This window comes from Lycium barbarum, chromosome 9, assembly GCF_019175385.1.
Source record: "Lycium barbarum isolate Lr01 chromosome 9, ASM1917538v2, whole genome shotgun sequence".
NCBI classification, from domain to species: Eukaryota; Viridiplantae; Streptophyta; class Magnoliopsida; order Solanales; family Solanaceae; genus Lycium; species Lycium barbarum.
The window spans coordinates 16,571,051-16,643,139 of NC_083345.1; the positions used below are offsets into that span (position 1 = coordinate 16,571,051).

General features: G+C 34.4%; 4 protein-coding genes and 2 long non-coding RNA genes across 6 annotated transcripts; 3 read left to right on the plus strand and 3 right to left on the minus strand.

Annotated features, from left to right (window-relative positions):
* The first annotated feature begins 14,434 nt into the window (after positions 1-14,434).
* LOC132608856 (probable pectinesterase/pectinesterase inhibitor 41) lies at positions 14,435-17,396 on the plus strand. Its single transcript, XM_060322624.1, has 2 exons — positions 14,435-16,022; positions 16,639-17,396. Exons 1-2 carry the CDS (start codon positions 14,912-14,914, stop codon positions 17,328-17,330), a joined length of 1,803 nt encoding a protein of 600 aa, XP_060178607.1. The 5' UTR covers positions 14,435-14,911; the 3' UTR covers positions 17,331-17,396.
* Positions 17,397-20,844: 3,448 nt separating this feature from the next.
* On the minus strand, positions 20,845-21,878 carry LOC132608859 (RING-H2 finger protein ATL2). Its single transcript, XM_060322627.1, has one exon. It carries the CDS (start codon positions 21,437-21,439, stop codon positions 20,921-20,923), a length of 519 nt encoding a protein of 172 aa, XP_060178610.1. The 5' UTR covers positions 21,440-21,878; the 3' UTR covers positions 20,845-20,920.
* Positions 21,879-27,921: 6,043 nt separating this feature from the next.
* LOC132608860 (uncharacterized) lies at positions 27,922-32,300 on the minus strand. Its single transcript, XM_060322629.1, has 4 exons — positions 31,777-32,300; positions 31,262-31,369; positions 28,608-28,849; positions 27,922-28,430 (listed from the first exon to the last, which is right to left on the minus strand). The coding sequence occupies exons 1-4, from the start codon at positions 32,143-32,145 to the stop codon at positions 28,184-28,186; spliced, it is 966 nt and encodes a 321-aa protein (XP_060178612.1). The 5' UTR covers positions 32,146-32,300; the 3' UTR covers positions 27,922-28,183.
* Positions 32,301-46,088: 13,788 nt separating this feature from the next.
* LOC132608861 (uncharacterized) lies at positions 46,089-54,123 on the plus strand. The gene is made up of 6 exons (XR_009570559.1): positions 46,089-46,865; positions 47,582-47,632; positions 48,835-50,378; positions 50,803-51,819; positions 52,536-52,586; positions 53,789-54,123. It is a non-coding gene; the product is annotated as an uncharacterized LOC132608861 (long non-coding RNA).
* A 4,824-nt stretch (positions 54,124-58,947) lies between these two features.
* LOC132608858 (uncharacterized) lies at positions 58,948-63,561 on the minus strand. The gene is made up of 3 exons (XM_060322626.1): positions 63,005-63,561; positions 59,634-59,875; positions 58,948-59,456 (listed from the first exon to the last, which is right to left on the minus strand). The coding sequence occupies exons 1-3, from the start codon at positions 63,467-63,469 to the stop codon at positions 59,210-59,212; spliced, it is 954 nt and encodes a 317-aa protein (XP_060178609.1). The 5' UTR covers positions 63,470-63,561; the 3' UTR covers positions 58,948-59,209.
* Positions 63,562-67,445: 3,884 nt separating this feature from the next.
* On the plus strand, positions 67,446-70,996 carry LOC132610687 (uncharacterized). Its single transcript, XR_009571263.1, has 4 exons — positions 67,446-67,580; positions 68,330-68,404; positions 69,834-69,908; positions 70,727-70,996. It is a non-coding gene; the product is annotated as an uncharacterized LOC132610687 (long non-coding RNA).
* The last annotated feature ends 1,093 nt before the right edge of the window (positions 70,997-72,089 follow it).

Below are 72,089 nucleotides of genomic sequence, written 5' to 3' on the forward strand. Positions count from 1 at the left end.
GCAATTTATTTTATATTGTGGAGAATGTAGAAAGCATTCACATATTTTATAGAGTTTATCAATAAAATATTTTCCTTCAAATTGGTATCAGAGCTTCTACGATCCTGGTAGAAAATCAAAGAGCTTCCGCTGCCGGCGGGGGGCTATGACTCATATATGCCGCCCGTCTGGCCAATGATGATGATGTTGGTAAACATCGGGCTAATGATATGCATGAAAAAAAATCATGGTGAGAAGGACTAACAAACTATTGCAAGTTTAAAGAGGTGCAAGAAAATATACACAAGAGGAATGAACTGTCTTCTCTAGAAGTCGGAGAAGTGGGTTAAAAAAAAATTGGATATTAATGAGAAATGCATCAACAAGTTGGAATGTTGGAGAGAAAGTGCTCCAATGATTGTGAATGTTGAAGAGAAAGCGCTTCAACAATTGAAGGTTGATGAGAAAGCGCTTCAACAATTGAAGGTTGATGAGAAAGTGCATCAACAAAATTTGGTGTGTTGGAGAGAAAGTGTCACTACTAAAAAAAGGGGAAAAACCGACGATGAAAACTGACGGACCGCGTCGGTTTTTTTAATGAAACCGACGGGAAACCGACCCTTTACGGTCCGTCGGTTTACAAAGCCTCGTTTTTTGGAAACCGACGGACCACGTCGGTTTTTTCCGACGGACTGCGTCGGTTACGTGGTCCGTCGGGTTTTATCCAATAATTTAAAAAAAAAAAAAACAAAAAAAAAAAACGACGGACTGAGTCTGTTTTTTTAATTTCTGATTTTTGATCTTATATAAAAACAATATATATTTTATGAAAAAACCGACACACTGCGTCGGTTTTTTATTTAATTTTTTTTTTATTTTAAATAAAAAATCGACACAGTGCGTCGGTTTTTTCATAAAATTTAAGAATTAATTTCCAGAAAACCGACGGACTGAGTCGGTTTTCCGGAAAATTTCCAAAATTAATTTCTAGAAAACCGACGGACTGCGTCGGTTTTCCGGAAAATTTCCTGCATGCAATTCATGCATTTTCTGCAGCCACACCTGCACAGAAATCAGTACCAAAAGCTGCTCAAAACTAGCATTAAAATGCTCCAAATCAATTGTAAAAGAGCTACAACACATAAAATCACCCTAAGTAATAATAAAACACATCAAACACTATGTAAACACATCAAATACGATCTAAATAAATCTTTAAAGTTCAGAAATATTTAAATGTCCAACCAGGAGGACGAAGATGGGTCTGAGACTAGTTGGATGGCAGTGACTCAGGCTCAGAGATGCTATCTCTAAGGCGCAAATTAGATACACTTGGAGGTGTACCTTTGGAGAAGGAGAAGGAGACAAAGTGGCCGATGTGCTAGGAGATCTGCCACGTGGTGGGCAATACATAGGTATAGGTATAGAAGTAGGATAGGTAAATGATGCTGACTGAGGTGGTGCCGGCTGAAAGACCCATTGACCAGACTGGGCCTGTATAGAAGAGCCAGGCATAAAACAATTGGTGATCCATAGGCAAGAATTGACGATGACAATCAAACCATGAATTTTTGCGGCCATGTTTTAAAGTGAAAGCTTTACTAGTTTCCATGCAATGAGGACAAGCAAGCTTTCCAGCAGTCATCCAACCAGACAACATCCCACACGCAGGAAAATCGTTAATAGTCCACATCAAAGAAGCACGCATATTGAAATTGCTCTTAGTTGATATATCATATGTCACTACACCTTCATACCACAATTGTTTTACCTCATCAATCAAAGGTTGTAGATAGACATCAATCAAAACTTTTGGATTACTAGGACCAGGGATAACACAATTTAGGAATATATAGGGACTTGTCATACACATCTCAAGCAGTAGATTATATGGAGTAAGAAATACAAGCCAACAAGAATAGGGTGCAGCCGAAACAGAGTATGGTGTGAAACCATCCGCACACAAACCCAAACGAATGTTTCTTGGTTCACTAGCAAAATCAAGATAAGTTCTATCAAAATGTTTTCACGTTTCTCCATCCGATGGATGACACATAACACCAGGTGGCCTTCTATTTTCGCTGTGCCATCTCATGTGAGGAGCAGAATTCGGCGATGCAAACAACCTCTTTAACCTAGGTATAATAGGTAAATAATGCATCGCCTTAATTGGAACTGTCTTCCCACTAGGTGTCCGCTTATAATGCGCATGTCCACATATTTTACATTCATTTAAATCAGCATCTTGCTTATAGAACAACATACAACCGTTTGGACAACAATGAATTCTATCATACGACAACCTAATTTGGAAACCAATCTCTTTGCTTCATAGTAACTCTTAGGTATGTCAAATTCCGGACTAACTAGTTCCCCTACAAGCTCAATCATTGAGTCCATAGCAGCTTTAGCAACAGTCCAATCTGATTTGATGTTAATCATTCTAACTGCAACAGACAACTTAGAATGCTGACTCCCTACCCAAAGTGGACGACTAGCCTCTTCTAATTCTTGATAGAAGTGCATTGCTTCTTCATTAGGAGGTTCCTCAAAATTTTGCTCAGGTTCAAACCCAGATTGTACGCCAAAAGCATCATTAACCATATCATTAATTCTATCATATTAGATATGATTATATTCCTGCGACACACTACTTTCACCGACAACCATATTGTAAAATATACCGTTGACCCCATCAGTCTCTCCATGATCAGTCCAAACATAATATTTCTGCTTAAACCCACGACTATATAAATGAACCGTAACCGCTTCCGGTTTCAAATACTTCATACATCGGCAATGAGAACAAGGACACCTAATTACCCCTTCATTTTGAAAAGGGCGAAGTGTCATTGCATGTGTGATAAACCCATCAACACCTTCAACAAATTCATCATGTACACCTATACGATTACTATTATTCATAGTATACATCCACATACGATCCATCTACAAAATATACCCACAAATTATTGAGGTTATAGAAATATATTATAACTTAAGAATTCTAACTTAAAATATAACTTAAGAAAACACAATCCTAACCACTTCTAACTTTGAATTCTCAATAATAATTCTAACTTTAATAATTTATAAATTCTAACTTTAATATAATTTTGAAAAGCACAATCCCAACCAATTCTAACTTTGAATTCTCAATAACAATTCTAACTTTAATAACTTATGGATTCTAAAAATTGAAAAGTAAATCTAGTCAAATAAAGTCTACATTTTAGTTTTGAGGTTATAGAAATATTATAACTTAATAATTCTAACTTTGAAAAGCACAATTCCAACCAATTCTAAAAATTGAAAAGTAAATCTAGAGAAATAAAATCTACATTTTAGTATTGAGGTTATAGAAATACTATAACTTAACAATTCTAAGTTTGAAAAGCACAATCTCAATCAATTCTAATTTGGAATGATCAATAACAATTCTAATAACTTATGGAATTCTAACAAAAAGCACAATCCAACAAAAAAAAAACTAGTTAAATAATTAAAGTATACATTTTTGCACATATTCAACATCAATAATATTACAAAGAATGATAACTAAGCTAACACAAATACATTGACAAAGAACATGAAATATAGCACAATCTCAAGCCAAAAAAAAAAAAAAATGACAACTAAACTTGTCAAATAAAGTTTACTTTTTTTTTCCCCACAAATTCAACATTAATAACATTGCAAATGATGTTTAACAAAGCTAAATAGATTAGCATTAGGCCTAAAATCTACAAATAAAACTAAAATTGAAAGAATTTTAAAAGCCCTAATTTAAGAGAAACTAATCTCCTAACCTCAATTAATTAACTTCAAAACGGGTCTGGGGTTGGTGGGGACGGGCTGCGCAGGCGGCGGCGCTGTGCGGCGGGGAAATGGGCGGCGGGCTGGGCGTAGGGGAGGGGGGCAGCGGGTAGCTAGGGTTTGAGGGGAATGGGAGTTTAATTGGGAAGAGGAGAAAAAATGGGTATGAAAACCCGTCTGGAAAGTTTTTAAAGAAAAATCGACGGACAAAACCGACCCTGTCCGTCGGTTTCCTAAAAAAAATTGTTTATTATTTTTTTAAAAAACAAATTGAATTGCATATTATTTAAAATATTTTAAAAAATAAAACCGACATCGTCCGTCGGTTTTATATTATTATTTTTTTTGGCGAATATATATTTTCAAAATTCTGCCAAAAAAATCGACGTCGTCCGTCGGTTTTCTAATTAAAATAATTAAAAAAAATAGAAATGTAAAAAACCGACGCAGGGAGTCGGTTGTCCATCGGTTTTTTGCGTCGGTTTTTTGTCCGTCGATTTTTGGCAGTTTTTTAGTAGTGTGCTCCAACGATTGTGAAGGTTGAAGAGAAAGTCCTTCAACAATTGAAGGTTGATGAGAAAGTGCATCAACAAAATTTGATGTGTTGGAGAGAAAGTGCTCCAACGATTGTCAAGGTTAAAGAGAAAGTGCTTCAACAATTGAAGGTTGGCGAGAAAGTGTATCAACAAATTGGAATGTTGGAGAGAAAGTGCTCCAACGATTGTGAAGGTTGAAGAGAAAGTGCTTCAACAATTGAAGGTTGGTAATAAAGTGCATCAACAAACTGGAATGTTGGAGAGAAAGTGATCCAACGATTGTGAAGGTTGAAGAGAAAATGCTTCAACATATTAGAAGATGGGTGAGTGACGGTTGAAGAGAAAGTGCTTCAACAATTGATGGTCTGGAAACAAGTGCTTCAACAATTGGAAGATAGTGACAAGTGCAAGAATCAGATATACAATTTTAAATTACGGGAGAATGTTGAAAATAATAATTTAAAATTGTAGGAAACCAAAATTGGTTAGGATTTGATATTTTAATTCATGTCCAATTAGGATTTATAGTCAAATTAATATAGAAATAAGTTTTCCTATTTTGAGTTAAAGTAGATTTTATACTATTATAAATAAAGCTGCTGCAATTTATTTTATGTTGTGAAAAATGTAGAGAGCATTTACAGATTTTATAAAATTTATCAATAAAATATTTACTTTAGTTATTTCTCCTGTAGTGTATGTTTTCTATCTTCCATGTCATGGGGGTGTAGCAGTGGCTCAGTGCTCTTGGGGTACGGCATGTGGTAGATGCAACTTGCCATTAATTAATTTGACTGAACAATACGAATGTTAAGTAAAAGTAAAGACAAACAAGACTAATTTAAAGGAACTTTTTTATGCATGGTCTTCGGAAACAGTAAGCTCCAATAGAATTCGAGAGCAGCAAAAAAGAAAAACAAGGAAAAAAATAAATCCTATCACCGTTAATCACAAGTATCCGCGTAAAATCAAGTCTTGAGAATTTGTTTGCTTTCTTTCGTCATTTTTATTTTAGAGTGTTGCTAAATTACCACACCAATTTAACTCAAATTTAATCATACTTATGTAAAATTCACTATAACCTCTATTGTATAATTTTAAATTAATATAAAGTTTGAGAAGAAAAGATAAAAATATGACATTAAGTAAGTATAAATTATTAAATTTGGCCTAAATAGTCATATGAATTTACCCCATTTGAGTTAAAATAGTGTGACAAAAAGACCTTATTATTTATTTTAAATATTTTTAATGAATATTCATAGAATTTTTTTCCCACCATGAGATTCATACATCACAAACAATATTTTCTCTCAATGCCACAACATCCAAGTTGTGGGCTACGCCCTGTGTGATAGCTCTTTATTTTGACTATTAACGTGATAAAAGAGCAATTAATTCCTTTTATCTCTTTCATATATCTAAATTTAAACCTCTTAAAAAAAATATGAATAAAGTTCTTTGGGGGACAAACTTTAAAGAAATCATTACCCTGATAAGTTAATAATGTTTGAGTCCACTCAGTTATATGAAAATATTATACTAATATTATACACACCGTCATTTTTCTGCGAAACATAGCCCAGCTTTTTCTCCACTCACCCTATTTTGGTTGTCGTTTTTGGGCCTATTTGGATATTTCAATATGGTAATTACACAGTCAAATAATTATACAAGATACTTTCTTCGTTTTAATTTATGTGAACATATTTAATTAGACATGATATTTAAAAAAGAGTAAAATTTTTTAAAATTTATAGTTTAAAATAAGTTTTGAATATTTGTGTGGCCCATAAATTATTTCATAAAGTGAATTTATTTTTGAATTAGAAAAGAGGTCATTCATTTTGACACAGACTAAAATGGAAATAAATTCACATAAATTGAAACAGAAGGAGTAGTAATTTATTAATATTTATATTAAAAATAGATTACATTATAGTCAAAATATTTCTTAGTTTCAAGGAACAAATGCTTTATCAAGGGGTGTGGTAAAGACAAAAACATCTAATGGTATTGACCGAAAGGAGCATCGATCATAGCATAAATAATAATTGCACATAAATTTTCATAAAAAATTAAACCAACAACTTAGAAAATAAGACACGGCACATGCTATTATAATGTACACCGTATCAAATACATTGATAGGATGAACTTTTCACATAGTAAATACATATCTATTAAATTCTAAAATATTGATGCATGTAAATAGTATAATGGTTGACTGAGGTAATGCAAACAAGTGAGTCAAAACAAATACTTCCAGAAGCGTCGGTGATTATGTTGAATCAGTCAATCCTACAAAGACTACAAAGCAAAAGGGCCAAAATAAATAAATATATATTATCTCAAAGTCTTGTGTAACGCAAATTGGAAGCTACTGATGGTATTACCAGCTGTAACGTAAACGTGTTTGTTTCCGACATTCATTCATTTAATAAATTGACTGCATGTTGACTTTAAAAGTAAATCCAAATATTAATTAGACCTTTAATAGCTACATGACCACAAAATTTACGATGTGATAGTTAATAATCCAGTAAATCTACAGACAGAAATCTAATAGCTACCAGTGTCAACAGTAAGTAGGTGTAATAGTTTGCCTTGAGTTAGAATAGACAAAAAGAATGGGGGATTGATTGTCAAAGGTTTGGTTTAATTATATATTCTTCTTTCTTTATTAATAAAAATGGTTTTATCATATCATGTGAACCTAATTAAGTAGTTTATAATGGAATAAATACGTCTCTATCACCTGCTACTTTGCATATCTACTATATGTTATTTCTGTCGACAATAGTTGGTGCTTCACTTATCCTAGTTAAGCCTATACGTTCTTAGTTGTTTGTTTAGGCTACGAAATCTAGTGTTTTTTTTTTTATGTCACTTTAGCTAAAAAAGAGTTTGGTATTTGTCACTTTTGAAAACCAAGAAGGTGCGAATTATATCTTTTAATATTGCTCTTACTTTTTTAGTCATGAATGACTCATTTAAGGAGGTGATGGGAGTAATTTAGTCAAACAACTTATGATTAATGCGTAACAAAATAATCTTAATGTATACCCTGTGCCAAGCCTTAGATAAGAAGAACCGAAAAAGAATATATATATATATATATATATATATATATATATATATATATATATATATATTTCCTTTTTAATAAAATTATAACAAAATAAACTATTATGTTCTTGATTGTGATAAGTATCTATAGTGACATATGGATACTTTGGGTTGACTTTTGACATATCAATATAGACTAAATTAATAAATGAATCATTATTTAATTTTTTAAAATTCAACGAATCATATTTTTATGTGCTAATTCTATCATCCTTATAAATATCAAATCCAGCTACTTGGAAATTTATCAACTATTCGGTTCTTGCTTCCGAACCTAAAACCTTTAAACACAATACATGAATCTAACTTTTACACAATTACAGCAGGTTGCCTACATAGTTCTTCATGTTCTAATTATAGGGGTCGTTTGGTAACGGGTTAAAGTTATGCGGATATTAATAATACATGGATTAGTTATGAGGAAATCTATATATTATTTTATGCTGGATTATTTATGCAGGGTTTAATTATTTATGTATTTGTTGTTCCACCTTTTTTCAATCCTGCATAAGATAGTACGTAGATTCCCCCATAACTTATACATGTATTAGTTATGCAGATTTCTTAAATTGCAAACAAAACATCATATTAATTTTAATTATGAATACTTACCTCCTAACCAGTTGCCAAACATTATATTACTAATGTAGAATTTAATTCCTGCATAACTCATCTTGAAACCAGCTACCAAATTTAATCTGATCGTGTTAACTCAATAGAAAAATAGCAATTTGTTCGATTTGACTCTTTCAACTTCTAATCCATGAAATTAAAAGGGATGCTCCAATGTCTTAGCTGTACATGTTGACCAAATACTATATAACGAGTCCAAACTCCAAACATGTGACCCTCCTCTGGTAATCCTCCCTTCTATTTACTTGTTCCGTACGCTATAAAAAAATTGATAATTTATGAAGGTTGAAAGTTGTAATTCGCGGAGGTTTTAGTTCCGCTAATTGCTAGAAGAGGCTAAAACCTCTGCGAATTGTAACTTTTAACCTCCACAAATTACTCATTTTTTGTAGTGGTATAATCAAAATACTTTTTTTAACTTATCCTTTTAAACAAATTAACAAAGATTTATTTTTATTTTATCATTATCGTTAAGTAATTATAGTTGTACGAGTAGTCAAATTTAAAATTTTCAAAACATAATAATATGAACAACTTAATAACTTAACACTTGATAAATACTCCTTCCGGTCCAAAATAATTGAGGATTTAACCTCTAAAAGTTGATCTAAAATAATTGAAGTTTTAGTCTATAATCAAGGTGGTATTTTATTATTTTTTTTCAAATTTACCCTTGACACATTCTTAATTCAATGAAGAAAAAAACTTGTTATAGTTTCGAAGTCCCTCTTGATTAAGGATATTTTAGTTAATATACCTCTTAATTTTTAAGAATAAATGAATTTCTTAATCCATAAGTCCAAATCTAAAACCTTAATTATTTTGAACACTAGGGAGTAATGCTTTAAAGTAGCCAAAGTCAATACTGAATTAATGAAAGAGAACGAGGAGTACTTGACACTTGACAGCGCTGTCCATATCATCCAAATCTGATGTAGCGTCCTAAATTAGGTGAAGTTCTGAAGTATTTGAATTGGAATACAGAGGCTTTATCTAATTTTTTCCGAATGGAATCTTTATAGTTCACATTTCACTGCAAATTGAATTCAGGTTTGGTTGCACTAACAATCAAAATAGTTCTCAAAATTTAGCATCGCTGTTTCACATCTTTCTAACTGTTTTTACCTAAAACAAACAAATTAAAGGTGTCTATCGTAACAATATAACTTTAGATGAGACAATCTAATTACATATCACAATCTAATATCTTTAATTGAAGTATACATATTGTGAAGCCGGAAGGTGGCCGACGACGATGGAATCACAGAGAAGGACTTGCAAGCTTCTACCTAGGTGGGCAAGCTTCTGAAAAAGACGTGTACATAATAACTTAAGCGTTGGAATGGGAGAGAAAAGTGCAAGAGCTTTATAAAACAAATTATAAATTCACATAATATGCGTGCTTTTGGACTCGATGATATATAGTCCCAGGGAGAAATCTGTAAGACTTGTTAGGCTAAAGCAGACAATAAGTGTCATGACATATATGCCTGATGTTTCAAGCCATTTTATTATCACTCAACTACAAAATATTATATTCCTACGAACTGACTCACAGAAAGAAGAATCACCATTGTCTTAATTTAGACATTTCAACAATTCAAATTTAACAAGCCATATATGTGGAGTTATATATCCTCCAATTCCCACAAGTTTTTTCTATGTATGCATGGAATGGAACAAACTGAACAAGTGTGAATATAGGTGATGCTCATCATTGTCACATGGTAGTAGTTAATGATTTGTTTGAAGAGACTGATGGGAATAATCTTATACAAGGTATGGAGTGATGGAGATAAGAAAGAAAATTTCAACAACTCGGTCTCCGGCTGCAAAATTAGAATTTGAACTGGCTCTTAATGATAAACCGTCAGTAAACTAAGCCTCTCGAATTTGTACATTAGTGCTCTTATAGTCACCTATTAATTTGTCAACTAGTAAGGTGACTCGCAAAAAATGACAAATAACGTGTTGCAGCAGATTAAATTACACTAATCATTATATGTATATTAGCTCCCAATAAAAATAGCTATTTGTTTGGTTGGACTCGTTCATTCTTCTAATCCATGAATTAAAACGGAAAAGAAAATGCCCTTAACGTTTGTGATTTGTCTTATATTTGTCCTTTATTATCAATCGACTCAAAAATACCCTTAATGTTATTTTTTTTCTTAAATATAACTCTGAACAATTTAAAAGGTTCAAATATGCCTCTAGCACTAACAGAGGAAGCCACATAGGGCATATTTGATCTTTTTAATTGTTCAAAAGTATATTTGATTTTTTATTTATTATTATTCATAGGTTAATTTGGATCTTTTTAATTTCTCAAATGCATCTTTTATATTATTATATTTAATAGTAAATATGTATGATCAGTGGCGGAGCCACACGATGCCAAGGGTGTTCATCCGAACCCTCTCGGCGGAAAAAAATACTGTTTTTACAAGGTTAAAATTATTTTTTATGTATGTATAGTAGATGTTGAACCCCCTTAGGCTTCTTCGTATGTTTACTTTTTTATATTTTGTACCCCTCGGCAGAAATTCTGGGCTCCGCCACTGTGTATGGTCTATCTTTCCAACCAGAGAGCCCATAAAAAAGAGTGATCCAATCTTCTTAGCCGGTGTTGACTGCATAATGTATCCAAACATGTAACCCCTTTTGGTACTTGACAGCACTGTCCATATATATATATATATATATATCCATCTTATATTAATCCAATCAAAAGCACACTATTAGTCCTGTTTTTGCCTACATTAGGTGAAGTTTGGAAGTATTTAAATTTGAATATACAGAGGGTTCATTTAAATTTCCTTATGGAATCTAAATAATTCACATTTCATTGCAAGCTTAATTCAGATTTGGTTTCTACCAACAATAAAAAAGTTCAGATTTGGTTGCACTAATAATCAAAATAGTGTCCCAAAAATTTAGCATTATTGTTTCACAACTGTTGTGTACCTAAACTAAATAAAAAGTGTCTGGACAATTTATTCACATAAATATTTTAGTATCAACTAAAGTATATGCCTTAGGTTTCAATATATTATTGTCACGTCAGTCATCAACTAAATATTTGTATGTGATTGAGCGAAGGAAAAAACAATCACTTGAAAATATTGTTTTAATATTGAGACATTTAACATTTCAAAACTAACTATGAATTTTAACTTCCAATTTCCCTAATTAAAATTTTTGCCTGATGGAATTTAAATGGCAAATTAATACACTCTTAATATTGATGACCCAATCTTTGTCATCAGTGCAGACATGGTTGTAGTTACTTATTTGTTTATAGATTGAGGGGAATAATCATACATGGAGCTACATAGAAAAAAGTAACAAAAGTTCAACAATTACGGCTGTTAAGTTAGAATTTGAACTGACTGTTAATGATTAACCATCATTAATACAAGGCTCTTGAATATATCTAGCCTTTTACGAAACATTGTATATTAAAAAGAGAAATATAAGATTAACCGGTGTGTGTATATTAAACGCACACTGTAGTACTTGGTGTGCATTTTTTTTCTTAAAAAGAGAAATATTTATGTTCTTTGTTTCAGTGACGGACTCCTTCATTTTCCTTCCATTTTAGAATTTGAAAATGGTAAATCGAGGTACATAAACGAATCTCTAGTGTTTATGTGTTTTAAGATAAATAAATATCAATTTAAATCAAATTCAATGATATAAGTATATCTTTATACTGATGCTTACGATATATATACATATAACTTCAACTCAAGAAATCATACGTTAAAAAACTGCATTAGTTTGGAATTAACCGTTGTCTAGTATATTATATGATGGATATACTGAGACCAAAAAGAGGAGTTGTTTGTACTTTGTATAGCTTCTATCTTGTTCGGAAAACAAGAAAAGAAAAGAAGTGCTTATTAATTAGCGAAATTCTTTTATCAGCTTAGACGAGTATTAATTAGGATGATTTAAGTCGGAGTGCATATGTTCAAAACTCACTACACTATCATTTTGTGAGTTTCACACATACACTACACTACTGAGTGTTTTGGTACCTCTTGACCTATAACTCCCTTTGGATTAAAACCCCTCAATCGAATATGTGGCAAAATATTTGGGATAGCTTTTCAAGAAGCGCGTCGAATACCCAATAATGTAGTTATGAACTCGTAAAACAGTGATTTTTTGGGGGGATGGGAGAGGTTAACCTATTCACTCAAAAAAAATTTATGCGTCACTTGTGTTTACCCCGGATTCGGGTAATCAATTAAATTTATAGATGGGTATAGGATATGTGTTTTGTTCTTGATGTGTACTAGACAAGGAAAACAAAATATTTGAAGGTTAGCGATATATAGAGGTTAGTGAGCAATGTCTGATACTTGATAGATGAAATGCACTAATCACAATGACAGGCGGCCTTGGCCGAATTAAATGATGGAAGAATTAGTATACAAGAGTTCCTCTGTTACAAATGTTCTTGGAAAGTAAGAAGAGCCCCAACCCCCTTAAGGGAGGTGGATATGCCCTATTTATAGCAGTGAGCCCATGGGCCTAATACAATATGAATTAATAAAATAACAATAAAAAGGACAGCCCCTGCACGGATTTGGTGGGATTGGACTGACGGCGCCGTCTGACACAGGCATAGTTGGTGGCCGACCATGACGTGACACCACTGGTGCGCTTCAGCAACGGTCATAACGGACCAACGGATACACGGACAAACGGTGTCCGGATCAACGGTGATGAACCCTCGGAAAGAGTCCCCGAACCATCGGTGGCATAGAGACCGGACCAAAGGGCGCCTCTGCTCAGCTTCGATTAAAGCGCTTATCCGGGAAGGTGTGACGCCCCCCGTGCGAACTCCCGACCCTTTTCTTCCTCCGATTCATAGTTTCTCCGGATATGACTCATATCCGGTTTTTACCATATACAACTTGAAATTCTTTGGATAAACTTTTGGAGCGTGTTGCTCACGTAGCATACCATATTCCTCCGAAGGGATTTTAATATGAGTTCATGGTACTCAGCAGTTTAGGTATGAAACTCGCAAAACGGTGATAGTTTAGAAGGATTTTAACTTAATTATTCTCTCTTTAAGTTATATACGTACACTAACAATACAAATAAATTTTACAATATCAATATAATAAATAAATTTTACAATATCAATAGCAGATTATTATTTAGTTTCGAAGGTTATAGTAATATTAAGCTTGCTATGAATAGTTATATATAAAAGGTCAACATTATCTAATGGTAAAAAAACGAAGACGTACATACAAAGGGAAAATAGCTAAAGTGCACCCTCACGTTTGGCAGAATTATTTATAACACACTCAACTTTTATGGGTGACCTATTACCCCTGTACCTGTTTATAGTGTATTTTATTGGCATTTTTGTGGTGAGTTGGACATGAGCATGAGGCCACGCACAAGGGGCGCGTAAGGTGCATATTAAACTCGGCTGACCCCTTTTTTTTTTGCCACTTGGCCCTCCCGACAGCTATTTTTTTTAATCCCCTCAATTTATCCATTATTGACCCATTTCAATACCACATTACCCGATTGGAACTCCATTGGAACTCTGTGGATGGTAATTTATGGGGGGTTTTGGGCTGGTTTCCATGGTGGAATGGAATACAAATGCTCTGTTTTAGCGATTGGAGCTTCAGTTGGGTGTTACCGGTGGAGTTTTCCGGCAGTGAAATGATGAAGAAGAAGATCTTCCCAGAAATTGCTCTCTGATATGTGTGTGAAAGCGATAAAAACCCAAATAAAAACCACCCCAAAGCTACTTTGGAATGAACTATCTGCTGGCAATTGCTCAATGTTAATTCATTAATTGACAGTTTCACTAATATTATCTCATTCCGGAGACACTCTGAAAAATAGTGTTCCAACTTCCAACTACAGCATTTGAATTTGCAAGTGAGACAATGTCCTATTTACCGTTTCCCTTGCTTCAGTTGGGTGTTACCCATGGAGTTTTGGGCTGGTTTCCAGTTGGTGTTTGAATTCGATCCCCCCGTAAAGGTTGAATATGTTATAAATAATCCGGTCAAACGTTAGGATGCACTGTAGATATTTTTCTTACATACTAAAGAACCAAAAATTAAAAAGATTGTGATTCAGAACCCATAAATTTATAATTTTAAGTGTGCCTCAAAGTGTACAAAATTTGATCTAAGCATTTTTAGTGTCTTGTCGTCTATAGGAGGTGTATAACTAATCCAAGTTGGCATGTACCAACTCCGTTGACAAACGATGCACAAACAAACGTAGCAGCAGCTGCTGCATAGTGCATACACTGCATCATACCGACTCTAATCCCAAATAGGAGTATATATAGATTATTAAGGCACTATGCTCCTCGTTGGATTTGGGAAGCACTAATAATCCACAAGATAAGAAAATCAGGAACAAAGGTGGAAGTCTATGTACGAGTTCGATCGAACGTACTCAACGTCTTTTGTTCAAGTAGTACATTTATGTTCACAAATTAATTAAATAAGTACATATATTAAATTTAGAATTCAATTCTTAAAACTCGAAGTCTTCTATAATCCAAAACAAATAAAATTAAAATTCTGGTTTCGTCTTTTTATTTAAACCCAATCAATGCATTCATAATAACTTCTCACTCCATTTTCATATTTCAAGATCGACGCGCTTTCAAGAAAATAGCCATGCAATTAGCCGGTTGACTTCGATGTAGTATACTTTATTACTACTACGTACTAATATTAGGTCTTCTGCCACCGTTCCTCTTCATGTAGTACAAAAAAAAAAAAAAAATTACAACTATCCATTTGTTTGCTATATATATGCTCGTATCCATCAAACCATTCCACCAAAAAAAAAAATCATACACTAATCACCATATCATTTACACATCAAAAGCAATGGCAAAAAGTTCTAAGTTCTTTTTAGTTCATTTCACATTTTTTTGCACTACTCTTTTGCTACTTGTCCCAATTTTATTTTCTCAATCTTCTTTTGCTGCTGATGTACCTTCAACAACCCCTGTTCCTCCCTCTGTTATTTGCAAATCCACTCCATATCCTTCCTTTTGTAGATCTTCTGTTCTACCACCTTCAGGCACCCCCAATGAAAATGTCTATGGCTACGGTAGAAAATCCATCCGAAAATCACTCTCTTCATCTCGTAAATTCCTCTCCCTTATCCAAAAATACCTTAGAAAATCCAAAAAATTAACAATAACCGCTGTCCGTGCACTAGAAGATTGCCAATTTCTAGCAACACTTAACATGGAATATTTGTCTTCTTCTTTTAAAACCGTTAACGCGACGTCGAAAATTCTCCCTGCTTTACAGGCTGACGATGTGCAAACTATGTTAAGTGCCATTTTAACAAACACACAAACTTGTTTAGATGGACTTCAAGCAACATCATCTGCTTGGAGTGTAAGAAATGGCTTAGTTGCCCCACTTTCTAATGATACCAAACTTTATAGTGTTTCATTAGCTTTATTCACAAAAGGATGGGTTCCAAACAAGAAAAAGGGGCCAAAAAATCGTCACAACCCAAAAAAGCATTTGTTCAAAAACGGGAGATTGCCATTGAAAATGTCTGCACGAAACCAAGCAATTTTCGAGACGGTAAGTCGAAGAAATCTGCTGCAACAGGAGGAAAATGATGATCAGGTTCTTGTGAATGACATTGTGATTGTAAATCAAGATGGAAGTGGGAATTTCACTACGATTAATGATGCTGTTGCTGCTGCTCCAAATAATACAAAGGTTGGGTCAGGGTACTATCTCATATACATCACAAAAGGTGTGTATGAGGAGTATGTTGCAATTGCCAAGAACAAGAAGTATTTGATGATGATTGGTGATGGAATTAATCAGACCATCATTACGGGCAATCATAGCTTTGTTGATGGATGGACAACGTTTAATTCCTCTACATTATGTAAGTATCTATATTGTATTCTTTCAATTCAAATTCTATCCCGCTCATAAAGACGAATCCAAAATTTTAATTTTGTATAGGCTCCGCGGAACTCATAAAGTATAAACTTGGTCCGCCTTTGCCTACACGCGTTGGCTCATCTAGTTAATTATGTTGTATCAGTTTAGCTGAACTCAATAATTTTGACACATAGCTTAGATACATAAGTGAAAATTAAGTACTAAATTTATAAAAACATATTAAATTCTGAACCCATTATTTTAAAAGTGCACAGATTGAAACCATCACGATTATTCTTAGATCCATCTCTATTTACACAGTGTTCCTCGACTACTATGGGTTGGGAAAGGGTTGGCCACCAATTCCTGTGTTGCTCGGACTCTTCAAAAATACTACTGCACCCGTGTTGGATCCTTAAAAAATGCACTATTTTTGGATCCGATACGCACCTGACAACATTTTTGAAGAGTCCGTACAACATAAATGCAACCCTTTTTTGCATCTTAACGAGACTAATTTCACATTTCGAACTAGTCAACCCAAAAGTCACCAAATAGTGTTGTAACTTAATTTTGCAACATGTTGTCTAACAACATTTTTGTGTCAACTTCTGCAGCCGTGGTTGGTCTAGGATTTGTCGCGGTCGACATTACGTTTCAAAACACGGCTGGGGCAATCAAACATCAAGCAGTTGCAGTCCGAAATGGAGCTGATTTATCCACATTCTACAGTTGCAGCTTCGAGGCGTACCAAGACACATTATACGTACACTCCCTCAGGCAATTTTACAGAGAGTGCGACATATATGGCACTGTCGATTTCATATTTGGTAACGCGGCTGCAGTTTTCCAGAACTGCAACATCTACCCGCGACTTCCTTTGCCTAATCAGTTCAATGCGATAACAGCTCAGGGCAGATCGGACATAAACCAAAACACTGGAATTTCAATCCATAATTGCACAATTAGACCTGCAGATGACTTAGCATTGAGCAATGGTACCACGAAAACATATCTTGGTAGGCCATGGAAAGAGTACTCGAGGACGATTTATATGCAATCTTATATGGATGATTTTATTCATCCAACAGGATGGCACGATTGGTCTGGAGATTTCGCGCTAAACACGTCGTATTATGCAGAGTTTAATAACACTGGACCAGGAGCAAATACTACAGATAGAGTTACATGGCCTGCAATTCAAATTTTGAATGCTACTGATGCTGTTAATTTTACAGTATCTGGTTTTCTAGTAGGGGATGATTGGTTGCCACAGACTGGTGTGCCATACTTCAATAGTTTACTGTAACCATCTTAATTCTTTTTTCTTTCATCTGATTTCCTAATTTATGAATTGATAATTGATTAAAGCGAATTAATAAGCAGGATTCTAAACAGAGTCCTAGCGAAGAATTGATGTGTTGTCAAAAAGTTAAATGTGAATTCATATATGTGATCTAGTTATTTTTAAGTATTGTTTGATCATTGAGATGGTACACTTAGAAATTAAATTGTTATCCAAATTATTTATCTTCATTATGGTATCAAGTTGACAAAGTCAAGTACAGTACTCGAAATTGATGTAATACTCACGAATCTGCATTAGTTTAAACACTAGTACAACTGTCTCCTCGGAGAAAGCAGGGAAACGCTGTTTTTGGTGCAATTTGCAAATATGTTTAAGAGCCCGTTTGGATTGGCTTATAAGTTGGCTTATAAGCTGTTTTCAGCTTTTTTGAGTGTTTGGCTGGCCAGCTTAAAGTCATTTTATGCTTAAAATAAGCTCAAAAAAATAATTGGACCCATTTGACTTAGTTTATCTAAAGCAGCTTATAAGCTGAAAACAGCTTATAAGGCAAAAAAAATAAGTTGGACTACCCCAACTTATTTTTTTCAGCTTATAAGCTGCAAACAGCTTTAAGCTGCAAGCCAATCCAAACGGGCTCTAAGACTCATCTCTTTTTCTCAACCTCAAGGTTTAGATTTTTAAATTCTCAAGTAACCAATATGACTGCCATTAAAATGTGTAATATGGTAAGCAGTTATTTAAAGTTGTACGACGTACATTATTCTATAGTTTAACTGATTTTAGCAGGCTGTTTAACCACAAAAAAATATGAATCCATTTACTACACCCTCTAGTAATTTTTTAGTAGCCACGACCGCTAAAAAGAGCCCGAAACTTTTTTAATCCAAAATATAATTTTTGGCACTAAACTAACCCTTTGAAAAAAAAATAAGCTTTCCGCACAAAATCTGTGCATGAAAGGATCAAACTGTAACTTTTTGAGTTTAGTCCTTTCACGCACAGATTCTGTGCGTGAAAGGGGGTACTTTTTTTTTCCCCTTTTTTTAAGCTATCAAAATCACGTTTTTTTTTCATACTTTGGGCAAAGATTAGTCATGTTTCAAAACCTCAAAATATCAATATTTTATATAGAACTTAATATATTTTTTTGCATACAATAACATCGGGTCATTACATTAAGTATACCTAAACGTTTGGATCGTCGTTTTGGGAGTTGTAGAGTGCCCCGAAGTAAGTTTTGTTTGCTTGGAAACTTGTCATCTTTGTTCTTTAGAAATCAAACTCAAAATTAAGCTTTTTTTCGTACTTTGACCGAAAATTAGTCATGTTTCAAAACACCGGAATATAAATATTTTATATAGAACGTCATATTTTTTTAGCGTAAAATAATGTCGGCTCATTATATCAAGTATACATATATGTTTGGATTGTCGTTTTAGGGGTTGTAAAGTGCCTTGAAGTAAGTTTGGAAACTTGTTATCTTTAAGTTTTTTTTCGTACTTTGACCGAAGATTAGTCACGTTTCAAAACGTCGGAATATAATATTTTATATAAAACTTAATATTTTTTTAGCGTACAATAATATCGGCTCATTACATCAAGTATACATATGCCACTTCTCTCACGTAAATAAAAAATAAGGACATGAGCTTAGGTAGAAAACTAGTTGTAAATTGTTGAAACTTTAAATGGTCATAACTTTGCGCTCGGATATCCGATTTACGCAAATTTTTTTTGACCTGGGGTATTTTTTTGAGATCTACTCGGACAAGGCAGTTTGGCCAAGCCGATATTTCAAAAAACGCCCGTTATCCCATTCAATTTGAATTTTGCCCCAAATTTGTGCAAAAATTTCATTCTTCTTTAGTAAAAATCTAAGGATAAAAAATCTATTTCGAGATGCTAATCCCGTGGTAATGATTTTTTGAATGTCAATGTCGAGGTTCAAAATTCAATTTATGAAAACGAGTTAGATAACATTAGTGAACATTATAAAAAATAAAAAGTGTTTACTTTGTTGCTTTCACTAATTTGGCTTGGTGGTTTAGCCTCTCTTTTTATTTACTTCTTTTTTATGCCAACAGCATGGGATTAAATCTTGGTGGGAGCATTGAATGAGATATATTATACCTTGATGGAACCTCTCATATTGGATGAATTACTTTTTAATATAATATTTTTATTTCAAAACCTTATAAAATATGACACTTAGATCTAAAGATGACAAGTTTCCAAGTAAACAAAACTTACTTCAGGGCACTTTACAACCCCTAAAACGACGATCCAAATGTTTAGGTATACTTGATGTAATGAGCCGACGTTATTGAACCCAAAAAAATATATTAAGTTTTATATAAAATATTGATGTTTCTGGGTTTTGAAACATGACTAATCTTTGCCCAAAGTATGAAAAAAAACGCGATTTTGATAGCTTAAAAAAAGAAGAAAAAAAAAAGTACCCCCTTTCAGGCACAAAATTTGTGCGTGAAAGGACCAAACTCAAAAAGTTACAGTTTGGTCCTTTCACGCACAGATTTTGTGCGTGAAGCCTAGTTTGGGTTTTTTTTTTTTAAAGGGTTAGTTTGGATTCAAAAATTATTTTTTGAGTTAAAAAAGTCCGGGTCCCTAAAAAAGGTCTAGAAGAAATATAGAAAATGACATGTTGTATGTCAGCATCTTGATAGTGTACATGTGTACAAAAAATTCAAACTATGTACTCTAATTAAATGGAGTAGTTATTTTAACACAGATAACAAAAAGTAGATAAACTAAACTACTCAATCCTGTGCTTAGGGAACAGGGATAGCACAAAAGCGAGCATCATGGCTTTTGTTTACTTTACGTGCAGTAGCATCCAAATACGAAACACTTTTACAAAAGTTATTTGACATGCCACTACGGCAAAAATATTCACCAAATATACATGTAAATATTACCTTTTCTTAAAAATAATGTGTCTATGTCACGGATCCCGACGTATAGTGGTACCAGTGGCTAGCCACATGCAATGAAGGATGGTAAGTTGGGAGACCTTTAATATAGGTCAAGAATTACACTTTTTATACAAATATATTAAATCTTGAACACTATGAAATTCTTAACTTCGTCAATACTGTCTGAAAATAATGCAAAGTGAAAACATTCTGTAACATTGAAGTAAAGCATTGTAATCTCCAGAACTCCGACCCAAAATCATAAACAAGTTGAGTTCTGATAATAGACCAAAAAGACTTGCGCAAAGTTGTCTGTACGCCAATGCTACCGCGTCTAATGTTTTTTTCGCATCTATATAATACTTTTATATTTATATACCAAGCAAGTATAGATCCCACAATTTAAAGTTAGCAAGTTCGAAATGAGTAAAGTTTACTATATTTATTTAATTTATACATATGTATCATATATGGGGTTTGAACTATAACTACATCCAAGCAAGTTGGTAAAATTATATTACTGATTTTTCACTCTGTATATTAGTTAAACTCATAAAGCAAAAGGCAATTGGCAACTGTACTAAGTTCAACAGACAAATAAAAGATCAAACTCATCAATTAAGACTAATAAATCACAATTTACATAGCTAGCTATTACTAATTACTATCATGAACCATTATTACAACTTCGCCTTCTCTTCCTAATTCACTTGAATTTTCCTTCACTTCATTCCGTTTCACCAACGGTCGAACTGGAGCTCGACAAACTGGACAGCTATCATGAGACTGAAACCACATATCAATACACTCACAATGAAAACAATGACTACACTTAGGCAAAACCCGACCCTGTTCTCCATCTTCAAATCCCTCCAAACAAACCGGACACTCAACCTCAGACTGGTAACATTCCACCTTGTAAACAAATACAGGTAGTGCTTTTATCACCAAAGGATCGAGCCCTTGAGAAACCGGAACCTTCACCGGTAAATCAAGATTCCGGTGGTGGTTACGGCGGTGGAGAAAACGGTTAATGTGAAGGTGGAAGAAAGCAATAAGAAGACAAACGATGAAGAAAATGAGGACAGAGATAAACATGAGTTTACCAGAGAAAGCATAGTGTGGAGGGTCACAACAAGTTGGTAGTGTAGATGATGAGTACTCGTCATCGTCCATGATTGTTATTACTGTAGTAGTAATTGGGAGTTGAAGATGAAGAAAGTTTTGCAGAAAAAAACAATGGAAGAGGAAATTTCCTTACTGTTCTTGGGGTATAGTGTAAGGTGCTATAACAAGGTGGTCGAGTTTTAGAGGCCTCGATTTTTGAATATCAGAGAAAATAAAAAAGAGCCTAAATTAAAAAGGAAATGAAGATATTTCTAAGCTAAAAAGTATTATAAATATTTTATCACTCATAAAGATCCTAAACTAGAAGGAAAGTAAGAATTTTCTAAACTAAAAAAAAAAAAAATAATCTACCATTCATATGGATCTCAAAATAGGAACAACTGAAGAAAATATTTTAGAATAATTTTAAATATTATTTTAGAAATAATAGTCAAAAACACACATGAACTATCACGTTTTCTGCTATTTACACCTCAACTATCAATTATTCTTTTTTCTGACCGAAGTATCAACATCTTTGTATTAAAACACACCTAGTTAAGTTGAGGTAATAGTTCAGGTACTAAAACGGAACAATTGACAGTTGGCCTAATCAACTTGGGGTATGTTTTAGTAATATATAAATGGTGATAGTTTAGATAAAGAAAAATGGAACATTTGATAGTTGAGATATAAAAGTCATGGAAAAATGATTGTACATATGTGGTTTTGACTATTAACTGAATATTTTAACATGATGTCCTTAAAAATGTAAAATGTTTACGGTGGGTTAAATAAATATTTATCATTTAATTCGACTATTTAGGAGAAATAATAAGATGTTTGAAAGTATCTTTCATAACGATTAATTCTACATACTGAGTACGGATGAATTAATTACGGAGATGGATAGTCAATGAATACTTTCCAAAGTACTAATGAAATATATAAAATACGTAAAAGGCTCAAATATGTCATATAACTATTAAAAATGACTCATTTATGCTACTCATCAATAGTTTGACTCATTTATGTCATCGAACTATCGGAAATGACTCATTTATGCCACTCATCAATAGTTTGGCTCATTTATGCCATCGTCTGTTGCCCAAATGACTCATCTATGCCATTTTTCTTTAACGTCGGTTTTATAATGCCAAATATTACACATGACCTCTAATTAGAGCTCTACGTCGTCTAATTAAATCAGCCCAATTTTAAATCCCAAATTAATAAAAAATCGGACCCATACACCCTACCCACCCACAACCATAATCTAGTTGGAGGCCACGTGTCATATCTGGTATTGTAAAACCGACGTTAATGAAAAAATGACATGGATGAGTCATTTTAGTAATGGACGATGACATAAATTAGCCAAACTACTGATGAGTGGCATAAATGAGTCATTTCCGATAGTTCGATAGCATAAATGAGCCAAACTATTGACGAGTGACATAAATGAGCCAAATTATTAACGAGTGACATAGATGAGTCATTTTCGATAGCTCGATGACATATTTAAGCATTTTCCGTATAAAATATGATAATACTAATAGTTTATCTCTATTTATAAAAAGTGTCTATTCATAACAGGCCGACAATACGATTAACTCTCCTCACACATAAACAAAAAGGATAAGGCCTTATATTTTTCCTACAATTTAGTTCAAGCCACTCGAATATGAATCTTTTTTTTTTTTTTTTTTTTTTTTTTTTTTTGCTATCGAAGCAACTTTAACTATTGTTCTAATAGTCTCTTCCTAATTTTCTAATATAGTACAAGTTCAAATAATATGTTATACATGCCCAATCAAATGGTGTAAGGGGCAGAACGAATAGCATTTACAATGTCATAGTTGATGGATAATATGGGTTTCGGATGAGAATTATTTATATATAGTTATCAAGCACTTTGGCACTTGTCCTCAACGGGCTCATATTCGCCTCAATCTTCAAGATTTCTTTTAATAGGACCCGTTCGGCCATGAGTTATTCACTTTTTTTCAGAATAATTTTTTTTATTTTACGGTGTTTGGCCATAAAAATTTTAAATACAATTTGAAATTGTATTTGAGATTAAAAAAACAACTAAAAACTTGTTTTTCACTTTTTTCATTTTCTGTTTTAGACCTTTACTTTTTTTTTTTTTTCAATTTTTATCCCAAATTTTTTTATGTTGCTCAATTTTTACCATAAAAGTTCATACAATTTTTTTCACTGGTCAGAGGCAGCTTATGTTGCTCAGTTGCTCTCTACTCAAACAACGTTGAACATCATGTGCTAAAAAGCCTCTAAAAGAAAAGTAGCAGGTGGGATTTTGCAACAAAATCATATTTAGAGATGCTATATTTTTTGTGTATACCAATAAGCCTTCCAGTTCCAGCCTTTTGATGGAAAGAAATCATCAGTTTTGAGCACTCCATATGTTGATCTCAAGTATAATTGTTATATTTCTCGCACTGGTTATGTTTATTAATTGCTTTGCTGATTTTGCAAGTTTAGAAATTAGAAGTATAAATCATATTTCATGTTTTTTAAGGAAAAGTACACTTCAACAATCAAATATTATTTGCAAAAACTATGACCAAACACAACTCCACCTTCAACTTTAAAATTCCAAAAAAAAGAAGTGGAAAGTCACACATTGTCACTCCCCCAAATGCCATAAAGATGCCAGACTTAGACATTTCCAAGATCCTTCCTAAAACATTTAAAAATAAGCTAGAAGCTCATGAGGGAATACACTCCAACACAAAATAATAAATGAGTAAAGGGGGAAAAACAAAAACACTCTTAAAAATCACTATTTTCCCACTAATTTCTCATTGAAAAAATTTTAGTGGCTATTTCCCATTGAATGCCGGTGGGAAAAACATAATATAGTAGAATTTTCACTTGAAAAAATTATGAAATTTCTCAACGTTTCAATGGGCTTGTTTCCCACCATGCATTCTCCCAATGAGATTGTTCGGTAGGAATGAGGTGAAAAAAATCATATTTTATACTATAAATTTTTTACTGAATGTCAGTGGGGAAAACCTCTTTTTCTAGTAATGAACATATCCACTCTAGAAAATTATGATTTTGCTTCCCCCTCTTGTGCAAATATGTTCTGCAGTATCAGCACAAGAATATCATACACTTCATTTTTCATGTGCCCTATTGGTCTAATTCATGATTGTCCTTTATATTGTGAAGGGGCTGTAAGCGCTTTCGGATAAATTCCTTTCTTTTTCCCAGACACCGAACAAAGCTAAGCGTACATCATTAAATAGAGTGAAAAGGTCCACCCAGAACCCAAGGGTGTATTAACTAAGAAGTAAAAACTGGGCTCAGGATTTGGTTCTTTGTTTTCTACCTTTTGTGAAGTACAACGTTTGGCCTGAACTGTTGGAAGAGCATAACCAGACTGCTCTAAATTTTTCGGGCAAAATCATCGGGGGACGGAGGGCAAGAGGACACCAAGTTTTGACCATGAATTCCCTAGCTAAGCCTTGTTTGGAAATCATTCATGTTGCAAGTGGGACATACATTAAAGTGGTTGCAATAACATACACCAACAACATACCCAATGAATCCCACAATGTGGGGTCTGGGGAGGGTAGAGTGTACGCAGACCTTACCCCTACCTTAGGTAGGGAGGTTGTTTTCGGAAGACCTTCGGCTCAAGAAAAAGCATAGGAAAGGTTAGATACGGGCAAACAATTCAAAACAATTATGAAAATAAAAACAACGAAAGTGAATAAGCCATGATAAACCATTCTGTATAAACAGATACTCGCAGAAATCAAGGGACAAGAAATTAAAGATCAATGCAGCTACTCGCAAGAAAGGATAAATGAGACTACCTACTAGCCTTCTATCCTAATCTGAGTCCTCCATACCCTCCTATCTAAGGTCATGTTCTCGGTAAGCTGGAGATGCGCCATGTCCTGTCTAATCACCTCTCCCCAATACTTCTTCGGCCTACCTCTACCTCTTCTGAAACCATCCTAACCAGCCTCTCGCACCTCCGCACTGGGGCATTGCGTCTCTCCGCATCACATGCCCAAACTATCTCATATTATGGGTTAACTCTAAAAGTGATGGAAAACAAATTAAGCTAGGTACCAAGGTAACCAAGCAAGTTGAGATCGGTCATATGGATTCTCACTGTCCACATTGCTTCATTAAAGCCCATCCTGGTCCAACTCTTATTTAATAATAATAATAATAAATTTCACTAGTATTAGAGGTTCTTTACATTTTCTACTGGCATAGGCATGTTAAAATTGGCAGCATCCCTGGTATCTGAACCAAAGCCTAAAACTTTACAAGGAGGAAATGGATCACGAATTGAAAGAAACCCCTTCAAAATTATGACTGTCTACATGTTGGCTAACCTCATTTCCACTTCCCCAGACTTCTAGTGGAATAGAGTTACTGCCACATACACTGGTATGACAAAAATAATTTACCTTGACAAAGCAAGATCATATGTTACAAGGTCGATGATCCTTTTTGTCTAATTTTTGCTTTTACTCTTTTGAATTACTTGAAAATAAGCGCCATGTATAATGTGGTTAGCCACAGAGAAGACGGGAAAATCCTTGAAATGGTTTGAAGGGTTTGTAAGCTGAAAGAGGGAAATACATGGATTTGTTATAGCTAACATACACACATATGATAAATGTGAGTCAGTTATATACACCATCAAATTATATGACACCTCATCTAAAAGCTTAAGCTTTTAGAGGAAGAACACTTTTATGTACCTAGTTATACTTTCAACATGCCCCTTACGTGCACACTGATTCTTCTTTATGGGTCAAACACGTAATGAACAAGTAGAAAAAAAGTTGTGAAAATGGACTTACCAAAATTTAGCTATATATGATACCACATGAAAAAAAAAAAAAAAATCAGTGTACCCAAGCCAAAAACCTCAATGCAATGAGCGGACTGCCCCAAGAGCTCCCTTAGACACTTGTGGACCTTTAGGACCTTTATAACTGAAGACCTTCCTCCTACACGCATAATCAAGTTTGTGGTTCACAAGTGAACTTTAATGGAGACTATGCACCAACGTGAGAATTGGCATGCCAAGAGTTGGTTCCTTACCATGCTCAACTATGTGTACCATCCCATCTAAAAGCTTTAAATTTCAGAGAATGCACACCTTTATTTACTTACTTGTATCTTCAATATAAACTTCCGCTCTTCTATCATTTTTATCTCAAGGGGGAACAAATAGAGGTGCAAGTTACAATGCCTTAAAGAACTGACTGAACTGACAGAGTTTCTAACCCATGATTTATCATCAAATAGCCGGTTTTCTTTCAATGGCTAAATTAGCTAATCTGTCATTTGGTGAAATGTCCTGTTTTTGTTTTCAATTAACGAACTACTATTTCAAGGCCAAGAATGATAGAGGAAGAAGAGCAAAACAACAAAATTTGGAAAAGTGAATAAACTCCGTCAGCCAGCGTTGGGTAAAGCAATGGGAATGGACCTAGCCGTGATTTCTCGTTAATAAGTAGATTCCAGTTCATGCAGCAAGAGAAATTGAATGACCATATTGCATTTTCATGAAAAGAGAATTACAAAGAAAAAGAAACAGCCTAAAGAAAATCAATCTATCTCATAAGGAGTTTGAAAATGAGGGACAGCAACTCAGTCACGGGTTTAAAGTTATTAGGACTGAAGAAGGCAGGAAATGTACCTGATCTGCACCCATGATACTCGTCGCCAAATATCTCTAACATGATGTCCATGGGCATTTTTGTGAAGGACTTATTGGAGGGAAGAGATCATCGCCTTCACTTACATCAATATATAAATCCTGAACTGCAATGCTGTGCACCGCTATTCATTTTCTCAGCAATGTCATTTATAAGGAGAAACATGGTCGAAGGCGTAATAGTTGTTATCATTTTTAACCTTTTGCTAAAACCAAATACATTCTCTCCTTGCAAAAAAAAAAAAATCTCATTGTTAAACAAAGTACTCATCATTTTACTTGAATTTTACATGATACTTTATCGTTCCTCCTGATCTATTTATGCATATTTTATCCAACGCAGCAGGGAACTACTTCTGGGCTTTTCATTCTAATTCCAAGTTGGTCCTGGATCTCCCTTCAAAATCATTGTTTACATGCTTACATCTAGGTAAAAGTTTAGCAATTCTCATCAGTCTGCACTTTCCTATGTACAAGTCTACAGCAACATTCTAAGGAAGGTCAAAACATTTCAAGGTTTAGATAAAGGATGGCAGTGTTTGTAGACTTCGTAGATTACCATTGAGAGGAAATAGTAATCAACGTTGTATTCTGCCAGGATGCAGGTAGAGATTATGGCCACCTACGCCAAGGTTGAATACATATTAGAGGATAAACCAGCTGTCTTACATGTGAGAAGAAAGACCCCTCTTATTTCCACTTATCTTCTTTATAGTGAAAAAAATGCATGTCGTACGCAGACCTTACCCCTACCTTTGGTGGGGGTAGAGAGGCTGTTTCCGAGGACCCTCGGCTCAAGAATAGCATTTTTCAGGTTTGAAAAATACCATTTAAGTGGCAAATATCATCTTTCCATAAATCAAATTTTCAATTTCAGGCACATAAATCTGATTGGATCTTATTTTGTCACAAACTTCAACGACAACAAGTTCACCTCAAATTATGCCTAAGCCCTCCAGTAATTTATAGAAAGGTAAAATGCAGTATCAATCGTAGATACATTCAAGTGGTAGCATTACAACAGTGTATACTGTGCTTATTCCAAGTGGTGAAGTTGCAGAAACCTCGAAGACAAAGAGGGCCTCGGTTGATTAAAACCTCTGAATAAAATCATAAATGTGGGCACTTATTTCATCAGCCCTTTCTTGGTTGATGAAGTGAGCTACTCCCTCCATTACAACAACCTCCTCCAAATTAGGAACGTCTTTCTTGAAACCATCATTGTGAATATACTCCTTGGTTCCAGGAACGTGGTACGTCAGGTCCAGGTCACCCACCACAAACTTTGTTGGAACTTGAATTTTGCATCCACTAAATGGTGCTGTAAGCTCCCAGTTTCTGCATTTAGAGCATAGATGATCAAAATCTTGAATGTACTAATATTTCCAATTTCAATATACTGCTACTAAAATAAGGAAATTCAAGTAAACACAAGCAGCAGATTAAGTAATAATGAGCACCAGAAATTCCTGGATTCACTAGTTGATCCTAGAAAAGTAAAATAATATAACATACCTGTCCAGATTCCGGTAGTAGTTCAATCCTCCAGTGAAGCCTGTTTTTTTTAATTTCTCAGCATAATAATGCACATCTTCCTCTGTTATCCATGAGGGTAATGTCTCTGGTGACTGCGCAATGACCTGAAAGCCTATCTCTTTGGGAACGCAAGGAGGGCGTAAACTACGTGAAGAAAGAAATCCTTTAATGAGTTTTGCAGTATCAGCAGAAGCAAATTCCTCTTCCACTTTCCCAGGTTCCTAAACATAATAGCAGCATCAGTAAAATAAACAGTTGGCTACTGCAAACTCAAACTAAATTTCACATTGATCGAGTCACCTTGCATTATTTTCACATTAACGGATTACGGTTACTTGAATATTAGTGGGACCTTGATGTTACTGTAGGATTTCATTTCTCAAACCGCTCTATTCAAGGAAAGGCAGTTATACGATGGGTAATAGCAAGTAAGAAAAGTTCCAACAGGCATCAGAGAAATAAGTGGCACTGTATAAGATTTCACCAAAAAGAGCAAGCACCAGCATAAATGTAAGAACCGAACTGTTTTTCGCTTCACGATACTTGTAATTTCAGTAAACAAAGGAAGACCCTCCAATTCACGGAAAGACTATTCAAAGGCAAACATAGAAACCAAAATTAAACTCTGGCAACCATGTTATCATTTAATAAAAGTCACATCAAGCAGCAGATACCTTGTTGGGATCGAAATAATCAGGGCGTCATACGAAAGCTAATAATTGCAAACCTTGAACAGCGATAACTCAGACAACAAAGAAACTATATTAAAAAAACCCTATTATTCTAATATGGTTTGGCCAAATGGCCTACATATGAGAAAACTAATATAAAAGCATAAAATCCTACTGAGAGAATAATACTTTTTAATGACTATTGTGAATGCTATTGTGTTTTTTTTTTGTGAGAGACGGATCTCCAATTTATAGAAGTCCAAAACTTTTCCTCCAAAAAAAGATTATTCAAATATGGAAGAGATCTTTTCCACCAAGGAAACCTTTTCCATCGAGAATTTTTTTTTTAAATAAAACACAATTATGGTAAAATCTAAATAAGGCAAGAAATTCAGGGCAAACCCTAACATATCTAACATTATGTGGACATATTATTCCTGCTCTAGAGGCTAGAGAACACTAATAAAAACAAGAAAAAGTAACCGTGACTCTTAAGAATAAGATGCGCTTTAAGAATGTTATTCAACTGTTTTCTCCTCTTCAGTTGGAGAAGATAACATCTTACAAACTTGAAAGTGACAGCTGATACAAACTGACAAAACAAGAATCTATAGACTCCTTAAAGAGGTTAAAAGAACTGATCAAATCATGTTAAGAAGCCATAGTATCATCATCGTAAGTTTTAAACTAAAATCCAGGATGAGTTTTGGCAAAAGGATTCATTTGCCTTCCATAGTTTTAAAACATGACCACATTCTGAAAGTGACTCAGATATCAAAGCTCCTATTCCTGTTTGACTTGTATTTGGGATTCAACTTTAGTTACTTAAAGAAAAGAGCTGCACAAGTGGTCAAAGAGTTTGCGGATCTGAGGATACTAATAGCATCCATCACATTAGCTGCCCTCCAGATATGAAACTGAACGCAGTTATAAGTTCTGCTTTTTCTTTCCCCACTAGAAAGACGGTCCAGAATCAAGACTGATAAACAACATGAAGTAACTAAAAACAAACAAAATTAGAGACCTTTAATTTGAGCAATATTTTTCAAGTTGCTATACTATATTTAACTCACTACACATTCAATCAATCAACTATGGCTCAACCTCGAACTAGTCGCAATCAGACTATATGAATCCTCTAAAGATACTGCTGTCAATGTATTACAGAAACTGTTCTACTTTTTCCAAACTTAAGACCAGCTATTCTAAGCTAACATAGGCAGAGTCCACTATAGTTTCATCCAAAGACCAAAAAAGTAGAATGGAAAGAGAACTAATAAATTCCTGTTAGAGGAGTTCTCAGCATAAGTGATAAGGACATGGACATTGGGCCTAATTCAACCTCAATAGCTAACCAAGGTGACCATATAATGAGACAACTGCTTAATCCCTCAACCAATGTAGGACACTATAACACCCCCCGCAAGCCCAGGGCACAACTGGAGCCTGAATAACATAACATTTGGAAACACATTAGGGTCGTTTGGTTGCTGGTTAGAGTTATGCAGGGTTTAGTTATTCATGTATTAGTTTGTCCATCTTCTACCCTGCATAAAGTGATACATAGAATCTCTCATAACTTATACATGTATTTGTTATGCAGGATTGTAAACTGGTGACCAAATACCATATTTGGGGTGCTTAATTTTATACATAGAAACTAAAATGCTAACAAACATGGTACTACTTATGCTGGTTTTAGTACATGAATAATTCACTTCCTAACCATCAACCAAACGACCCTTACAGTTTGGCACAGATACCATGATAGTGAAAAAGAGTTTCAGCCTAACTCAGTCCCAACTCCCAAGAGCTAGCTTGTGAGGTACGGATTGGCTAAGACCACATGAGGAGACAATAGCTCAATTCCTGAACTAATCTGAGGCAGTATAATAGAGATCTTCGATTTTTCTGGTTCAGTTAGAAAAGTAACAAAGAAACAAGAAAAAGAAGGCAACAAACCTGAAATCTACACATATAATAGTCATCACCAAACAACTCTCGCAAGCTATCCACTGGTTTCCTTAAAGGATGTCTAGGACTGAACACAACACTTAGATTAACCAAAGCCTTGATACGATCAGGACGAAACAAGCAGAAATACCAAGCTATTAAGGCACCCCCAATCATGTCCAACTAAGAACACTTGCTCTATGCCCAGAACATCCACAAGACCAACTAAGTCACCAACAATATGGAAAGCAGTGTAACTAGTGATTTCTTGTGGACAATCTGTGTCACCATAGCCACAAAGGCCAGGAGCAATAGAGCTGTAACTTAAAGTATCTCAACTAGACTTATCTAACTAAATTTAAATGTAAACAAAGACCCCTCCTATAACTAAACTACTTATTATTCTGGTTTTTTGTTGTAACAGAAGCAATTTTCAACAATAACATAGGCCTTAGGGATTTTTCTGGTTCAGTTAGAGAAGCAGTGGCGTACCCACAGTCCAGCAAGGGTGTTCAATCGAATACCCTTCGCCAAAAAATTATACGATCAGGACGAAACAAGCAGAAATACCAAGCAATGATAGCACCCCAATCATGTCCAACTAAGAACACTTGCTCTAAACCAAGAACATCCAAAAGAGCAACTAAGTCACCAACAATATGGAAAGCAGTGTAACTACTGATATCTGTTGGACAATCAGTGTCACCATAGCCACGAAGATCAGGAGCAATGGCTCTGTAACCTTTGTTAGAAAGGTATAACATTTGGTGCCTCCATGAATACCATAGTTCAGGGAAACCATGTAGGAATAAAACTGCTGGACCTTCACCAATTTCTGCTACATGCATTTTTATGCCATTAACTGATACATTTTTGTGCTGTATTTTCTCCATTTCCTCTGTTTTTTTTCCTCTTCCCCTGGTGTTTGCGACTTTCCCAATCTTTTTCCAGAGTATGACTTTATATAAAGCTTTCTGGAATGATTACAACTTTATTTTAAACTTTTAGCTACTTGACAAGATAAAAATAGATTAGGAGTATCTTTGGACGTGCTTGTAACTTATGACAATTCTAACTTACATTTTTGGCAGGTGCTTAAAACACCTAAAAATTATTTTTATTTTTTATTTTATTCAAACATTATTACTCTATACTTAAGATAGAGGCTTTTTCATAAATTCTTTGACCAAAATATGCTATTATTTCAGCCAATTCACTAAAATAATACAATTTTTTTAAAATTTACAAAACTAGAATAAACGTATTTCAGAGTAACGTATTAGACATTATTTTATTCAAAAAATTCAACAGACAAAAAAGTTAAAGATTAACGGTGTTAAAGGGTAATTCGTTACTGTGAGTAACGTTTTATGGTTAATACGTTACTGTGAGTAACGACTCTAAAGAATACAAAATCTGACATTAATTGATCTTAAAGTCGTAACTCAGAGTTACAACTTCAGGCTAAAACGACAGTAACGTTTCTACATAATCCAGGCACGAGCAGTTAAATCCTGCAAAGAATTCTTCAAATTACGAACCCTTCTGATTGATGTAATTATAAAACTTTACCGACAATATTGATTACCCTTAAAAAAAAAAGTATCGATTAGCCTTACAAAAAGATACTGATTAGCCTTAAAAAAAATTGATAAGGATTAAAAAAAATTGATTAGCCTTATAAAAAAAAGTATTGATTAGCTAAGTAAAGTAGCAGTTTTTCAATTTCAAAACAACACCAGTAGTGGGAAATTATATGAGCAGAAGTTGGTTAATTCTCCCTTTCAACATTTTCTTATACATTTTAAAGTGCAAGATGGTTAAGACCCAAAAGAAATTAAAGACACAATGTCTTAAGTTTACAACAATAACTACTAGTAATTAATGCTTATATATCACAGTCTTTTCATATATGAAACCATCTTTCATATCTATTGCTTAACGAAAAATACTCCATCTTCTAGAAGCAAAACAACAGCTAAATTTGATCTCTTAATTCATTTCGCTGAAACTAAATTTGTATAAAGCAAAACGGTAGCTAAGAATGGTTTCCATCAAGTGGTAAACTAAGAGACCTTAGTGAATCATATGTACTCCATAAAATAAAGCACTCAAATCAGCTAGGATAAAATAAAGAACTCAAATCAGTAGAACATTGAAACCATTAATTAACCATAAAACGTTACTCACAGTAACAAATTATCCTTTAACACCGTTAACCTTTAATTTTTTTGCCCGTTGAATTTTTTGAATAAAATAATGCATAATACGTTACTGCTGAATACGTTTATTTTACTTCTGTAAATTTTCAAAAGAATATATTATCGGTGAATTGGCTGAAATAATGGCTTACTTTGGTAAAGAATTCTAAATATCTTGAGGATTTAAGTTCTCTATATAATCAGTATAATGAATTTTTTATATCATTTATGTATTTTAAATTACCATTTATTCCAACTTATTAATGAATATATATATTTTTTAAATAGATACCGACAATCACCTTCTAAGTGAATTATGTAAATGCTAGTTATGTAAAGATTCTCTGCATAGAGGATAGATTTTAGACTCCTAAACATAATTACACATATTGTTCATGATAACTGCGAAGAATAACCTAAAAATAAGAGACAATTTATTATAATAAGTTAAAATAAATTACAACAACAACAACAACAAGCCCAGTATAATCCCACTATGTGGGGTCTGGGGAGAGTAGAGTGTACGCAGACCTAACCCCCATCTTGAAAGGTAGGGCAGCTGTTTCCGAAAGACCCTCGGCTCAAGAGAGGAGAACAAGAGAGGAAAAACAAGACAAAAGGTTAGATAGGACCAAGCATATCGAAAATAGTATGAAAGCAAGGAATAACAAAAGCGAGAAAGTCATGATAGAACAGTCCGGAAAGAAAGGAGCATTAACTACTATAGATAACTAAGATAACCAAAGTACAACAACCCAACAAATATAAGCAGCAATCAAATGCAGAAATGAAATGGCAATAAACAAATGAGAAAAACTACAACTACTATGGTGAAAGGATTAGCCACCTAGCCTTCTATCCTAATCTGAGTCCTCCACAACCTCCTATCTAAGGTCATGTTCTCGGTGAGCTGAAACTGTGTCATATCCTGTTTAATCACCTCTCCCCAATACTTCTTCGGCCTCCCTTTGCCTCTTCTGAAACCGTCCATAGTCAATCTCTCACACCTCCGCACTGGGGCATCTGTATCTCTCCTCTTCACATGCCCAAACCATCTCAGCCTCGCTTCCCGCATCTTGTCCTCCACCGATGCCACTCCCACCTTGTCTCGGATATCTTCATTCCTAATTCTATCCCTCCTAGTGTGCCCACACATCCACCGCAGCATTCGCATTTCCGCGACTTTCATCTTCTGAACGTGAAATTTCTTAACTGGCCAACACTCCGCCCCGTACAATAAGGTCGGTCTAACGACCACTTTGTAGAACTTGCCTTTAAGATTTGGTGGCACTTTCTTATCACACAGCACTCCGGAGGCGAGCCTCCATTTCATCCACAATAAGTTAAAATAAATTGAAAAAGTAAAATTTCTTTAACGACTATCATTTTATATAAATTGGGCGAAAGTTCAAATATACCCCTCAAATTTGCGATTTAGAGTAGATATACCACTCTTTACAAAAGTGGTGTATATATACCTCTGCCGTTATAAAATGGTGCAAATATACTCCTGCCGTTACAAAATGATGCAAATATACCCTTTTCGCTAACGGGATTTAAAAAAAAATCATTTAGGTTATTTTTAATTTAAGAAAAATGCCACGTGACTTCAAAATCCATATCTTCCGAGATAGAGGTAAGGTCTACATACACTTTTCCCTTCCCAGACCCCATATTATGGGATTTTACTGGGTATGTTGTTGTTGTTGTTGCCACGTGACTTTAAAAAAAAAGTCTCTGATGGGTCGGGTCTGGTTCATTTAAAAAAATGGGTAGACTTATTTTATTTTTTTAAAGTCACAAAGATTTTTTTTTTTAACGAATCAGACCCGACACGCCAGAAAAAAATTATCATGTGTCTTTAGAAAAATATGTAGGGTCTTAAGAGGATAAAGTATACGAAGACCTTAATAAGGCACCCACGATCCTTAAATTTTAGGTCCGCCACTGCATATTTGTGAAATTGAATAATTGCCAAAGCTTTAGGTGTCGTTTGGTTTGAAGACAAGTAATGCTGGGATTAGTTATGTTGGGATTAGTGTCACACCCCTTTTTTAACCCGGGTTAAAATTAGAAGTACGACATATTGGAGATTCCTGTTTTATTTGGTTTGTTTTAAGGAGTCGCCACCTAATTATTTATGGTGAATTAGGACACCTAAAGTTTATTAAAGTTATTTTTAAAGTTGGCTCTGTTTAAGGTCTGCGAAACTTAAGATTCTAGGTAAGGGTTCAACTAACCTAGAGGGAAGGTATTAGGCATCCTCTAAGTTCCATTAATAATGATTAACCGACCGGACTAAAATTTAATTAGGCTAAGTATAAGTATAATATTGTAGAAAAAATAACTTTACAGATGTTGTTAAAGTTATAAACATAATAATGTTATTTAAAATAAGACCTGTAAAAAATATAATAGTATGTGTAAAAGGAGAACTTAACGGCTATTTTAAAATATGACTTATAAAGGTTGTTAAAGTTTTGAAGAAAAATATAGTGATGCTATTTGAAAATACTTGTAAATATTGTTAATGCTCGAATGAAAATACAATAATGTTATTCGGAATAAGATTGGTAATAAGTATAGCGATTTGCATAAAAGAGAACTTTAAATACCATTGAAAGTAATATATATATATTTTTTAATGTAATGATTTGCATATAAGTAATAAATTTTAACAAATTTAAACTTTGACTAAAATAGTAATAATATAAACGCAAACTAAATCTAATTTTGCTTTTATAAAGATGTGAATTTCTTTACCTTTATTTAACTATGTTTGGTTTACAAATATGCTTAATTTCATAAACCTTGAAGAGATGATTTATAAAAGTCCTTGAATCCGTATTTATGTATTAATAAAGTTTTAAATATTTAAGATATGATATGATTCTCTTAACTCAGAAACATATAGTTACGCTATTTGCAAATTAGTTATTCCAAATAGGTAACATAGATATTAGAGGCTATAAATAGTTTTGACATAAAAAAAAGAAGAAAAATGGAGCTTAAAGAGTTAATTGGTCTTCCTTAAATTAGCTACTAAACTAAATTCCCTACTAAATTCCTATGATTCCTCTAAGGCTAAGAGATAAAAATGTTAGTCATGTCATACAAATAAAAATATACAACAAAAACGAAATAAAAGGGAAGAAGAGCAAATGGATCAGTCCATTTTTAGGACTGCCGCTGCAGCCTATTTTATTATTGGGCTTTGGCCCAGAAAATCCTTTTAGTTGCTGCGGACTGATGTGACAGAGGCTGACTCGAGGTAAATATTTCGTTGGGCTTCGGCCCGACATCGAATGCGGGAAGAGACAAGTCCCCGGACTCATACGCGATGTTCATGCATAAGTAACAAAGAAAAAGGATTAGTATGGGATCGATAACCAAGGCTAACACATAAGATATAGACCCAAAAATCAGCAAGTTGAATATATGTAATGTATATATTTGAGTATACTCGCTCGTACAATCAACATAACGCAGCAAAATCCTTTCAACGCATAACAATCCGAGATAAGGGTTACAAGACACGTAATGCGAACTTCTTTTAGTTACATATGTAGTGTACCTTCCCATGCATAACCGAGCATATACCAACCATGTATATCTTGTATATTTCGTATATATAATCAAGAATTTAAAACCCAGAAATTCAGCAAGATGAAACCACAGAAAGGGGTAAGCTTATACATAGCCTGCCTACATTCGGCTGAACAATCACGATGCACGTCAACTAGAAATAGGCATAAACCAGCAACAAACAGTCGATCAAAGGGAAACTGACCATGTTAACATGCTGAGCAATCTTGAATCATGTGAACAACAGAGTATCAATGTATGATTAAATAAACCAGAATTTCATAATCTCGGACAAGATATAGGGCAGGAAATTAAAATAGCAGAACAGCCCAACACGAGATAATTCAGTTCTAATTCTGTGAAAACTGAAATAAAACCAGAAACTTTGGTATTGATCCATACTTAAACAGAGGAAAGAACTGATTGCTTAACTTAACACACATGGTGGAAAATATGCTCACATTGGTAACCAAATTAACTCAACTGCAAACAAAACTCTTTTTACGGTTGAAGCATAGAAGAAGTCAAAGAACCAATTAAGAGAATGAACTAAACCTAATAGAATAAGCAACCTCTTAATAAGAACTAGAGCAAGCTAAAACATGAAAGGCTAATCTAATAACGTAATGAAGGCTAAATTACTGACTAAACAACAGACCGGAATTAGATGAGAACTAAAATCAGAAATTAGCATATATAAACCCATATGAACGCATAGGTGGGCTGAGGAATGAAAATAATGTTGACACCCAATTTTGTCCCGCCTTTCTTCCAAAATACCTATTTACGCCTCTAATATTTTTAGAAAAATTAAAATATATATATAGTCATTTTTTACTAAATTATCAACTTCTCATCAATACCGGCACTTTATTATTCTGTTGCAGTTACTATTATTATTATTATTATTATTATTATTATTATTATTATTATTTATTACTATTATTATAATTCACAATTTTATCATTTTTTTTAGTATTTTTTTACCAGCTTACGCACACGCATCGCATTTATCTTTTTTGTGTAATTAAATAATAGTATTTATTTTACTGTGGATTTTCAAAATATTATTGCACGGCTATTACAACGCCATCTTTTTTTTTATATCTGAGCATTAATGATTGCATATCTCATATTGAGCAATATTTTAACACAAGTTATTTAAACAGGTCTTTATTTAAATTTAAAAACCAAACTATTTTTTGTGCACGTAGTCCGTATTTTTGACTTACCGGACCCCAAATCAAAGTCCGATTAACTCCTAATATTTTTTGGACTAGACCATGTTTTTTATCTCAATTTTTAGACCAGTACATGTTTTAATTCACTAGTCCATCCTTTTAAAACCCGGTCCACAAATGGACCGGGTCCGATATATTTTCATCAAAATAAGGGAAACCTAAAAAGGGTTCCCCTCATTTTTTTCCTCCGCCGCTCGCTTCCTCTTTCTCTCTTCTCATTCATCATCTTCATCATCTTCATCATCTCCATCCCCCACCACCGCCGCTCCTTTTCATCACCTCCCAACCCCACCATCGCCGTCTGCTCCCCCCGCTCCTCTTCCGTTTCCCCCCGCTCCTCTCTCTCTCTTCGTCACAAGAAACCCTAAAATTCGCCCTATATATAATCGTTTTCCAAGTCAAGAAAAGGGGATCTTTTGGGGGGATTCAGGAAATTCCCTCTAGAAATTAAAGTTTGAACACCCCAAAGTCTTTTTTATTTTTTCAAAAAACATCAAATTCGCAGTTCGTTGTGATAGTTCGAATATCGGATCAAAAAATACTCAAACAATTTTTATCTATTCTGTTGATTGCCGTAAATCCGAGTCTCGCAACATCAAATTTGAAGTGTTTCGAGTGTGAATCGAAGACCCGCACCCACTTCGCTGCATCCAAAGAAGTTTCAGTTTTAATAGCATTCGTATATTCATACAAGCTCATGCGTGGATGATCATGTTAATAACGTTTCAGTTTCTGACTTGTTGGCATGCTCATAATTAAGGTCTGTTTCATTCAGTTATATGATGTCTTTGGTTTAGAAAACATGTTAAGTTGGTTCTCTGTGTATCTTAAGTACGAATGATAGCCTAAATGTTATGCGTTAGGGTAAATAACATCATGCTAATTACTGCTGTTTGTTTAAAGCCCGAGAAAGTTTATTATCATGAATGTATGTTGTTTGTTTAAACCTAAGTTTGATCTGTGTTAGAGTGTGTACCTGTGAACATATGATATGATGTCACTTTTCCTTCAATGTTGGTGATATTAGTTTGGGATTATTCCCTTGCGTTCAAGAATGAAAGCATAGATCAGTCTTTGAACCCGATAATTCCTTTTTTTTGTTGAATGATATGTTTGCAATGTTGAGCTTTAAATGTATGCCAATGTGTTTATATGGCTCATGAGAACCTCTGTATTCTTTCCATGTTGTCTGAAGTTGAATGAGGAATTTGAGTTGCTTTTGTATGCTTGGCCCCTTTATTTCATGAATATCATAGCAGTTTTTTTAAGGAGTAAATATGCTGAGTGTATTTATATATATCTTCTGTAAATGTATGTATACATGTACGTTTAAGGCTACTTAAAAAATGAGTGATGTGTTCTGCTGCCTACACTGCCTCTCCCCCTCCCTTCTTCTTCTTGTTTGGCACTGTCACGATTAAGTAAACATCAGATATGCACGATATATATACTTTATATGTACTCTAGTGTATATGAGGTTGTATATTGTGTATACCCATAGTGTATGGTACTATTCTTGATAAGATGGAATTGATATGTGTCGAACCGGGCTGGTCCTTTAATGCTACATTCTTAATCACTGTTTTGGGCTTTTCTCTACCATCATTTGCATTCTACTTGTCTTTAAGTGTATTTGGACTTTTCTTTTCCTATCTGCTTGTTCTTTCTTGATTTTCTTTATGCAATACAGCAGATACTACTATGTTATACTTGATATATACGCTAATATGTGTGATCATGTCCAAGTGCTCTCCCTTTAAATTCATGACGAATTAGTTATTAAATGAAGATACCCTCTAACCTCCATTTTCCTTTTCCTTCTCATTTTTTGCATGACCATCGCATACGAGTTCGAGGGACTTGTCTCCTTTTCCGCACTCGGTGTTGGGTCAAGGCCCAACATTATCTCCTCTCGGGTCAATCTACACCTACAGCGGATAAAATATTCTGGGCTAAGCCCAACAGCAGCCACGGATCCGCAGCAGCACATAAAAGAAATCTGCTGGGCCGAAGCCCAACAGTAAACAGTTTCCAGCAGTGGCCCAAATAGGCCGGACCCATTTAACAGCAGCCCTTCTTAAAATATGGGCTGAGCCCATTTTAAATTATCTCTCCTTTATTTATTTTGTGCATTTAATTTGTATACTAACCGTTTGTTTGTTTTTATTTAGTTTATATAAACCTTAATGAGTTAATAGATTTAGTTTAGTAATGGGTAGTTAGTTTAGAGAAGACTAATAATTAATCCCATAAGTTTCATTTTCTTCTTTTCACATTAAAGTTATTTATAGAATCTATAATATTTACTTCTAGAATAATTGATAGTATAAATTAATATTTTTTTTTAAAGGAATCATATTTTATTTCTTGTTATCTTAATTTCAAAACACCACTAATACGCAAAATATAAATTCAAGCATATTTCATAAATAACCCTTTTAAGTTTGAATCAATCACGCATATTTTCAGCTAAGCGTAGTTATTCATCGTTAATAAGAAATGGTAAAGAAAACTCACTTTCTTTTAATCCTATTTATAAGCTTAGATTTTTCTACATCGCTATAATCAAATAATACGATTTATTCAAAGTTTCAAGCTGTCAAATCTCTTCTCAACAGCTATTATTTATGGGCAAATTATCATATTTTATATAAATCTTATATTAAACAGCATTTTATTTTAAAGTTTAGCCACATTTATAAGTCTTCTTTAAATGACATTTTTTATCTTAACAATGCTTATAAGTTTATTTCATGCAAATATTTTATCACAGTTCCTATAAATCTTATTAAAATATTATCTTTTATTTAAGGCTTCATCAATATTTTCAAGTCCCATTTAAATTTTTAGAATCTTCACTTACACACGTTATTATGTTTTTCTACGAGTATTATTTTAAACAACACTATTATACTTTCGTCTAAAACCTTAACCACATTCATAAATCCTATTTTCAAAAAAATGGCATTCAAAGTCTCTGTTATACAAATTATTATATTTTCTATAAATCTTATTTTAACTAACATTATTTTCTTTCAAAACTTTAGCAATATCTAAAAATCATTTTCTAAATTTTAAGCATTTTATTTACTCTCAATTAATTAACCTAAGTTTGGTCGGATAACCGTAAGTTAACGGATTCTAAAGGATGCCTAACCCCTTCCCTTTAGGATAATATAGAGCCCTTACCTAGAATCACACTGGTTAAGCAGACTATTAATTGAGGTTTAGTTTTAACTTTCCCTTAGTTAATATTTAGGTGTCCTAATTCACCGTTAAATTAATTAGGTGGCGACTCCTTAAAACAAAAATAAACAGGAATCACCAATACGTCGTGCTCCCTAATTTTGACTCCGGGTTAAAATGGGGTGCGACAAATAAGAAACCAAATAAGGTCTGACTATTATCAGATATTTGGACATAGTCTATAAAAACCTACTCCCCAAATATAATTCAAGCTGCAGAGACTCCATCACCATTTACGATATCATTTAGACTGGTTTTATAGGATTTCAAAACATATAAATCTAGGAGTTTGTATCATGCCCTTATACCATAGTTAGCTTATTAGGGTGTTCACGTGAGAACATCCCATATGATCATCAAATAGAGATCTTAAACCATATTTTCAAGTGAAACACCGAATATGCTAAATAAGCAGCAACCATTATCAAATGTAGCTTCCTATTTTACGACCTCGGACATAATTTCCTACTTTGCGACATTGGACATACAGACTCCAATCACAGCACTAAACTTGAAACTAACAGCATCTTAAACACGCAAACGGGGAATCCCAACACACATCAAAGAATTAAAGCGAATCAAATACAGAGGGAAGGGATTGCACTGACCTTTGTCGTGTGCAGTGAACGGGGGTCGATATCGTCGAATCTACTCTCTCGTTATGAATAGACCCAAACACGACGAACGATTCGAACTTCAAAATGATCTTCGGATTCTATCAATTACTACCGAAAGACCTCTGAATTTTCATGTACTCGAATTTGAAACTATAACTGGGCAAACAGAATAAAATGTTTGGAATTTCAATCGATGTCAAGAAAACAAAATGGTATTCCCCTTTAAACACTCAACCTTCCCCTTTTCCCCGAATCCAATCCCCCTTTTTTAGAACAATTCCCCCCGAATTTATAGGGCTTCGTCTTTGGTTTAAGAAAAGAGAGGAGCGTATGATAGAGTTTAGGAGTGGGGGACAAGCGTGGGTATGGCAGGTGAGGGACAGGGGGTGTGTCAGACGCGTGCAAAAGGAGTATGGGAGAGAGGAGAGTAGAGAGAACGTGGGTGGTCAGAAAGGAAACGTGGGAGAGAGGTGAGTGGAGAGAACATGATGGAGAGAGAGAGAGGGAAGAGAGAAGAGGGAAAAAGGAAGACGGCGGAAGGGGATGGCGATGAGAGGAGAGAAAGAGGCGGAGGGAGGAGAAGTTGAGCGAGAGAGAAGGGAGCAGGGGAGGCGTGAAGATGACGATGACGGAGAGATGAAAGGAGAGAGAGGAAGGGGAGAGAGGAGGAGCAGCGGTGAAAGAGATGAAGGGAGAGATGAGGTAATGAGGAAGAGGAGGGGATTAGGGTAAAGGAGAAGAGGAAGTGGACCGGGTCGGGTCAAAAGAATGGGCTGGTCGGTTTGGGCTGGCCCATTAATTTAAATGTGGGTTGAAAATGTGGATTGAGTATTAAAATGTGGGTTTATTTATTTGGGTATGAAAATAATATTGTATTTGTATTTCGGGTCATGAATTTGGCTGAAAATTGTTGTTCCTTCCTCCGCTATTTAATTATTCTTTGGGCTTCTAATTTAATAACTGGTATAATATATATATTGTGTAAAGATAATAAATATGTAACAATAAATATTTTGCAAAGTATTGTCTTGTAATTAATTTAACGAGTCCAAACCCGAAAAAATGAAATGATGACGAATCATCTAAAATTTGTAGTAAAGTAATACTTGTAATGTCGAAAACAAAAAGTAATGATATTAGTAGTAGTGGCAATAAAATATTGTAAAAAAAAATAAAGCATTTAGCTCGTTAGTAAATTTAGAAACCCGGGTAAATTAAATAAAGGAGGGACAAAATTGGGTGTCAACAATTAGTTATCCTGAGATTAGTTATATTGGGATTAGTTATCTTAGTATTATTTTATATCCATTGTTTGGTATGTTGTATTAGAAATAACATGCATTGCCTAATTTTTAAGAAGAAGTTGTTTGTTTACAAAAATATCCTCCACCCTATTTAGCCTAAAATGCCTAAAATTTCCAGCTATTTCAATCAATTTCCCTGTTTTATCCTCGAATAAGTTATATCAGGATTATTATTCCACCCTCTGATGGGTATAAGTTATTCCGGTACTATTTTTAAGGCTGGAATAACTTATCCCAGGTCAGCAACCAAACAACTGATAAAGTAGTACTAAATTTTCATTCCAAGACTATTTTTGCTTGTACTTCATACCAAACGTTCCCTTAGAGTTCACTCTAGCTGCCCCTCCCTAGTCTCTACCTCCTCCTCCTCCTCTTTTTTTTTTTTTCTTTTCTAATATGTACATTTTCATTCGTTTGCCTAAACTCCTACTTACAATTTTCTATGTTTTATGACACCATTATTCAGCTAAAAAAGCTTCGACAAAAGCAGAAACTTCTAAGCAATTTGCTAGTGATTTTATATTGATTTATCCTATGGTTGGTAGGTATTCTGTCCTATTAAATCTCCTTCCCACTTGAAATTAGAAAAGCATGTTCCGAGGAGTTGAGTTGCTCAACAGTTCTTTTTAGTATTCCCTCCGTCCAATTCATGTAATATAATTTGATTAGACACGGAGTTTAAGAAAGAAATGAAGTTTTTTGAAACGTGTGGTCTAAAATAAGTCACAAATATGTGTAGCTGTAAATCATTTCATTAAGGGTATAATGGGATGTTCGAAGTTAAATTATTTCTAAATATAAAAATGTATCATTCTTTTTGGGACAGACTAAAAGGAAAAGTATATCACATAAATTGGGGCATAGGGAGTAACTATTTTTATAATTGTTTGCTATGAAAAAATATGATTTATGTTTCTTAAATTTAGTTTTAAAATATACAATTAATATTTTTGAAAACGAAAAACAATGACATCCATAATATACATTAAAATTTTAATTAATCTTCTTATGTCAAAACATGTTGGGTCTTTTTAGCCGGCCACAGGAAGGACAGGGTTTGGATTTTTGTTAGTGTGGTGACTCTTTTGTGACCATTAGTTTCATCAATTGTTGTCTCTTGAACACTACATAACAACAAACAACAAACAAATAACGTGCTTTTTTTATTAATCCCTCTGGCTCAAATTATCTGTTTTTATTATTAAAAACAGTTATCTCAAATTATTTATAGTTTTAGAAGTTTAAGGCATAATTAATTATTATTTTTCATTCTACCCTTGATAAATTTTTGTCATTAAAATGGAGATGACAGGTAAATAGAATAAATATTTAGTGGAGAGATATTATAACTTAAACATAAATAAGGGTATAGTAGTCAAATGCTCCTCCTAATTAATATTTCGAAAGGGCTTTAAAGCAAAAAAGTGACAGATAATTTGAAACCAAGCGAGTATTAAACACGTGCACCCACATAACTAAATTAATGGTGTATATTTGAATTTTTTTGAATATTTAAAACCGTAAAAGTAAAAGTGTGTAAGGGAAATTTGGCTATAAGACTGAGTGTAAACTATATATTAAGCTATTACAAATCAATTTCTTAGTAATGTTATGTTGTTTAAGTTTAGAAGATGTTAGAATCCGGAGCCTAAAGGGTATAAAAATACACGATATAAACTAAAAGGGGATGGCTAAAAATTTATATACCAAAACGGGTATAACGTGGACTGATCCACGTTATACCCCAATTTTTTTTTCATCTGTCAGAGATTGCACCGAAAAATTTAAAAAAAAATGTATAACGTGGACTGATCCACGTTATACCCCAATTTTTTTTTTCATCTGTCAGAGATTGCACCGAAAAATTTAAAAAAAATGTATAACGTGGACTGATCCACGTTATACAATATATTTTGTATAACGTGGATCAGTCCACTTTATACATTCATATATTTGTAAAGTGTCCACGACTCACTCACAATTTAATTGCTTGTTTATTTTGCAATTGATTGTATTTACTCAGGCTCAACTCAGAGTAGATTGATGTGATCACGTATGGCTTGGGAAAAGTAACAAACGTATTTAGCAACCACAGACTTGCAAGTGCTAACGTATTTAGGTTTACTGCTTGAAAGAAGCAGTCAATATCCCCGAGTAGGGGTGTACATGAATCGGGTTGGTTCGGATTTCTTAAACACCAAATCAAACCAATTGCGTCGGGTTTTTAAATTTATATACCAAACCAAACCAATAAAATTCGGGTTTTTCAACCTCGGGTTTTCTCGGGTTATTCGGGTTGTTTTCGGAATAGTCTTGATACAAAATATATAACTTTTACTTCAAATATTTCTTTAGTCCTAGTAAGATACAACTATGTAATTAAAGTGTTTCATAAGAAAATAACACAAAATGTGAGAAGAGTGATGACATTGTATTAAAATATTCAACAAAAGATAATAAAATCGGTTAAAATAAATATTGCTAATTAATAAGCCATAAAGAAAATGACCATAATCTAAAAATACTAAATCATCCTAAAATAAGTACGGCTAATAAGTATTAATTACATGACAAGAAAAAAAAATTAAGTAATGTATTTTCACTCTCTAAACCAATTATGCAAAACTAAAGGAGATATATTGTTACACCCCGTACTTCGAAGAAACACTGTTAAATTTGAATGTAAGAATGTCGAGTTACGACTAGTTAAAACAACTTTGGAGTATGAGGAATGAGACATTATTAAGTATATTGTTTAAATAATGGATGATTATGATCTTGTAAGTCGTCATCGGGAAAGAGTATTTTAAAACACAAGAATATGGTCATTATCATGTATAATAAGTGATAAATATCATGTATGGAGGGTTTCGGAATATTTCGAGATCGAGCAAGTTGAAGAAAATAAGTTCGACGAAAATTTGAGAAATGCTGGACAAATTTTTAGTCAACTTTGGAGGGGTATATCTCTATGCATATTTGGAGTTTTAAGGCGTTTCAAAAGCCTAAAATGAAGTTCGTCAAGTCTAGTTTATGATTCAACAAACCACTCATCGATAGGACGTCGGAGTAGAGAATTATAGACGCTACAAACTGAACTGTCGCGCAGAAACAGCACTGCTACAGTACGCTACAGCACTGCTACAGTACTGTAGCTACAGTGACGCCGTTTCAGCCCTTATAAAAAGGGGCAAAACCCCATTTTTATCATCTAAAAACTTCTCAAATTTTCCAGAAAATTCAGCAACAAAAAGGGGCCTAAATCTCACATAAAAGTGAGGATTGTGAGTGAAATTTCAAGCTACGAAGTACTAATCGAAGTCCGGGCAACGCATAATCACGAATATAATTTTGTTTGGAGTTAGAGGAGCATGGGAACAATAAGATGTTGAAGGATTTGCTACTTTCATAAAAACAAGGTAAGAATCAATTCCTTTTTCTTATGTTATGAAGGTTTGTTTGTGTTGTAGTATGTAGAAATGAGTAGAATTTATGGAAATATGAAAGTTTGCAAAGTGGGTATGTATATATATTATATATGTAGCCATGGGTGTATATATGTTGTATACATATATGAGTTGAATTTTAAGTTGCATACTAGTTGTGGTTATTGTGGAATGTGTATTGGAAATGGAAGTTGAATGAAAATTGGATGAAATTGGAAAGAAGCCATGTTGGCCGTGTGGTAGATTGTTGTTGGAGATGAATTAGTAAGTAGAAAATGTGTTGGAATGGTTTTGTTGCATATATAAGAATTTTGGATTGAATATGGAAGTTGATGGAATTGTTGAATATTGAATATATAGCTTGGAATACTTTTGGTTTATGTTTGAATGGTCTTATATTAGTATGTGAATATGAAAATATTGATATCGGGTTGTAAGTGCAAAGTTGGATTTGGAATTGTCGCATTATTTGGAAAATAAGACTATTTACGCTAGAATGCGTTCCTAGTCGATTATTGATGTTGTATATATTGTTGTTGGTATGGTTGTTGTTGTTTTAGCCGAGTTTTAACCTCGGGGATGATATATATATAGGGGAGATGCTGCTCAAATTTTTATAGACAAGAATTGGTTAAGGTTGAAATTTTAAGTCTTATGAATAGTAAATTGGTAAATGTGACCATTTGTAGGTTTTGGACGAAACGGGATTTGAGTTTTGGCAAGCGTAAAGGGCAAGAAAGGTATGTAAAGCTATCCCGATTCTTCTCTTGGCATGTCCTAGATGTACTAGGCTTGGATTTACGCCTCGGGGAATATTCTGTCCATCGGAATCCGCGTTTGAAATCGTCTCTTTTTCATTCAATAGAATTGAATTCCTTAAGTATGCTTTGATGAAAAATTATGAAAATTTTTCCCAAATTGCTTAGGAAGTTATGGAATGTCCTAGAACCTTTGTAGGTGACCCCATAAGCTTAAAAATACGTAATTTGAGCCCACCGCTTCATTGGTTCCGAGGTGGGCCCACTATTTCCAATTTTACCCTTTATGTGTCTATGACTTGTCTTCGAGCGTTTTCGTTAGAGATACTCTAACTACTCCTTTATCTACTAAATAAAAACTATTTTAAATATTTCATTAAGTCTTATAAATTGTTTTGAATCTTGAAAACGATCTCGGATAGATTATGCCTCCGTAACCCGTTATGACATCTAAATTTACTTACTATGTTTCCGTCCGATTTCATTGATTTGATTTGACATTCGATATGCCTCATTGAGTCTCTGGAAATATATTTATGGTATTTTTAGTGCATTTAGTTTCTCACTACTCCGTTCGTGGATGCCTCAATGTTTCCCCCACTGAGCCCGGGCCAGGATATGTTGTCAAGCGTGATCCTTTGCATTGTTCGCCGTGCCTCGATGTGAGGGGGCAGGTATACGCGTACATGGGTTTGTGGAGTATGCTGTGCCATGTACGCTTGTTCTGATATGATCTGATATGGCCATCTGATATGATATGCTATGTTACGGGGTTATTCCCCTTTTCTGATCCTTATGTGTTGTGGCACCAGTGTCGGGGGGTGACCACGTTCTGTCTGCCGAGTCCCTTGGCAGGGGCCGGATATGATATGGCATATGTTTTTGTACATACTCTTCATGTTTTGAAAATATGCATTTGATACTCTGGACATCTCACTCACATTTCTGTACGTTCTGTTCCGGTTATGATTTTGTTCCGTAATGGGACCAGGTATGACATACGTTTCCTGTAAGTACTATTTATGCTTTATGATCAGCATTTTGCTAATCTGGATATTCCGTTCATTTTTCTGTACCTCATGTTCCGATTATGACTTTGTTTACTACGTTCCATGCTTTACATACTCAGTACATATTTCGTACTGACCCCCTTTCTTCGGGGGCTGCGTTTTCATGCCGCGCAGGTACAGACTACAGATTTGCTGACCCACCTGCCTAGGACACCTATTCTGCTATTCTGGAGTGCTCTTTTGTCCAGAGCCTATACTCTGGTACAGTCTGCTGCTGTTGGATATATGTGCGCTATTCATGGGTACGACGGGGCCCTGTCCTGTCTTATGTTTCTGTTATGTTCTGTAGAGGTCTGTAGACATACATGTGGGTTCTGTATATGTTTTGGGTTGCTATGATTTGTGATAGCCTTATCGGCTTCCATGTGTTATATATGTTCCTCTATGACACTAGTAATGTCGACTGACTTTTATATTTATATAATCTGCTAGTCTGCTGGTTTGGATTATTGGGTACGTTTGGGTGTCCAGCACGGACACTAGTCACGGCCTACGGGGTTGGGTCGTGACAAAAGTGGTATCAGAGCAGTTCGTCCTCGGAATGTCTACAGACCGTGTCTAGTAGAGTCTTGTTTATCGGTGTGTTGTGCACCACATCTATAAACAGGAGGCTACAGGACATTTAGGGTGTTACTTTTCTTTGAATCTTAGATCGTGCGATAGAGCCAGCTATAGGAAATGAACCCCTTTTTTTTTACTAACCCTTGATTGCAGCTGGAGAACGGTATCGACGTAAGACAGCGACTGATGATATTGGAAGCTACACAGTACACAGGTAAGTAATGGTATGAAAGATTTATGCTGGGTAAGGTGTTTGAAATACGATTGAAACATGAAGCTGAAGATTGAAAAGAAAAAAAAATAAGCAGGAAAGTGTAGTAGGTGCAGTTTGAGTTGGGCATGTGAGGTAAGCCTCAGCATCTTTATACTTTTATTTGAAATTATTAGCCCCGTGTGGCTATGAGGCGATATGATACGATATGTATATACGTATATGTGTTGGCCCTGTGAGGCATGGTTGGTATTTCCTGTGTACAGGTTTTGGGATAGTAAGAAATACAGAGGAACCTCTGCCCAATTTTTTCTAGAAATACGGAGAGGAAAATGAGATATAAATTCTTAACGTGTCTTGAAGATCGATACCGTAGGGTAAATCTATTATGTTGGATTAAAGTTTAAGAGATACCCTCCATGTCATTTGTAAGAAGCATTATCCCTATTTGGAAAAATTTTATCTCGAGAAATCATATATGAGTAGCAAATTCTCAATTTATTTAAACGGACCGGAAATATGTTCCAACCCCATTTTGCTTTAGAACAGCCTAGGTTGAGGGGCAAAAATATGTGGAAGGGCAAAGATGCCCAACGGTTAAGTTTCCTCTAATTGGAAGAATACAAAGTGTATGACAGGCAGTTGAGGATTGAGTGGTCCGCTTACGACTCAAATATATATATATACAAATATGGAGGTAATTATGTGAATTAAGTACTAACAGATTCCGCGAAGTTCGTCGGATTCTAGTTTTCTTTTGCTGGTAGTCGGAAGATGCCTCACAGTAACATTATATCAGTTTTCATCGACTGATTGGAGATGGGATCTGTGGAATAAAAACTTAAACTCGTGAGCTGTCTAAAATTACATATATACACACATGGAGGTGAATATTGAGGATTTACAGGGGCGATACGATAACTATATAGTTAGAAAAGTAAAAGAATCCCCTCTAAGTCTGGGTGGGACCCCCTACGAGGGCGTTTTGAAAGTTGTTAAGACCCCAATTTTCCTTAAATTACGTGACCAAGGTCGCGCGGGGCAGTTGACGTGATTATACCGGCCTTAACGCACCTAAATGTATTGAAGTTTTCGAGGTTAAGCGTGCTAAGGTGGGAGGATGGGTGACCCCCCTGGGAAATATGTATGAAATCCCAAAGATTCAGCCACAAGAGACGAATGAAAGAATGAGATCAAAATTGGATAAGGGTGTGTGGTAAGCACGAAATGAAAGGGGCATACAAGGATATAACGACGAAGACTGAAGAGACGACAGACTAAAGAGACGACTGAAGTGATAAAGCATGGAGAGTTAGTGGACAGACAAATAACAAGAAAAAGGGATGACCTTGAGTACAGGCGTAAATCTTGGCTACAAAAGAAGAAGAATGGATTGCATAGTTTGGATAAGTTCAGTTTTACCGGGCAAGCAATACTGAAAGTAAGTAAAGTAAATACTGATAAATACGGGAAAAAAACATTGATATCTACCTCGGGGAGAACTCTACCTCAACATTCGAGGACGAATGTTTTTAAAGGGGGGGAGAATGTTACACCCCGTACTTCGAAGAAACACTGTTAAATTTGAATGTAAGAATGTCGAGTTACGACTAGTTAAAACAACTTTGGAGTATGAGGAATGAGACATTATTAAGTATATTGTTTAAATAATGGATGATTATGATCTTGTAAGTCGTCATCGGGAAAGAGTATTTTAAAACACAAGAATATGGTCATTATCATGTATAATAAGTGATAAATATCATGTATGGAGGGTTTCGGAATATTTCGAGATCGAGCAAGTTGAAGAAAATAAGTTCGACGAAAATTTGAGAAATGCTGGACAAATTTTTAGTCAACTTTGGAGGGGTATATCTCTATGCATATTTGGAGTTTTAAGGCGTTTCAAAAGCCTAAAATGAAGTTCGTCAAGTCTAGTTTATGATTCAACAAACCACTCATCGATAGGACGTCGGAGTAGAGAATTATAGACGCTACAAACTGAACTGTCGCGCAGAAACAGCACTGCTACAGTACGCTACAGCACTGCTACAGTACTGTAGCTACAGTGACGCCGTTTCAGCCCTTATAAAAAGGGGCAAAACCCCATTTTTATCATCTAAAAACTTCTCAAATTTTCCAGAAAATTCAGCAACAAAAAGGGGCCTAAATCTCACATAAAAGTGAGGATTGTGAGTGAAATTTCAAGCTACGAAGTACTAATCGAAGTCCGGGCAACGCATAATCACGAATATAATTTTGTTTGGAGTTAGAGGAGCATGGGAACAATAAGATGTTGAAGGATTTGCTACTTTCATAAAAACAAGGTAAGAATCAATTCCTTTTTCTTATGTTATGAAGGTTTGTTTGTGTTGTAGTATGTAGAAATGAGTAGAATTTATGGAAATATGAAAGTTTGCAAAGTGGGTATGTATATATATTATATATGTAGCCATGGGTGTATATATGTTGTATACATATATGAGTTGAATTTTAAGTTGCATACTAGTTGTGGTTATTGTGGAATGTGTATTGGAAATGGAAGTTGAATGAAAATTGGATGAAATTGGAAAGAAGCCATGTTGGCCGTGTGGTAGATTGTTGTTGGAGATGAATTAGTAAGTAGAAAATGTGTTGGAATGGTTTTGTTGCATATATAAGAATTTTGGATTGAATATGGAAGTTGATGGAATTGTTGAATATTGAATATATAGCTTGGAATACTTTTGGTTTATGTTTGAATGGTCTTATATTAGTATGTGAATATGAAAATATTGATATCGGGTTGTAAGTGCAAAGTTGGATTTGGAATTGTCGCATTATTTGGAAAATAAGACTATTTACGCTAGAATGCGTTCCTAGTCGATTATTGATGTTGTATATATTGTTGTTGGTATGGTTGTTGTTGTTTTAGCCGAGTTTTAACCTCGGGGATGATATATATATAGGGGAGATGCTGCTCAAATTTTTATAGACAAGAATTGGTTAAGGTTGAAATTTTAAGTCTTATGAATAGTAAATTGGTAAATGTGACCATTTGTAGGTTTTGGACGAAACGGGATTTGAGTTTTGGCAAGCGTAAAGGGCAAGAAAGGTATGTAAAGCTATCCCGATTCTTCTCTTGGCATGTCCTAGATGTACTAGGCTTGGATTTACGCCTCGGGGAATATTCTGTCCATCGGAATCCGCGTTTGAAATCGTCTCTTTTTCATTCAATAGAATTGAATTCCTTAAGTATGCTTTGATGAAAAATTATGAAAATTTTTCCCAAATTGCTTAGGAAGTTATGGAATGTCCTAGAACCTTTGTAGGTGACCCCATAAGCTTAAAAATACGTAATTTGAGCCCACCGCTTCATTGGTTCCGAGGTGGGCCCACTATTTCCAATTTTACCCTTTATGTGTCTATGACTTGTCTTCGAGCGTTTTCGTTAGAGATACTCTAACTACTCCTTTATCTACTAAATAAAAACTATTTTAAATATTTCATTAAGTCTTATAAATTGTTTTGAATCTTGAAAACGATCTCGGATAGATTATGCCTCCGTAACCCGTTATGACATCTAAATTTACTTACTATGTTTCCGTCCGATTTCATTGATTTGATTTGACATTCGATATGCCTCATTGAGTCTCTGGAAATATATTTATGGTATTTTTAGTGCATTTAGTTTCTCACTACTCCGTTCGTGGATGCCTCAATGTTTCCCCCACTGAGCCCGGGCCAGGATATGTTGTCAAGCGTGATCCTTTGCATTGTTCGCCGTGCCTCGATGTGAGGGGGCAGGTATACGCGTACATGGGTTTGTGGAGTATGCTGTGCCATGTACGCTTGTTCTGATATGATCTGATATGGCCATCTGATATGATATGCTATGTTACGGGGTTATTCCCCTTTTCTGATCCTTATGTGTTGTGGCACCAGTGTCGGGGGGTGACCACGTTCTGTCTGCCGAGTCCCTTGGCAGGGGCCGGATATGATATGGCATATGTTTTTGTACATACTCTTCATGTTTTGAAAATATGCATTTGATACTCTGGACATCTCACTCACATTTCTGTACGTTCTGTTCCGGTTATGATTTTGTTCCGTAATGGGACCAGGTATGACATACGTTTCCTGTAAGTACTATTTATGCTTTATGATCAGCATTTTGCTAATCTGGATATTCCGTTCATTTTTCTGTACCTCATGTTCCGATTATGACTTTGTTTACTACGTTCCATGCTTTACATACTCAGTACATATTTCGTACTGACCCCCTTTCTTCGGGGGCTGCGTTTTCATGCCGCGCAGGTACAGACTACAGATTTGCTGACCCACCTGCCTAGGACACCTATTCTGCTATTCTGGAGTGCTCTTTTGTCCAGAGCCTATACTCTGGTACAGTCTGCTGCTGTTGGATATATGTGCGCTATTCATGGGTACGACGGGGCCCTGTCCTGTCTTATGTTTCTGTTATGTTCTGTAGAGGTCTGTAGACATACATGTGGGTTCTGTATATGTTTTGGGTTGCTATGATTTGTGATAGCCTTATCGGCTTCCATGTGTTATATATGTTCCTCTATGACACTAGTAATGTCGACTGACTTTTATATTTATATAATCTGCTAGTCTGCTGGTTTGGATTATTGGGTACGTTTGGGTGTCCAGCACGGACACTAGTCACGGCCTACGGGGTTGGGTCGTGACATATATCCTACATTATTGTCATTCCTAGTGGTAAATTGAATTTCTTTTGTTATTATTAGTGTTGAGTTGGTTTTGGTTTGGACTTTATATGAGTTAATAACATCCATAGGATATAAAACATATTCACATTCAAAATTCTAATTTCAAGCTTGAATAATATGATAATAAATAAAAAACTACAAAAAAAATTTAAGAAATATTTATAAATTACATTACAAATAAATATACCGTGTAATGTAATTTATAAATATTTCTTAATTTTTTTTTGTAGTTTTTTTTATCTATTATCATATTATTCAAGCTTGAAATTAGAATTTTGAATGTGAATAGATTTTATATCCTATGGATGTTATTAACTCATATAAAGTCCAAATCAAAACCAACTCAACACTAATACTAACAAAATAAATTCAATTTACCATTAGGAATGACAATAATGTAGGATATATCTCCTTTAGTTTTGCATAATTGGTTTAGAGAGTGAAAATACATTACTTAAGTTTTTTTTTGTCATGTAATTAATACTTATTAGCCATACTTATTTTAGGATGACTTAGTATTTTTAGATTATGGTCATTTTCTTTATGGCTTATTAATTAGCAATATTTATTTTAACCGATTTTATTATCTTTTGTTGAATAATTTAATACAATGTCGTCACTCTTCTCACATTTTGTGTTATTTTCTTATGAAACACTTTAATTACATAGTTGTATCTTACTAGGACTAAAGAAATATTTGAAGTAAAAGTTATATATTTTGTATCAAGACTATTCCGAAAACAACCCGAATAACCCGAGAAAACCCGAGGTTGAAAAACTTGAATTTTATTGGTTTGGTTTGGTATATAAATTTAAAAATCAGACGCAATTAATTTGGTTTGGTGTTTAAGAAATCCAAACCAATCCGGTCCATGTACACCCCTACTTGGGGATATTGACTGCTTCTTTCAAGCAGTAAACCTAAATACGTTAGCACTTGCAAGTCTGGTTGCTAAGTACGTTTGTTACTTTTCCCAAGCCATACGTGATCACATCTATCTACTATGAGTTGAGCCTGAGTAAATACAATCCGCTGCAAAATAAACAAGCAATTAAATTGTGAGTGAGTCGTGGACACTTTACAAATATATGAATGTATAATGTGGACCGATCCACGTTATACAAAATATATTGTATAATGTGGATCAGTCCACGTTATACATTTTTTTTTTTTTTTTTTTTTTTAATTTTTCGGTGCAATCTTTGAAAGATGAAAAAAAAAATTGGGGTATAACGTGAATCAGTCCACGTTATACCCGTTTTGATATATAAATTTTTGGCCATCCCCTTTTAATTTATACCGTGTATTTTTATACCCTTTAGGCTCCGGCCACCATTTTATTTCCTCGGTTTGGAACTAAGTGCTGAGCTAGATGTTGGCAAAGATGTTTAATTGAATCCCTTTTATTGAAAAGTTATGTTTCGAATTAAATAGGACAAAATGAATATAGTTATGATATGTTTTCGAATCACTTCGAACTAACGTTGTGTTGTTGAGTTTTGGAAGAGAGTTACGATATACAAACCAATTAATTTGCTCATGGTGATGTTCCAAAAGAATCGGAAGGCGGGGCGTTTTACATACGCCTCGACGAGGCGTAAGCCTCGAGGCACGGGGCGTAAGCCCCATGGGTATTTAATTTTTAGTATTTCTTAAAATAATATAATTACAATAAATATTTTTAAATAGATAAAATTACATAAAAAAATAAAAGAAAACTGTAAATAAATGAAATATATATATATATATATATGTATGTGTGTGTGTGAGCGCCGCGCGCGCGCGCTTGATCCTCACAAAAAAATTATCAAAGCAATCCATTATACACCGCTTATTACTTGTAATTATATATAACATAATTTTACAAGTATAAACAATACAATGAAATAAAAGCTATTATGAAATGCAAAACAATTCTAACATTTTAACTTTCAAACACCGAAAAAAACACAGTTTCTTAAAACACTATTACTATCATACTATTCATTTTATCTTCTATAAGCAAATAATCAATAAAATTTATCAATATTACAATTAAAACATAACTTCTTCATGAACAAAAAATAAAATTATATGATAATTCTGATACATAGGACTTATGACCAATGACAAGTGAAAATGTACAATTCCGCTATGTGTTTTTTTTTTTAAAAATTAAGTTATATTCACCCTCACGACGTTCTCAAATAGTAAATATCCAATACTACGACTTGTTGTATGAGTTACACCCAATCTTCTATTTCTATAGATGAAAAACTATTAAGTATCATTATTTTGTTAAACAATTATAAGGGTGAATGATTTTAATTAAGGAATTTAAAAAATAATTTGTGTAAGAACTGTTAGGCGAGCCCTGGGCGTTGGGCGTGTTTAGGGCGTACGGTTGGGCGCTTAGGGCGTAAGCCTCATAGGAACTAAGCCCCGCACGTTATCCCCAGGGCGTTTTGCCACTGCCCTGCCCCGAGGCTAGTCCTGACATTGCCTTTTAAAACAATGCATGAGATAAGACTGAATAGTATTCTTTTGGGAAAGTTATACATTTTTACACTATATACTCTGGATTTGCCATGAAAAAAGACTGATTATTCTTTTTTATATATATGACCAGCAGTGTTAATTGTTTTTTGGGAGGGCCCAAATGTATAACTTTCCCAAAAGAATACTAATCAGTCGGATCTGAAACTTTTTTAACCAAAAAAACAACTTTTGAAACCAAACTAACCCTTTAAAAAAAAAAAACCAAATTAGGCATCACGCACAGAATCTGTGCGTGAAAGGATCAAACTGTAACTTTTTGAGTTTGGTCCTTTCACGCAGAGATTCTGTGTGTGAAAGAGGGTACTTTTTTTTTTTAAGCTATCAAAATCACGTTTTTTCTATACTTTGGGCAAAAATTAGTCATGTTACAAAATCCTGCAATATCAATATTTATATAGAACTTAATATATCTTTTTGCGTACAATAACATCGGCTCATTACATCAAGTATACCTAAACGTTTGGATCGTCGTTTTAGGGGTTGTAAAGTGCCCTGAAGTAAGTTTTATTTGCTTGAAAATTTATCATCTTTAGATCTAAGTGTCATATTTTATAGGATTTTGATTTAAATGTTTTGAAATAAAAATGTTATATTAAAAAATAATTCATCCAATACGAGAGGTTCAACCAAGGTATAATATATCGCATTCAATGCTCCCACCAAGGTTTGATCCCGTGTTGTTGGCATAAAAAAAAAAGTAAGTTAAAAAGAGAGGCTAAACCACCAAGCCAAATTGGTGAATGCAACAAAGTAGACACTTTTTATTTTTTATAATGTTCACTAATGCTATCTAACTAATTTTCATAAATTGAATTTCGAACCTCGAAATTGACATTCAAAACATCATTACCACGAGATTAGCATCTCGAAATAGATTTTTTTATCATTAGAGAACTGACTGAACTGACAGAGTTTCTAACACATGATTTATCATCAAATAGCCGGTTTTCTTTCAATGGCTAAATTAGCTAATCTGTCATTTGGTGAAATGTCCTGTTTTCGTTTTCAATTAACGAACTACCATTTCAAGGCCAAGAATGATAGAGGAAGAAGAGCAAAACAACAAAATTTGAAAAAGTGAATAAAGTCCGTCAGTCCAGCGTTGGGTAAAGCAATGGGAATGGACCTAGCTGTGATTTCTCGTTAATAAGTAGATTCCAGTTCATGCAGCAAGAGAAATTGAATTACCATATTGCATTTTCATGAAAAGAGAATTACAAAGAAAAAGAAACAGCCTAAAGAAAATCAATCTATCTCATAAGGATTTTGAAAATGAGGGACAGCAACTCAGTCATGGGTAAAGTTATTAGGACTGAAGAAGGCAGGAAATGTACCTGATCTGCACCCATGATACTCGTCACCAAATATCTCTAACATGATGTCCATGGGCATTTTTGTGAAGGACTTATTGGAGGGAAGAGATCATCGCCTTCACTTACATCAATATATAAATCCTGAACTGCAATGCTGTGCACCGCTATTCATTTTCTCAGCAATGTCATTTATAAGGAGTAACATGGTCGAAGGCGTAATAGTTGTTATCATTTTTAACCTTTTGCTAAAACCAAATACATTCTCTCAAAAAAAAAAAAAAAAAAAAATTCATTGTCAAACAAAGTACTCATCATTTTACTTGAATTTTACATGATACTTTATCGTTCCTCCTGATCTATTTATGCAAATTTTATCCAACACAGCAGGGAACTACTTCTGGGCTTTTCATTCTAATTCCAAGTTGGTCCTGGATCTCCCTTCAAAATCATTGTTTACATGCTTACATCTAGGTAAAAGTTTAGCAATTCTCATCAGTCTGCACTTTCCTATGTACAAGTCTACAGCAACATTCTAAGGAAGGTCAAAACATTTCAAGGTTTAGATAAAGGATGGCAGTGTTTGTAGACTTCGTAGATTACCATTGAGAGGAAATAGTAATCAACGTTGTATTCTGCCAGGATGCAGGTAGAGATTATGGCCACCTACGCCAAGGTTGAATACATATTAGAGGATAAACCAGCTGTCTTACATGTGAGAAGAAAGACCCCTCTTATTTCCACTTATCTTCTTTATAGTGAAAAAAATGCATGTCGTACGCAGACCTTACCCCTACCTTTGGTGGGGGTAGAGAGGCTGTTTCCGAGGACCCTCGGCTCAAGAATAGCATTTTTCAGGTTTGAAAAATACCATTTAAGTGGCAAATATCATCTTTCCATAAATCAAATTTTCAATTTCAGGCACATAAATCTGATTGGATCTTATTTTGTCACAAACTTCAACGACAACAAGTTCACCTCAAATTATGCCTAAGCCCTCCAGTAATTTATAGAAAGGTAAAATGCAGTATCAATCGTAGATACATTCAAGTGGTAGCATTACAACAGTGTATACTGTGCTTATTCCAAGTGGTGAAGTTGCAGAAACCTCGAAGACAAAGAGGGCCTCGGTTGATTAAAACCTCTGAATAAAATCATAAATGTGGGCACTTATTTCATCAGCCCTTTCTTGGTTGATGAAGTGAGCTACTCCCTCCATTACAACAACCTCCTCCAAATTAGGAACGTCTTTCTTGAAACCACCATTGTGAATATACTCCTTGGTTCCAGGAACGTGGTACGTCAGGTCCAGGTCACCCACCACAAACTTTGTTGGAACTTGAATTTTGCATCCACTAAATGGTGCTGTAAGCTCCCAGTTTCTGCATTTAGAGCATAGATGATCAAAATCTTGAATGTACTAATATTTCCAATTTCAATATACTGCTACTAAAATAAGGAAATTCAAGTAAACACAAGCAGCAGATTAAGTAATAATGAGCACCAGAAATTCCTGGATTCACTAGTTGATCCTAGAAAAGTAAAATAATATAACATACCTGTCCAGATTCCGGTAGTAGTTCAATCCTCCAGTGAAGCCTGTTTTTTTTAATTTCTCAGCATAATAATGCACATCTTCCTCTGTTATCCATGAGGGTAATGTCTCTGGTGACTGCGCAATGACCTGAAAGCCTATCTCTTTGGGAACGCAAGGTGGGCGTAAACTACGTGAAGAAAGAAATCCTTTAATGAGTTTTGCAGTATCAGCAGAAGCAAATTCCTCTTCCACTTTCCCAGGTTCCTAAACATAATAGCAGCATCAGTAAAATAAACAGTTGGCTACTGCAAACTCAAACTAAATTTCACATTGATCGAGTCACCTTGCATTATTTTCACATTAACGGATTACGGTTACTTGAATATTAGTGGGACCTTGATGTTACTGTAGGATTTCATTCTCAAACCGCTCTATTCAAGGAAAGGCAGTTATACGATGGGTAATAGCAAGTAAGAAAAGTTCCAACAGGCATCAGAGAAATAAGTGGCACTGTATAAGATTTCACCAAAAAGAGCAAGCACCAGCATAAATGTAAGAACCGAACTGTTTTTCGCTTCACGATACTTGTAATTTCAGTAAACAAAGGAAGACCCTCCAATTCACGGAAAGACTATTCAAAGGCAAACATAGAAACCAAAATTAAACTCTGGCAACCATGTTATCATTTAATAAAAGTCACATCAAGCAACAGATACCTTGTTGGGATCGAAATAATCAGGGCGTCATACGAAAGCTAATAATTGCAAACCTTGAACAGCGATAACTCAGACAACAAAGAAACTATATTAAAAAAAGCCTATTATTCTAATATGGTTTGGCCAAATGGCCTACATATGAGAAAACTAATATAAAAGCATAAAATCCTACTGAGAGAATAATACTTTTTAATGACTATTGTGAATGCTATTGTGTTTTTTTTTTGTGAGAGACGGATCTCCAATTTATAGAAGTCCAAAACTTTTCCTCCAAAAAAAGATTATTCAAATATGGAAGAGATCTTTTCCACCAAGGAAACCTTTTCCATCGAGAATTTTTTTTTGAAATAAAACACAATTATGGTAAAATCTAAATACGGTAAGAAATTCAGGGCAAACCCTAACATATCTAACATTATGTGGACATATTATTCCTGCTCTAGAGGCTAGAGAACACTAATAAAAACAAGAAAAAGTAACTGTGACTCTTAAGAATAAGATGCGCTTTAAGAATGTTATTCAACTGTTTTCTCCTCTTCAGTTGGAGAAGATAACATCTTACAAACTTGAAAGTGACAGCTGATACAAAATGACAAAACAAGAATCTATAGACTCCTTAAAGAGGTTAAAAGAACTGATCAAATCATGTTAAGGAGCCATAGTATCATCATCGTAAGTTTTAAACTAAAATCCAGGATGAGTTTTGGCAACAGGATTCATTTGCCTTCCATAGTTTTAAAACATGACCACATTCTGAAAGTGACTCAGATATCAAAGCTCCTATTCCTGTTTGACTTGTATTTGGGATTCAACTTTAGTTACTTAAAGAAAAGAGCTGCACAAGTGGTCAAAGAATTTGCGGATCTGAGGATACTAATAGCATCCATCACATTAGCTGCCCTCCAGATATGAAACTGAACGCAGTTATAAGTTCTGCTTTTTCTTTCCCCACTAGAAAGACGGTCCAGAATCAAGACTGATAAACAACATGAAGTAACTAAAAACAAACAAAATTAGAGACCTTTAACTTGAGCAATATTTTTCAAGTTGCTATACTATATTTAACTCACTACACATTCAATCAATCAACTATGGCTCAACCTCGAACTAGTTGCAATCAGACTATATGAATCCTCTAAAGATACTGCCGTCAATGTATTACAGCAACTGTTCTATTTTTTCCAAACTTAAGACCAGCTATTCTAAGCTAACATAGGCAGAGCCCACTATAGTTTCATCCAAAGACCAAAAAAGTAGAATGGAAAGAGAACTAATAAATTCCTGTTAGAGGAGTTCTCAGCATAAGTGATAAGGACATGGACATTGGGCCTAATTCAACCTCAATAGCTAACCAAGGTGACCATATAATGAGACAACTGCTTAATCCCTCAACCAATGTAGGACACTATAACACCCCCCGCAAGCCCAGGGCACAACTGGAGCCTGAATAACATAACATTTGGAAACACATTAGGGTCGTTTGGTTGCTGGTTAGAGTTATGCAGGGTTTAGTTATTCATGTATTAGTTTGTCCATCTTCTACCCTGCATAAAGTGATACATAGAATCTCTCATAACTTATACATGTATACATAGAATCTCTCATAACTTATACATGTATTTGTTATGCAGGATTGTAAACTGGTGACCAAATACCATATTTGGGGTGCTTAATTTTATACATAGAAACTAAAATGCTAACAAACATGGTACTACTTATGCTGGTTTTAGTACATGAATAATTCACTTCCTAACCATCAACCAAACGACCCTTACAGTTTGGCACAGATACCATGATAGTGAAAAAGAGTTTCAGCCTAACCCAGTCCCAACTCCCAAGAGCTAGCTTGTGAGGTACGGATTGGCTAAGACCACATGAGGAGACAATAGCTCAATTCCTGAACTAATCTGAGGCAGTATAATAGAGATCTTCGATTTTTCTGGTTCAGTTAGAAAAGTAACAAAGAAACAAGAAAAAGAAGGCAACAAACCTGAAATCTACACATATAATAGTCATCACCAAACAACTCTCGCAAGCTATCCACTGGTTTCCTTAAAGGATGTCTAGGACTGAACACAACACTTAGATTAACCAAAGCCTTGATACGATCAGGACGAAACAAGCAGAAATACCAAGCTATTAAGGCACCCCCAATCATGTCCAACTAAGAACACTTGCTCTATGCCCAGAACATCCACAAGACCAACTAAGTCACCAACAATATGGAAAGCAGTGTAACTAGTGATTTCTTGTGGACAATCTGTGTCACCATAGCCACAAAGGCCAGGAGCAATAGAGCTGTAACTTAAAGTATCTCAACTAGACTTATCTAACTAAATTTAAATGTAAACAAAGACCCCTCCTATAACTAAACTACTTATTATTCTGGTTTTTTGTTGTAACAGAAGCAATTTTCAACAATAACATAGGCCTTAGGGATTTTTCTGGTTCAGTTAGAGAAGCAGTGGCGTACCCACAGTCCAGCAAGGGTGTTCAATCGAATACCCTTCGCCAAAAAATTATACTGTCGACATATTAATTATTACTTACAATATATACTACATATTGAACACCCTGAATCATATATATTATATATATTACTTCTTCAAAATTCGACCCTTAGACAAAATTTCTGGCTCAGTCGTACAAAAGAAACAATAAAGAAAAGGCAATATACCTGAAATCTACACATATAATAGTCATCACCAAACAACTCTCTCAAGCTATCCACTGGTTTCCTCAAAGGGTTTCTAGGATTGAACACAACACTCAGATTAACCAAAGCCTTGATACGATCAGGACGAAACAAGCAGAAATACCAAGCAATGATAGCACCCCAATCATGTCCAACTAAGAACACTTGCTCTAAACCAAGAACATCCAAAAGAGCAACTAAGTCACCAACAATATGGAAAGCAGTGTAACTACTGATATCTGTTGGACAATCAGTGTCACCATAGCCACGAAGATCAGGAGCAATGGCTCTGTAACCTTTGTTAGAAAGGTATAACATTTGGTGCCTCCATGAATACCATAGTTCAGGGAAACCATGTAGGAATAAAACTGCTGGACCTTCACCAATTTCTGCTACATGCATTTTTATGCCATTAACTGATACATTTTTGTGCTGTATTTTCTCCATTTCCTCTGTGTTTTTTTTTCCTCTTCCCCTGGTGTTTGCGACTTTCCCAATCTTTTTCCAGAGTATGACTTTATATAAAGCTTTCTGGAATGATTACAACTTTATTTTAAACTTTTAGCTACTTAACAAGATAAAAATAGATTAGGAGTACTTATGGCAATTCTAACTTACATTTTTGGCAGGTGCTTAAAACACCTAAAAATTATTTTTATTTTTTATTTTATTCAAACATTATTACTCTATACTTAAGATAGAGGCTTTTTCATAAATTCTTTGACCAAAATATGCTATTATTTCAGCCAATTCACTAAAATAATACAATTTTTTTAAAATTTACAAAACTAGAATAAACGTATTTCAGAGTAACGTATTAGACATTATTTTATTCAAAAAATTCAACAGACAAAAAAGTTAAAGATTAACGGTGTTAAAGGGTAATTCGTTACTGTGAGTAACGTTTTATGGTTAATACGTTACTGTGAGTAACGACTCTAAAGAATACAAAATCTGACATTAATTGATTTTAAAGTCGTAACTCAGAGTTACAACTTCAGGCTAAAACGTAACTGACAGTAATGTTTCTACAGAATTCAGGCACGAGCAGTTAAATCCTGCAAAGAATTCTTCAAATTACGAACCCTTCTGATTGATGTAATTATAAAACTTTACCGACAATATTGATTACCCTTAAAAAAAAAGTATCGATTAGCCTTACAAAAAGATACTGATTAGCCTTAAAAAAATTGATTAGGATTAAAAAAAAAATTGATTAGCCTTATAAAAAAAAAGTATTGATTAGCTAAGTAAAATAGCAGTTTTTCAATTTCAAAACAACACCAGCAGTGGGAAATTATATGAGCAGAAGTTGGTTAATTCTCCCTTTCAACATTTTCTTATACATTTTAAAGTGCAAGATGGTTAAGACCCAAAAGAAATTAAAGACACAATGTCTTAAGTTTACAACAATAACTACTAGTAATTAATGCTTATATATCACATTCTTTTCATATATGAAAATTAAGAAGCAACCATCTTTCATATCTACTGCTTAACGAAAAATACTCCATCTTCTAGAAACAAAACAACAGCTAAATTTGGTCTCTTAATTCACTTCGCTGGAACTAAATTTGTATAAAGCAAAATGGTAGCTACGAATGGTTTCCATCAAGTTGTAGACTAAGAGACCTTAGTGAACCATATATACTCCATAAAATAAAGCAAATCAGCTAGTATAAAATAAAGAACTCAAATCAGTGGAACATTGAAACAATTAATTAACCATAAAACGTCACTCACAGTAACGTATTAACCATAAAACGCTACTCACAGTAACGAATTATCCTTTAACACCGTTAACCATTAACTTTTTTGCTCGTTGAATTTTTGAATAAAATAATGCATAATACGTTACTGCGGAATACATTTATTCTACTTCTGTAAATTTTCAAAAGAATATATTATTTTGGTAAATTGGCTGAAATAATGGCTTACTTTGGTAAAAAATTCTAAATATCTTGAGGATTTAAGTTCTCTATATAATCAGTATAATGAATTTTTTATATCATTTATGTATTTTAAATTACCATTTATTCCAACTTATTAATGAATATATATATATATATATATATATATATATATATATATATATATATATTTTAAATAGATACCGACAATCACCTTCTAAGCGAATTATGTAAATGCTAGTTATGTAAAGATTCTCTACATAGAGGATGGATTTTAGACTCCTAAACATAATTACACATATTGTTGATGATAACTGCGAAGAATAACCTAAAAATAAGAGACAATTTATTATAATAAGTTAAAATAAATTGAAAAAGTAAAATTTCTTTAACGATTATCATTTTATATAAATTGGGCAAAGGTGCAAATATACCCCTTATATTTGCGATTTAGAGCAGATATACCCCTCGTTACAAAAGTGGTGTATATATACCTCTGCCGTTACAAAAATGGTGCAAATATACTCCTGCCGTTACAAAATGGTGCAAATATACCCTTTTCGCTAACAAAATTTAAAAAAAATCATTTAGGTTATTTTTAATTTAAGAAAAATGCCACGTGACTTTAAAATCCCTATCTTCCGAGATAGAGGTAAGGTCTGCATACACTTTCCCCTCCCCAGACCCCACATTATGGGATTTTACTGGGTATGTTGTTGTTGTTGTTGCCACGTGACTTTAAAAAAAAGTCTCTGATGGGTCGGGTCTGGTTCATTTAAAAAAATGGGTAGACTTATTTTTTTCAAAGTCACAAAGTTTTTTTTTAAACGAATCAGACCCGACTCGCCAGAAAAAAATTATCATGTGTCTTTAGAAAAATATGCGGGGTTTGAGGAGGATAAAGTATACGAAGACCTTAATAAGGCACCCACGACCCTTAAATTTTGGTCCGCCACTGCATATTTATGAAATTGAATAATCGCCAAAGCTTTAGGGGTCGTTTGGTTTGAAGATAAGTAATGCTGGGATTAGTTATGTTAGGATTAGTTATCCTGAGATTAGTTATATTGAAATTAGTTATCATAGTATTATTTTCTATCCACTGTTTGGTATGTTGTATTAGAAATGACATGCATTGCCTAATTTTTAAGAAGAAGTTGTTTGTTTACAAAAATACCCTCCACCCTACTTAGCCTAAAATGCCTAAAATTTCCAGCTATTTCAGTCAATTTCCCTGTTTTATCCTCGAATAAGTTATATCAGGATTATTATTCCACCCTCTGATGGGTATAAGTTATCCCGGTACTATTTTTAAGGCTGGGATAACTTATCCCAAGTCAGCAACCAAACAAGTGATAAAGTACTACTAAATTTTCATTCTAAAACTATTTTTGCTTATACTTCATACCAAACGTTCACTCTAGCTGCCCCTCCCTAGTCTCTACCTCCTCCTCCTTAGAGTTCACTCTAGCTGCCCCTCCCTAGTCTCTACCTCCTCCTCCTTCTTTTTTTTTTCCTTTCTAATATGTACATTTTCATTCGTTTGCCTAAACTCCTACTTACAATTTTCTATGTTTTATGACACCATTATTCAGCTAAAAAAGCTTCGACAAAAGCAGAAACTTCTAAGCAATTTGCTAGTGATTTTATATTGATTTATCCTATGGTTGGTAGGTATTCTGTCCTATTAAATCTCCTTCCCACTTGAAATTAGAAAAGCATGTTCCGAGGAGTTGAGTTGCTCAACAGTTCTTTTTAGTATTCCCTCCGTCCAATTCATGTAATATAATTTGATTAGACACGGAGTTTAAGAAAGAAATGAAGTTTTTTGAAACGTGTGGTCTAAAATAAGTCACAAATATGTGTAGCTGTAAATCATTTCATTAAGGGTATAATGGGATGTTCGAAGTTAAATTATTTCTAAATATAAAAATGTATCATTCTTTTTGGGACAGACTAAAAGGAAAAGTATATCACATAAATTGGGGCATAGGGAGTAACTATTTTTATAATTGTTTGCTATGAAAAAATATGATTTATGTTTCTTAAATTTAGTTTTAAAATATAAAATTAATATTTTTGAAAACGAAAAACAATGACATCCATAATATACATTAAAATTTTAATTAATCTTCTTATGTCAAAACATATTGGGTCTTTTTAGCCGGCCACAGGAAGGACAGGGTTTGGATTTATAACGACCCATTTGGTCATTTAGCACTTTTGGTCTCGTTTTCGCTAAAATACACTTTCGTACTTTTAAATGGTATTCTTGACTTGCGGGAATTGGTGGCACGGTGATTTAATTAACAGGTAAATTTTAGAATATATCTATTTAACGCGTGTGAATAGTTTATTCATAGGAATTTTATTTGCACTCATATAAGGTATGAGTTGGAGAATTAATTAAGTGGCTAGTGAGCCTAATTTATAATATTATGTGTTAGTTGGGTGTCTAAGTAACTTTGATAATTTATAGGAGTAGTGGGCTAGGCCCATTTATTTTCGGACTACATACTAGAATAGTAGATGTATTAGGGTGAAAGAATTATTGGCTTGCATATGAATCCATTGCACGAAAAGAAAAAAGAAAAAAAAGGCTGCTCACGTTAGAAGAATGCGTTGAAACATCAAGTTTTAGACTTCAGGTAAGATCTCGGTTAGAGCACTAGTATTGGACCTTTGATTTATTGTTTCAAACATATCTCTTGTCATAGATTTTTATAATATTTGTTGGTGAGGTGAAATAAGTTTCAATTGGTAATGTATTACAACTGTCGTTGCTTGATTTCTCTAGAACTAGAAGACAAATTTTGTGGACATCTTTCATTGGTTAATAATTATAAACAACCAGAAGGGAATGTATTTAGATAAAGTTGACAGCCATGACTTTTGACTTTAGGTAAAATAGTGACATTCCAACGTGGGGAGCAATTATTGTCCATGTCCAGTTTCTAAATTTCATCTTGGGTTCTGTAGTCTTTTATATGGATGATAATTACCAATCCGGAACACGATGATGGAGATATGAGATTATGTGATTTATTTGCTATGTTTTCTCTTTGGGAGGTATTGTCATCTTTAAATTCATGGTAATTGAGATGTGGGAAGCTAGATTTTAATTCTAAGTTAAGATTTTGGGATAATTGAAAGTTTTGAGCCCTAGTCTTAAGAAATGAGAATTAATGATTTGAGAGTCCATTTATTGATGAAATTGACCAATTTTAAAAATATATGATCCTTAGATAATGGGTGAAATTATTTTTCAATAAAATTCCAATATTGCCCTTGTGGGCCCAAGGCCACTTTTTGGGGTGTGTTTTTGGGCTTCGAATATAATTATAGCAATATGGGTGTCCTTAGATTCGTATTCTAACGTAGATCGCATATTTTATAGATTTTGATCGTTCAGAGGCTCTACGCAAAGGGAAGACATTAGTTTGATTGTTCGTGGCACCCGCTCGGCATTGAGGTAGGTTATGGTCTACTTTAGTTAGACTCTGATTAGAGAATCATATGTAGTTGTAGAAAGTGACGGGGATAGCCTGATAGGCCTTCGGGCATGAAGTGGAGATGAATTCCAATTAAGTTGGTTTCATCAGCTGTTATGTGGGCTTGTCGCCATATGTGTTATTTTCTATGATTATCACCTGGTTGTCCCTCCGTCGCATACTAGCTCACTCGTCACATGAAAAGGAATTGTAATATTGATAATTGAACAGTGGACAGTGGTATGACTTGTACTTGTCGATTGTATATTGGTGATGTGTGTTGAGTCTGATATCATGTATGACATACTTTCCATATTATTTTTGTGATGATGGTGAGGTGAGTGATTGAGAGACTCCGAGGTCCTTGCCGGAGATTGAGAGTGACAGAGAGACTCCGAGGTCCTTGCCGAAGATTGAGAGTGATTGATAGCCTCCGAGGTTTTTGCCGGAGAGCACGAGTGGTACATGGACTTCGCGGGTCCCCCATGGGTCATGGCTTTGAGGCACTGCCCTTAGCATGTGTGTACGAGAGTGGAGTGGGAGAGGTGACTATTGCATTGCATTGCATTCATCCACTCATATATTTGACTGATCATTTGGTGAATTATATCTGTCTTGGTTGATTTCATGATTGCTTTACACTTTACTTGTATATGATACGTGACCATACCTGTTTTCTCTATGTGCTACTTGTTGGTTTTAACTTCTTCATGCATTATCTAATCATTGTCGGCCTATGATGCTTTGTTGGTGAGGTGAAATAAGTTTCAATTGGTAATGTATTACAACTGTTGCTGCTTCATTTCTCTAGAGCTAGAAGATGAATTTTGTGGACATCTTTCATTGGTTAATAATTATAAACAACCAGAAGGGAATGTATTTAGATAAAGTTGGCAGCCATGACTTTTGACTTTAGGTAAAATAGCGACATTCCAACGTGGGGAGCAATTATTGTCCATGCCCAGTTTCTAAATTTCATCTTGGGTTTTGTAGTCTTTTATATGGATGATAATTACCAATCCGGAACACGATGATGGAGATATGAGATTATGTGATTTATTTGCTATGTTTTCTCTTTGGGAGGTATTGTCATCTTTAAATTCATGGTAATTGAGATGTGGGAAGCTAGATTTTAATTCTAAATTAAGATTTTGGGATAATTGAAAGTTTTGAGCCCTAGTCTTAAGAAATGAGAATTAATGATTTGAGAGTCCATTTATGGATGAAATTGACCAATTTTAAAAATATATGATCCTTAGATAATGGGTGAAATTATTTTTCAATAAAATTCCAATCTTGCCCTTGTGGGCCAAGGCCACTTTTTGGGGTGTGTTTTTGGGCTTCGAATATAATTATAGCAATATGGGTGTCCTTAGATTCGTATTCTAACGTAGATCGCATATTTTATAGATTTTGATCGTTCAGAGGCTCTACGCAAAGGGAAGACATTAGTTTGATTGTTCGTGGCACCCGCTCGGCATTGAGGTAGGTTATGGTCTACTTTAGTTAGACTCTGATTAGAGAATCATATGTAGTTGTAGAAAGTGACGGGGATAGCCTGATAGGCCTTCGGGCATGAAGTGGAGATGAATTCCAATTAAGTTGGTTTCATCAGCTGTTATGTGGGCTTGTCGCCATATGTGTTATTTTCTATGATTATCACCTGGTTGTCCCTCCGTCGCATACTAGCTCACTCGTCACATGAAAAGGAATTGTAATATTGATAATTGAACAGTGGACAGTGGTATGACTTGTACTTGTCGATTGTATATTGGTGATGTGTGTTGAGTCTGATATCATGTATGACATACTTTCCATATTATTTTTGTGATGATGGTGAGGTGAGTGATTGAGAGACTCTGAGGTCCTTGCCAGAGATTGAGAGTGACAGAGAGACTCCGAGGTCCTTGCCGGAGATTGAGAGTGATTGATAGCCTCCGAGGTTTCTGCCGGAGAGCACGAGTGGTACATGGACTTCGCGGGTCCCCCATGGGTCATGGCTTTGAGGCACTGCCCTTAGCATGTGTGTACGAGAGTGGAGTGGGAGAGATGACTATTGCATTGCATTGCATTCATCCACTCATATATTTGACTGATCATTTGGTGAATTATATCTGTCTTGGTTGATTTCATGATTGCTTTACACTTTACTTGTATATGATACGTGACCATACCTGTTTGCTCTATGTGCTACTTGTTGGTTTCAACTTCTTCATGCGTTATCTAATCATTGTCGGCCTATGATGCTTACCGGTACTAGTGTTGTACTGATACTACCCTTGCTGCACTTTTGTTGAGTGCAGAGTACTATCCAGGCTCCAGTTCTACACCCCGTGGCTGACACGCGAGGGTGACATCTTTCAGTCATTCAGGGTGAGCTACTTGGTCATCCGTGGCCCCTGAAGAACCTCCTCTATTTATTTCTGTTTTTGTATTCGACAGACAATATGTAGCCTTCGGGTATTTTCAGACTTATATTCCGTACTATGTTAGCGCTCTTGTACCTTTTGACAAGATTTTTGGGTTGTCGTGACATTTCTAGTTATGATAAGTATTTAAGACTTGATAACTTATTCTTATTTAATTGTCCGCTTATTTAACTTGTTATTATTAATGTGGTTCGCCTACTCGGAGGGATAGTGTAGGTGCCACCACGACTCTCGAATTGGGTCGTGACAGGATTTTTGTTAGTGTGGTGACTCTTTTGTGACCATTGGTTTCATCAATTGTCGTCTCTTGAACACTACATAACAACAAATAACAAACAAATAACGTGCTTTTTTTATTAATCCCTCCGGCTCAAATTATCTGTTTTTGTTATTAAAAATAGTTATCTCAAATTATTTATAGTTTTAGAAGTTCAAGGTATAATTAATTATTATTTTTCATTTTACCCTTAGTAAATTTTTGTCATTAAAGTGGAGATGATACGTAAATAGAATAAACATTTAATGGAGAGATATATTATAACTTAAACATAAATAAGGGTACAGTAGTCAAATGCTCCTCCTAATTAATATTTCGAAAGGGGCTTTAAAGCAAAAAAGTGACAGATAATTTGAGACGAAGCGAGTATTAAACACGCGCACCCACATAACTAAATTAATGGTGTATATTTGAATTTTTTTGAATATTTAAAACCGTAAAAGTAAAAGTGTGTAAGGGAAATTTGGCTATAAGACTGAGTGTAAACTATATATTAAGCTATTACAAATCAATTTCTTAGTAATGTTAAGTTGTTTAAGTTTAGAAGATAGTTAGAATACCCTAACCATTTCATTTCCTCGGTTTGGAACTAAGTGCTGAGCTAGATGTTGGCAAAGATGTTTAATTGAATCCCTTTTATTGAAAAATTATGTTTCGAATTAAATAGGACAAAAATGAATATAGTTATGATATGTTTTCGAATCACTTCGAACTAACGTTGTGTTGTTGAGTTTTGGAAGAGAGTTACGATATACAAACCAATTCATTTCCTCATGGTGATGCTCCAAAAGAATCTGAATTTTTGCACTATATGCTCTAGATTTGTCATGAGATAAGACTGAATAGTATTCTTTTGGGAAAGTTATACATTTTTACACTATATACTCTGGATTTGCCATGAAAAAAGACTGATTATTCTTTTTTATATATATGACCATCAGTGTTAATTATTTTTTGGGA

Coding starts and splice junctions, on each gene's coding strand:
- LOC132608860 (XM_060322629.1), bottom strand. CDS start 32,145: ATGGAGAAAATACAGCACAAAAATGTATCAGTTAATGGCATAAAAATG. Junction 31,370..31,776: donor GTATAATTTTTTGGCGAAGG/GTATTCGATTGA, acceptor GATCGTATCAAG/GCTTTGGTTAATCTAAGTGT. Junction 28,431..28,607: donor TACTACCGGAATCTGGACAG/GTATGTTATATT, acceptor CTCTAAATGCAG/AAACTGGGAGCTTACAGCAC.
- LOC132608858 (XM_060322626.1), bottom strand. CDS start 63,469: ATGGAGAAAATACAGCACAAAAATGTATCAGTTAATGGCATAAAAATG. Junction 59,876..63,004: donor ATTATATGTGTAGATTTCAG/GTATATTGCCTT, acceptor TATTATGTTTAG/GAACCTGGGAAAGTGGAAGA. Junction 59,457..59,633: donor TACTACCGGAATCTGGACAG/GTATGTTATATT, acceptor CTCTAAATGCAG/AAACTGGGAGCTTACAGCAC.
- LOC132608859 (XM_060322627.1), bottom strand. CDS start 21,439: ATGGACGATGACGAGTACTCATCATCTACACTACCAACTTGTTGTGAC.
- LOC132608856 (XM_060322624.1), top strand. CDS start 14,912: ATGCTCGTATCCATCAAACCATTCCACCAAAAAAAAAAATCATACACT. Junction 16,023..16,638: donor GTTTAATTCCTCTACATTAT/GTAAGTATCTAT, acceptor CAACTTCTGCAG/CCGTGGTTGGTCTAGGATTT.